Source organism: Pempheris klunzingeri, chromosome 4 (genome assembly GCF_042242105.1).
Source record: "Pempheris klunzingeri isolate RE-2024b chromosome 4, fPemKlu1.hap1, whole genome shotgun sequence".
Lineage (NCBI taxonomy): Eukaryota > Metazoa > Chordata > Actinopteri > Acropomatiformes > Pempheridae > Pempheris > Pempheris klunzingeri.
The window spans coordinates 20,703,251-20,764,198 of NC_092015.1; the positions used below are offsets into that span (position 1 = coordinate 20,703,251).

At 41.2% G+C, this 60,948-nt stretch overlaps 4 protein-coding genes across 4 annotated transcripts; 2 read left to right on the plus strand and 2 right to left on the minus strand.

Moving 5' to 3' along the window:
• The first annotated feature begins 15,892 nt into the window (after window positions 1-15,892).
• Window positions 15,893-20,599, plus strand: siae (sialic acid acetylesterase). Its single transcript, XM_070828660.1, has 10 exons — window positions 15,893-15,951; window positions 16,120-16,281; window positions 17,304-17,458; window positions 17,732-17,870; window positions 18,077-18,245; window positions 18,411-18,493; window positions 18,578-18,711; window positions 18,879-19,033; window positions 19,501-19,687; window positions 19,837-20,599. The coding sequence occupies exons 1-10, from the start codon at window positions 15,897-15,899 to the stop codon at window positions 20,092-20,094; spliced, it is 1,497 nt and encodes a 498-aa protein (XP_070684761.1). The 5' UTR covers window positions 15,893-15,896; the 3' UTR covers window positions 20,095-20,599.
• Window positions 20,600-22,115: 1,516 nt separating this feature from the next.
• Window positions 22,116-40,012, minus strand: tbrg1 (transforming growth factor beta regulator 1). The gene is made up of 35 exons (XM_070829413.1): window positions 39,893-40,012; window positions 38,853-39,106; window positions 38,515-38,663; window positions 38,253-38,378; window positions 37,684-37,845; window positions 37,460-37,571; window positions 37,227-37,369; window positions 36,851-37,007; window positions 36,539-36,642; window positions 34,570-34,619; window positions 34,356-34,472; window positions 34,146-34,273; window positions 33,867-34,015; window positions 33,544-33,669; window positions 33,266-33,427; window positions 32,719-32,896; window positions 32,514-32,638; window positions 32,250-32,415; window positions 31,988-32,091; window positions 31,243-31,338; window positions 29,299-29,326; window positions 29,103-29,126; window positions 28,666-28,812; window positions 28,178-28,223; window positions 27,979-28,061; window positions 27,786-27,822; window positions 26,374-26,610; window positions 26,100-26,170; window positions 25,275-25,516; window positions 25,044-25,180; window positions 24,742-24,888; window positions 24,495-24,592; window positions 24,240-24,350; window positions 23,770-23,915; window positions 22,116-22,352 (listed from the first exon to the last, which is right to left on the minus strand). Exons 1-35 carry the CDS (start codon window positions 40,010-40,012, stop codon window positions 22,264-22,266), a joined length of 4,371 nt encoding a protein of 1,456 aa, XP_070685514.1. The 3' UTR covers window positions 22,116-22,263.
• Window positions 40,013-40,591: 579 nt separating this feature from the next.
• On the minus strand, window positions 40,592-45,520 carry LOC139199602 (matrix metalloproteinase-20-like). Its single transcript, XM_070828661.1, has 10 exons — window positions 45,386-45,520; window positions 44,450-44,688; window positions 43,480-43,628; window positions 43,081-43,206; window positions 42,830-42,988; window positions 42,561-42,732; window positions 42,090-42,223; window positions 41,772-41,928; window positions 41,176-41,279; window positions 40,592-40,692 (listed from the first exon to the last, which is right to left on the minus strand). The coding sequence occupies exons 1-10, from the start codon at window positions 45,518-45,520 to the stop codon at window positions 40,592-40,594; spliced, it is 1,476 nt and encodes a 491-aa protein (XP_070684762.1).
• A 7,437-nt stretch (window positions 45,521-52,957) lies between these two features.
• mmp13b (matrix metallopeptidase 13b) lies at window positions 52,958-55,817 on the plus strand. The gene is made up of 11 exons (XM_070828890.1): window positions 52,958-53,083; window positions 53,225-53,335; window positions 53,633-53,760; window positions 53,886-54,034; window positions 54,123-54,248; window positions 54,352-54,507; window positions 54,649-54,769; window positions 54,985-55,118; window positions 55,207-55,366; window positions 55,502-55,605; window positions 55,717-55,817. Exons 1-11 carry the CDS (start codon window positions 52,958-52,960, stop codon window positions 55,815-55,817), a joined length of 1,416 nt encoding a protein of 471 aa, XP_070684991.1.
• The last annotated feature ends 5,131 nt before the right edge of the window (window positions 55,818-60,948 follow it).

Consider the following 60,948-nt stretch of genomic DNA (forward strand, 5'->3'; position numbering starts at 1 on the left):
GAGCTGTTATCAGCTGAAGCCACTGAGAACAACAGATGACAGATGAACTGATAGATGAAGGCCTGTTACTGTGTTTTTTTCTACATGCTTTCATCTCCTATGCTGAGTACAACTTCAAGTCAGCATCGCCGATACCATCAACTTAAAGGGGGCAGATAGTGTTTTATTCATATGTAATAATATTGTGTAGTACACTAAAAAAAATTTCCTGCAGTTCAGTTCATCATTTTCATACTGTATCTTTTTCTAATTGCAGGCGCATCCCTTAAAGTACAGAGCCAATCAGTTTGTCATTAGCTGCTCTTTGTTTCCGTGCAGATATAGTACCAGAACTGGAACCTTAGGTTTTATTCCCCTTTTTGGACTCAGAGGTAGAAGACAGGTTTTAAATACAGTTTTTTTTTTTACGGTTTTAAAATGTCACTATGCTGCCATTTTGATCTCTAAATTCACACGAGGCACTTAAATGTTAAACACCAGTAATCCGCATCTCAGTAGGTGCACAATGGAAGTTTCAGAATACCAAACTACCTCAATTAAACCAGAAACAGACACCATTTCTGTCACACTGCTTTGTACTGAGGCTAGATAGAGGAAAAGATGTTAAAATGCAAATGACGCATGAACCCAGTGAGTGGTGCATCACATGGTTAACCTGCGTCAATAAAATGAGCAATTATGCTGTGGAGACCTATAGGAATGTGAATTTGATAACACACTTCTCTGCTGCTTCTTTTCAATTTTTACAACACACACGGAGGACATTAAGCTGCAGGTTCTGCTCACACAATAACATGGGATTCCTAAAGAAACGTTTTTCCTGTGCGGTTCAGCCTTGTAGTATTTAAGCCGCTCTCCAGGAGCTCACTAATCAACTAATTACCACAGGCTGCACTTTCCAATCAGCCAAATAGATAATTAGCCCACATGTAAACAATCATGGTGGCCATCCATCCATAAATCTCAAGTTTCATTTCTAAATGTGTCATCTACTCGCTGACAATTTAATTCATTTGGAAATAAAAGCAAACTGTTACAGCTTGCTGGGAGCTGATTAGAATAAAAAGCACATTACTGTATGTGAGGGCTTTAAGATGCTTTTTCACAGGAGAGGCAGTTCAAAGTCAGTCTCCCAGATGAAGCTGTTACCGTCTCTGTTTCCTCTCTCGCTCGGCGTCGCGCTCCCATCTCATCTCACCAAAATGGGTGTGCAGTGAGAAATTTGTGCGTGCGCAGTGAATCTTCCACTTTGCAAATTAAAGGAGACAAGCTTTCACTACAACGCCTTAAAAATGTGCATCTCTCCGTGCTGCATGGTATTAAATCTGAATGACTTTAGAAAGCCTTTATTTCTGGATGTAATTTTGCACTTTTTGATCCAGACAGCATGCAAGGGTTACAGCGTTTGACCGGATTTTAAGAAGTGCATTTTGTTCAGAAAAGAACTACATGTTCACAGACTTGATTAATCTCAAGAGGTGTCTGGTCAGACTGTGTTTCTCTGCTACACTGTTAACACCTCACTCACGTTTGATTGAATATGAAGGAAATTGCTCCATTAGCGTCTTGAGCATTCAACCAAGAGGAAACTGCAAAGGGGGCAGAAGTATATATGACCCCGACTCTTAACAGAGGGTGTTTAGGTCCAAGGTAAAATTGGAAATACTCAGCTAATTTCATCCAGTGCGTAACCTCTGCCCTCTGGGAATTTATTGCCTTTAATTCATCAAAGATTTGAGCTGGAGGCAATTATCCCTGCTGATCTCAGTTCTTTGCTGGCGTACTGCAGCATGTTGGGAATTGTAACATAATTTTATTTTTCACTGTAAACTGCAAACTCTGCTCACCTGACAGGTCAATAAGCCCAGATAGACTCATGATCGCTGCTGATAAGCTTGCAACAGCTCCCACACTTCACCTGCGCTATGCAGAGAGATGACAATTTGTGAAATAGATTTTGTAATTGTCACTCTGCTATGAGCGCGCAGGTGGGCTGAAACTGATTCTGTCACCCTTAATATTCATGGAAACACAAAACAAAAAGGCATCACGAAGGCTGCAGCAATAATTTTGTAATAGATATTGAGTTAATTACAAGGTAGACCCATAAACCAGGCAATGGAATGACTATTTCTTTATTTGATAGTAAGAACAGTGTGAGCGTGTTTACATGCAGACTTCTATTTTATGTAATATTATATAAATGCAACTTTTATGATACTATGTGTCTGTGTCTCACCAGCCTCCTACAGTACTGTGCAAAAGGTCTTAGGCAGATGTGAAGAAATGATGTAAAGTAAGAATGCTTTCAAAAATATAACATTTAATTGTTTAGTTTTATCAGTTTACAAAATGTGTACACTTGAGCACAGTTTTTGAAGGAACTTGGCAGGTAGGTTGTTCCAAACATCTTGGAGAACTAACCACAGACTGGATGTCGGCTTCTTCCATGAGGACCACTTCTGGCCAGACTTCTCTGGACAGTAGATGGTGTACCTGGGTCCTGCTGGTTTCTGCTGGTTCTGAGCTGATGGCACTGCTGGACATCTTCTGATTTCAAAGGGAAGTGAGCATAATGTGTCTTTCATCTGCTGCGCTAAGTTTCCTTGGCCGACCACTGCGTCTGCGGTTCCTCAGCGTTGCCCGTTTCTTTGTGCTTCTTCAAAGCAGCTTGAACAGCACATCTTGAAACCTCAGTCTGCTTTGAAATCTTTGGAGAGAGACCTTGCTGATGCAGTAGAACTACCTGGTGTCTTGTTAATGTGCTCAGTCTTGCCATGATGACCTGTGACATGAACCTGTCTTCCACATCCTCACCTCGGTAGCAGAGTCCGGCTGCTCCTCACCCAGTTTGAAGCCTCCTACAGCTGTTTCTGTTCCAGTTAATGACTGTGTTTCAACCTACATATGAAAATGATGATCATTAGCTGCTGTTTGCTATAATTGGTTAATCATACACCAGACCATGATCCCTGACTTTGTGCAGGTGTGCCTAGAAGAACTGATGCTGTTTTGAAGGCAAAGGGTGGTCACTCAAAACACTGATTTGATTTAGATTTTTCTTCTGTTTGCTCACAAATAATAAAATAATAAAAATTACATTGAATATTTTTCATTCTTACATTACAGCATTTCTTCACACCTGCCCAAGACTTTTGCACAGTACTGTATATGTCACATTATATTCCCAAAGATATACATTTATATTGATCCTGGTGAAAATCCCTGCACATCAGACTTTGAATTAATTTACACAAGATGACAAGCAGAAAGAAAAGAAAAAGATAAAAGGAAGCTGTGTTTATTGCACAATGCATCAGTGTGTTAGCTAATACTGCTATATGCAACAATCACATTGAAGTGATTTCACGCTGTTAAGCTTATCCAAGCCATTAAAAGTAGAATATAGCATTTACATGCAGCAACTCTTAAACAAGGTGCTTGAGCATCAGACAGTATTCACAAGTCATTTGTCCATACCAACCTCTGTGTGGGTCTGATGTGGTTCATATTTGAAACCCGGTTGTTATCATCCAGATGACTGAATTTGTCCTCTCAGAAAGGCTAAAGAGACACTAAAAAGCAAAACACATCAGCCTCCTCGGAGTTGCTCACTTCTTCCACCTAAATCACATTCCTGTCAAACTTTACAAAGCCCTGCTCATTTTACTGACATGAGAGTGCCACCTGCTGATCTGAGGCATGTCCAGCATACATCGGACTTCTCTCCTGTGATGGCCCCGATATGTCAACATGAAAACACAGCCAGCCTATTATAGGTAAACAGCAGCTTCAGCTGGTTTTACAGCAATTTATTATGCTAATGCTCACTGTTTATTTTAACGCTCTTTAATCATCAGGTGAAGAGAAATCTGTGATATTACAGACGAAAGGCACTGAATGCTCCAAGTGTGTAATTGCCAGTGTCTGTCATGGAGCCTGTTAATGATGAAGGAGCTGAGGATGTGTTTCATTTTTATATGGAAGGCGGGAGCAGGAGATATGAATGTAGGGCTAGCAGCAGCTATGAATAAACTCAAACACATACCTGGAGGAGGAAGACACCGGGAGAAAATGGCCTTGCACACACATAATTTAAATGATAAAAAAATGTTTTTGCCATTGATAGCGAATTATTATTCATGTGAACATATTGGACATACGTGTAGATACTGGACATATTTCACACAGCAGACAGGAAAAAAAAAAAACAGAATGCTTCTGTAATTGTGTCAATCTTTACACTTATAATAATAAATAAATAATAAATGTTAATATATCTGTATCCTCCTCAAGAAACACACCCTGACACACACACACACACACACTCTTTAAATGTATCACTTGATACCCATTCACACTCTCTACCACAGAGCCTGGAACAGCAGGTAAGATACAATAATGATTTATAGTGGATGTCAAAATGCAGCTAATTGCATGCGGAATGATTAAATAACTGTACTTGTGTGTGCTACCTGTCCCTCTGCATGCTATTGTCTTAATCCTGCCTGTAATATAAAAGAGAAATAGTCTTTTGTTTTCATAGCGAGAGCAGGGCTGGTTGCTTGGCAACACAGCTTTCCTAGAAAATTAACAAACAAACCAAACCAGTAATAATGAAATAATGATAATAAACTTTTTCATCATACTTTCAATCCAATTTTGGGCTTTTTTTCCCTCTTTCATTCTATTTTTTCTTCATCATAAAATGTGTCATCACATATAGTAATTGGAAACATACATCTGGGGGATGTGTTGCTGAGAAATCTGTGTGCAAGGATTGTCATTTTCAGTAGAAATGTCACTATGGCAGTAATAATCATAAATATAACAATGCTATCAAATTAACTGCCAGCTTTCACTGCTATTTGAAAAATGAGAATGATATATTAACTTATGTTATTAGCTTCAAAGCAGAAATCAAAATAGCTGAGGAGCCAGACACTTCCATTTATTAATGTGACACTCAGCCAGGATTGTTCCTCCCAGGCTTGTATCAATGTAGGCTTTGGTTTATGATCTAATGGCTTGCCTCTGAAATAGGAAAGGTCATTACTAATGTTATGGTATTTGCATTTTGCTTTGTTGTCTTTTCCATATTGCCCCTCTGGTTATTCACTCTGTATATGACACCACAAAGAGCCCACTTCTGTACACAGATGTTAATGTTTGCAATATTATTAAAAATCAAGGGTGAAGCCCCCTTTCCACTGCTGCTGTGTTTGGCTTTTTTTTTTTTTTGCCTGAAGCTTTGTTTGTTTTGTGCCATCAGTGACACAATCTACGTGTTTATCACTTTTCCTCACCATCTACCTCCAGCTGTTTCGCATGAAGCTGTAATGGATGTAAGATAATAGCTTTGCATGTTGTCGTAACCACTTCATGGCAGAAACGGTGTGAATCGTATATTTACTACCTGATCTGTAATGTTTCCTCCAACAACAACAGCAACAACACGTTCCCCTTCATGAAATTTAGATTTGAGTAGGGAGATTGAGAGCTGGAGCGGTATGTGAGGCTGGATGTGACAGGGAATATTTGTTTGACTACTTTTCAGAGAACAGCTCACATGGCAGTTGTTAACTTCTATGGTGTCTGTGTGAGTCATTTGCTTTTCTACGTAAAGATAAGTGCAAGGGCACTTCAGCATCTGAAAAAACATATTGGCGACCTATTGATGTACGACATACTATAAACACATTTACTATGATGTTTATTTACTATAGAACTTTTAGGTAATTGTTTTTCATGCCTTTGCATATCTTAATTTTCACATTTTTTTTACAAAAGCTTGGTGACTTCTTGGTGGGCTCATTGCTGAATTCCTGTAGCTGGCATGCTAACCAGCCGGGTAAGTGTTAATAAGCCACAATAGCCCCCAAAGCTTCCCCCCTATTTCACTATATTGTGCTGTTTGCTCCCTGCTTCCATTTTATTCACCACTGTACACCATTTCCCTCAATAAGAAGTTATTGACAAGGGAAAAATGAAGCTCTCTGAGCTAATTAGAAAGTTGATGATTACTTTTCCTACTATTCCTGTTTCAAACTATAAGTAGTTACTCCTGACAGCGGAGGTCAAATAAAAGTAGATGAAGCAACACAGCTAATAAGCTAGCCATTTGCACTGTCCACTTCTCCATGGCCACACACGTCACTACTGCCAGCTAATTAGTTAATTGGCTAATGGTGGTTGACTCTATTATATGTACTGACGTGAGTGATATCATCTGATCCAACTCTCTGCAAGGCAGCAAATAAGCTTAATACCTTAACTTATACTGGGTTTGGACACTTTTTTATGGTGAAAAGAATGGAGCCCATTTCTTGAATTCACTGTAATGTCGCGTGTTTAACATTGGCCTGAACATTTATTCTTCAGCAGGTTGTTTTGGCATAAATGGGACGGGGCAGTCGCATGTGCAAACTAATTTAGGTGGCAGCGTGTATGAAAGCTTGGAGCGTGGTGCGATGTAGGCTACAAGAGATGATGCTCAGGCTCCTCTCATGCACCTAATGGCTGCTGAGTGACTTAAAGGGAGGCGCTAATTCAGGGGATTTATCAAATGATGGATGGAAGCCGATGTGTTAAGAGACATACAAGGGTCCTAGACAGCAGCCATAAATCTCGGTCCATGCATGAAACCACAAACATATTTGCGTCTCTCATCTCACCACACGGAATTAGCTGTAAAATGTGATGGGACAGACCAGAGCCCATTCCACGGATCACTAGAGAAGGGATGGCCATTTTCAACCCAATTTCTCCAAACTAATTTGAACACTGGCTTGGACTCTGAAGTGGAGTGGTAATATTGGAGCATTATTCACACGGAAATGCTCTGTCATATCAGTTTGATGCTGTTGGTCTGCATGCACAGAAACATGATGAGTAAATAATCTGGAGATGATGATAAATGATTCTTTTTTTTTTTTCATTTCAGGGGAACTCAGAAATGTGTGTATCTGTATTGATCTCGGCTGTGGTGTCTGCGTGCCTGTGTGTGTGTGTGGCTCATTGGTAGTGTCGAAAAAGTGTGCAGACTGCTGTAATTGCTGAAAGCATTGTTCTATTTCTGTAAATACAGGCAGTGGCCATGTGCGGAGAAATCCCTGTTTTCTGTATTGTTAATGCCATTTGTCTTCTTGATGTGTGATATTACTAAGCAGCCATACTGAGGTGCAGGTGTTGTTCCATGCACCTCAATATGAGCTGCAGGTCATTTATTATTGTGAGATGATGTGTTGTTGTTGTTGTTGTTGTTTTTTCATATGACACAGATACAGATAGAGCTGTAAAACATCTGTACTCCTTTTACTTATCTTAATCCCTTTCCTAATTATATTCCATATATTTAAGCTAAAAGGACAGTGCAGACTTTGTTTACTAAAAAAAAAAATAATTATGGGGAATTATCTCAAACAGGTCAGATAAGGGAATATTTTTGAAGTGACTCTGAGCTTAAAAAATTGAAGCTTTAAAGCTTATTGCTCGAGAAGCTTGTTGCAACTTTAGCTGTAATATTCACAAGGTATTTATGAATTCAGTGTCTCAAATTTGCATTAACAATATGATTTGTATTAAGCTGTTCACCACTTTGAGCAAAAGCGAACATGAAAAAAACTGATTTGACCCAAACAGAAAAATAGATATGTACATTTGTGAAAATGTCATGTATGTCATGTGTATGTGTGTTTGTGATCACATATATTACCTATAAAAGTACAGTACCAGTCAAACGTTTAGACACACCTTCTCAATTAATGGTTTCCTTTATCTTTATTATGTTCTATTATTATCTTCTAAGATTGAAGACATAAAAACTATGAAGAATATGGAATATGGAATCATGTAGCGAACAAAAAAAGTGTTTAACAACCCAGAATATGTTTTGTATTTTAGATTATTCAAAGTAGCCGCCTTTTGCTTTGATGACAGATTTGCACACTCTTGCACAGTCTTGAAGAATTTCCCAGAGGTGCCGAGCACTTGTTGGCTGCTTTTTCCTTCACTCTGCGGTCCAACTCATCCCAAAAAACTCTCAGCTGGGTTTCGGTCAGGTGATTGTAGAGGCCAGGTCATGTGACGCAGCACTCTTTCACTATCCCTCTTGGTCAAATAGCCCTTACAAAGCCTGAAGGTGGGTCACGGCTCCTCTTTCAGCTCTTGGTATTTTTCGTGCTTCTCATATTTCTTCTCCCCGATGTTGCTGTCGTTGCCTCTTCTATCACCACTGGCCTCTTTTGCTGTTCATTAATCAGCATGATGTCAGGTCACCAGTTTGTCAGTCTGGATCTGGAAGTCATTTTCCACCACTTTGGGAGGTGTCTCCCACTGACTCAGAGACTTCTGGCCCACACTCAGTGCAGATGTTCCTCTACACCATGCCAGCCTCTTGGTTATGGCGTCCCATGTATGCTGTTGCTGCCTGCATCTTACACCCTGCTATTATGTGCTGGACTGTTTCAAGAGCATCTTTGCACAGCCCGCACCTGCGGTCCTGTCTGTTGTGGTAGATCCCCACCTCTATTGATCTAAGTACTAAGTACCTGCTCTTGTGCTGCCATGATTAGTGCTCCTGTGCTGTCTGTTAACCCAGCCTTTTCCAGCCACTGGTAGAATTTCTTGATATCAGCCACCTCTTCTGTCCATCACATGCCGTGTAGGGGCTTGTATCTCCACGAAGGCTCATCCTCCTCTTCTGCTCCTCTCCTGCTGCCTGAGGTATTCGCTTAGCAGCTCATCTCCGGGGGCCAGCTTCCTGATGTATTTCTGGATCCTCGTCCTTCCTCCTTCCACTTAGCGTACAGCCTCAAGGTGCTGGACTTGGGATGAAACCCTTCACGCATTGTGAGGAGCTTCCCTGTTTTGATATCAGTGGCCTATCAGGACACATGTGGTGATGGCTGGGACATTGATCTTCCCACTCAGCCGACTTGTCAGGACCTGCCTTACTCTGTGTGGGTATTTGGCTGTGGCTGACTTTCTTGCAGCCTTCTTGTGGCTCCCATTGGCCTGCGGGATCCCAAGGTATTTATAGCTGTTCTTAACATCTGCAATGCTGCCTTCTGGTAGCTCGACCTCTTCAGTTCTGATCATCCAAGTCGAATATGTAATTTTATTATGTTTGGCCTTTAACTAAATGTGCTGTCATAAATGTATCTGTTGCATACATGTGTTGCCGCCATGTGCTGTCCATTCCGTATATACAGTGTTTATATTCAGTGCACACTAAATTCATGATTGGTACATAATTGTAGTTACAAGTTTTTTCTTAACTTCTTTTTTTAACTATTTTATCAACACTAAATTTGGAAGCATTTAAAAAAAAACACCCAAACATGTTAACAAATCTGTCACAAGGTGTATCTGCTCTGTCCCGTCTAAAGCCCTGCTCACTTCTCCCCAGACCTGCCGTTCTACGTTCTATCCACCAGATGCCCTCAGACGTTCCCTCCTTTCCATCACCTGACTGCACCACACCTGTTATCACTCCTCACCAGCCCCTCAGTCGCCTGAACAATTCCGCCTGCATTCATTCCGGAGACTTCATTACATATTCCAGTTTGCTTCCCTTGTTTCTTTGTCACCTTGTTTTAGTTGCCGTTTTGCTCATGTCCTTCTCAAGTCTGTCATCCTGTATCCTGATTTGTGGAATCTTTATTCTGGGTCATTTTCTAGCTATCTGAACTCTCATCTGTGACAGAAGCAGCAACCAAATCAACATTTGTACATAGTGGAAATACAAGTTAGTCAGAATAGCTGAATGCTGAAGCATCAGCTCTTTGGAATGCATTTTGCACACAATGGATTTTGGCCCCAATTACAGCTACTGTACCTTATGGTATGATAAAAATGCCTTTTTTTTAATGATTAACTTTTAAGATTGGAAAGGCTGCTTTCAGTAAGACAAGATTATATCCTTCAAATAGACAAATAAGCAAAACAGTTAAGTTCTGTGTATATAGTACGGTTCCTTGAAGAGACAGAACAGGAGAGTGCCAATGTTTCAATTACCAATTAATGTTAACAGATATCCCTGAGCTGAGCTGAGCTTTCTATCAGTAATAATACAACAATGTAAAACAAGTTGCAATGCTGTAAAGGTTGGAACCTGAGAAAGAAAAGTGCCACGCATTAAACATTTAATATATTTTCATTCTTATAATTTTCTGCTAAAACCTATTTAGAAAAAAAATACATTAAAAAGTTTATATCGAATTGGACAAGTGCAGCTGTTATGACCTTCCAGGCCTTTAAAACATTCATCTACAATTACAGTGACTGTATTAGGATGAACATAGATATAAAATAGTATTATGATTAAGCAGTTACAGCAATATTTTAACTTTCAACTCTGCTACATCAAAAGTGTGAACATGCACTCCAGGTAGCAGGTGGGACCCATGGAGCTGCACAGAGGGACAAAGATGGCAAACACGCAGACAGAGACAGCCAGAGAGATAAGGGTGGGTGCTTTACATTAAGAATTCATGGGGTTATTGATAAAGATCAGCTCTACCTGTGATTAGAAAAGAACAGAGCAGCAGAAATGCACTTCTGGTGTGAACAGTAAGGTTGCTGCTCACCCGAGAATCAAACATATCTCAACGCTTTGATATCGTTGCATTTTATTAGATGCATATCTCTCTTTATACAAGCAAAATGTGCTCATTTAAATGGCAGTCTGCACACGGCATCCACACACTTTCCCATGTACGGCCAATCATTGTGTCATAATGAGTTATGCAGGAGGTCTGGCGAGCTAAGCCTACGCTGGCTCTCTCATTCGTTCCCATTTGTTCTGCACACAACCACTGACTGACAACCTCTCCTGGCTTTTGTGCTGCTGTGTTAGCGCAGTAGTAGTCACTTCATGTTCTGCTCAGGTTGCCAGTACTCCACTATATATTTACATGGTTAATAGATGTTTAATGCTAGACTAATACTCTAAATAGAGAATAGAGCTGTAGAGAACCATTAAATGTTAAACTGTTTACAGTGAAAAAAGGCAATGTATAGTGTAGTAATATATGTGACATATATTTATTACCATTATGTGGATGTATATATATACACTGTTGCCCATAAAGTTGGTATAATAATTATTCAATACCCCCCATTTTGTTAAAGCCTGAATACACAGTTTGCAAAGGTAAATTGTGGTTTCACTGTGATATGTTTGGAAGAGTTTGATCAATAAAGTTGAGAAGATATACACTTTATTTATCAAGAATAAGTCACATTGTCACAATCATTTCATGAGAAGAGGTAAAAAAACATTTTATTCCAACTTTATGGGCAACAGTATATGGTCCTTTGATTTAAGGGACATGTATGTATAGCACATATATGTAATATGTATGTGTAATAATATCCTATATTTACAACTGCTTGTATTGTATGTGTGCATGTGTCTACAGACAGACAGACAGACAGACAGACAGACACATACACACATGGGTACCGTGTGTGTTACTGCAGCCGGGAACCAAACAAACCAAGACTTTTATTTTCATATGACTATTAATGATTATAGTGGGCGAGGTCTGCGAGAACACTAAGATGTAATTGCTAATGGAATAAAGGGATCACATTTCATATTTCACAAAGTACAAGTACATTCTAGGGTGAATCTGTGAGAGGCATCTCTCCCAAGCTGTCACTTTAGAGAGATAATTCCCATTCCATTTCCTTACCGGCATGGCTACAGTGGCTTATGTTGGACTGCCTCTGTGTCGGAAGTTGTTTTCACAGGAAAGCTTATATGGTACTGAAACGGTAAACCGTGAAACAGAGTAAGAACTAAATAGTGACTCTACAGTAAATGTCTCATATATATCCACTGTATCATGTTTGAGTAACAACACGCAGAGTGTCTGAACACACTGGATATTCCCTGAGCCATGGGTTGGAATTTCAAATATTATCTCTATATTCACATAGCCCTTGTGTACTCATGTATGTAGTAACCCTACATTTCACCATAAATCCACAATTTTATTCCTCACTTTACAGTTGTCTTATTACTTTATGCCTCAACCAACAGCTGTCCCATTCTTTGGCCCACATCCATCACTTATATGTATGTGTGTGTGTGTGTGTGTGTGTGTGTGTGTGTGTATTAAGTAGCATGCCAACAGAGCACGGCATGTTCATCTGTCTTAACTACAGGCAAATGTGTGAAATGCTTTGGTGAATAAACACCTGGCTGGTAAACTCTTGGATAATTAATGTTACACCTGATTTCATTTTTCATGCTGTTGTTTTAATTTATAGATGTTAATTACTTTGGCCTTCTTAAGGATTCACCTCACTGTAGTATGCTGCATCTGGCATCTGAAGAGGCAGATTTGAGAAATTATATTAGCTGGTTTTAAAGTTTCACAAGTACTGGCTGTAGTTGTCTTTTAACTGGGGCTGTGAGGATTGAGGGTGTCACGGTGTGCTGTACAGAACGTAAAGTTCTTTGAGGATCATTTGTGATCTGTGATTCTGGGTTTAAAACGGACTTGTTTTTGTTTGGTGTTCCCTAAAGTGGATTTATTATGTGATCTGGTTTCTATATTTGCAAAGTTTGTCCAGTATGAGATTTATTGACTCAATAAACATTTCTGAAAGTGTGTTTAAACATCTGAAGTTGTCTGTGTTTGAGAAGATGACTCACTCAAAGAATTAAAACAGAAACTAGAATTACCGCCTCATGGTTGTGTGCCTCTGCCAACCAGGCAAGTTGCAGTTTCCATCCATGTCTGCCCAGACCCAAGATTAAGTGTCACTGATTCAGCATCCGACCAAATGTGAAGTGTGATCAAAATCTCCCCTTCTGTTCCTGAGTTATTGCGCTGAATAACGGCCAGGAAAATGTTTTTGCAGAACATAACGATGTCAAAGTGAAGCTGACATTTGACCTTTTGGATATTAAATGTCATCACTTCATTATTTTATCCTATTAGACAGTTGTGTAAAAACATGATTAGCATATGAATTCTCAAATTATGTGCGGTCATAGTGACCTTAACCTTTTGACCACCAAAATCAAATCAATCATCCTTGAGTCAGATAAGCGTGTGTGCCAGATTTGAAGAAATTCCCTCAAGGTGTCCTGAGATTTCACATACACAAGAACGGAACAGACAAGACGCAATATGTCATCATTTCATCCTGTTAGACGTGTGAAACTTTAGCAGAAGCGGATGGATTCATCTGTTACGGACAGAAATGTTTTTTGTGAGGTCATGCTGACCTTTGGCCACCAATTTCTCGTTAATTCATTTTGGAGTCCGAGTGGATGTGGGATGTTTGTCCCAAATTTAAGGAAATTCCCTCAAGGCGTTGCTGAGATATCACATTTACAAGAATAGGATGGACGGATGAACAGACGCACAGACATATGAATGGCTGGACAACACAAAAACATAAAGCCTCCAGCCTTGGCTGCTTTTGGGGTGTTAACTGTTAAATGGCTGTTGCCATAGCAACCTGTCGGTTACAGGGCAGAGCTGACACATCACACGGCACGGTTAATTATACTTTTGGTTTGTGGGTGTGTGGCTCTGTGGACAGTTCTTATAGACGTTTTATTTTTTTTACTAATTTCAGTTTAGCAAACTTTTGCTTAAAGGACAATTTCAAAGCAATATAATAGTGTCTGCATCTCCAGGTTTATTTTTTATGGATTTTAAACCTTATCCTTAACTATCTTCTCCTTACTCCTTAGGTGACTAGGCGGCAGCAGGCATACTGATAATGTTAAGCATAGTCAGTTTAAATTACTTGACTACTACAATTTGTTGCACTGTTGGTGATGGATATATCATGATTGATTGATTTCATAACATTTGCATCTCTGTTTATTCCATTTGTGTATTTTTAGATTAATATTTCAGTAAATCAACATCTACCAACAATTTTTTTCCAATTTACTTTTTTTTTTTATCTGTGAATGTGACATGCATACAGACAATTTCAGCATTACTTCCTACAAATATGCAAAACAAGCAACCTAATTAATAACAATGATTGCTTTGCCAACCCTGCAGGCTCAGTATCTGCAGACTGTCATGAGACAAGAATTTAATATGCTGGGCTCCAATACCTGAAATAGTAATCACTGAACAGCAGATGCACCAACACCGGCAGAGTATGCAGAATGAAGGTCCATCACTGAGCTGAGTTTCAGTATATGATTAGTACCTGCAATGAACACCGTCAAATCATAGATCAAAACACAGATCACAACAACGGCTGACTGACTTGTTATATGCGTTTAGTTACATTCATGATACACGGACCTGACCTCAATAACTTTATGAGCCACAAACTGCAGTGTCAAGCACTAGCGCATGCATTTATGCTCAGACTGACCACTGTAGATGTTATCCTAAATCTGTTCCATTGAAAATGCTTCAGGAGGAGCTCTCTTTATGGTTAGTATGGACAGGAGGAACAAGTGTGAGGTGCTTGTAGCTCCATCTCATGTCATTTGTTAACTACTCCCAACCCTGGGGACAGTTGTAACACGATCCTGGGACGACTGCAACATGTTAGAAATACATTCAATTTCACTGATGAACTTTTGCTTTTTGTCTCAGTGAGCATAGTATTGTCTTATATGTATTGTCTTACAATAACATTAAAGTAGTCTTAATTTATACAAACAAAATGGAATTCCATTTTTTAGTGATAGACTGATTTATTTAGTAATATTTATCAAATAACAGCTACTGAGTTTTGTTTGGTCATGCCTAGAACATAAGCCTCGCTCGAGAGATGCTCTCTCCAAATCTCAGTGTAAGTAAGTCATTAATATTTGTCATTATTACTGTCTACTAATGGACCATTACAATAATAAGATTTGCTAATAAAATGACTGTGTTACTAGGTTATTAACTCAGTGATTATGTAGGCCTACATCACACTGGCTTGCATGTATAAATCTATACATTATAATGTAAACTTTTAGATGTTTTAGCCGTGACAAAATCATGTGCATCATGTGAAATTCAACAAAACAACGGTTCAAATTAAGTTTTGATCAATTCATGCAAAAGGTCAGGTTCAGGTATGGTACAGCAGATGTTGAATACGTCCTCTGACTTGAATGATCCATTGTACAGCTTTGTTGTGTCTTTCGGGTGACATTGGGCGAGAGGCAGGGCACACCCAGTCACACAGAGACGGACTACTATTCATGTCTACAAGAAAGAGTCATCTGATTTACCTAACCTGCAATCAGACTGTATAATGCCGCATTATGACCTGCTGCATCCATTGCAATCACCACTCACAACATAGTATGACCTTTGCAATCATTATCTATGCAACTGTGCAATCAACACAGTGTTTCTTTATAATTATTGCATTACTGTGCATATAATGTTTCCGTGTATATAATGTTTCTGTATATATCATGTTTATTTAATCTCTCTTTCTTCAATTGTTTGCTTTATGTCTGTCTCTTGAGCTGCTATAACAATGAACTTTCCCCACCGTGGGATCAGTAAAGTGAGGGAACCCAATTCAAGCAAAAATATACAAAATCCACACGTGCAAATCTTAATAAAAACTGGCCCGACCTTGCAATCTTCTAGCTGGGAGGTCACCAGTGTGATGTGTCACTGACACATCGTCGCATCTTGCGTGCTTTTATTTTGAAGGCGTGCAGTCAGGCGCTTTTCTGGGTGACGTCACATAATCGATTAAAAAAAAACCCGGTTGTACCTTAAACCTGAGCAGAAGACTCACAGGTGTCACCGTCGTCTGGAAGCGTCGCTTTTTAAGTGTCCTTTGACATTTTGACAGGGGCCGTCACTGAGCATGTCAACTACGTTTCCTGACTTCGCCTGACATTTTGTTTTTTTAGCTTTTTTATAAACTCGGGTTGTGTCCGTGCCATGGCAGCGCTGCTGTGCGTTGTGTTTATACTTGTAGCATCCATTCACGACTCGGGTGAGCGGTCCGAAAACATGTATGCTAGCATTGACGTTTACTGACGGAGCTAGCTTCTGTTTCTTTGACACTTCCGTAATATTTTAAAAGAGAAACTAAAAGCTCCTCCTGTGTTTTAAGTGTTCACACTGTATGCCTACTAATGAAGGACACTGTTTGTGTGTTCAGCCGGGCAGCTGCGCTTTGCCTCCTACTATGGAGACCACATGGTGCTGCAGAGGGCTCCAGAGAAAGCTGTGCTGTGGGGTTACGGCCCCGAAGGTGCCTCAGTCACTGTGTACTTGTTAGGGTCGGTCGTGCAGAAGACATCACCAGTCCCCGTGACCAAAGGTGAGTACAGGTGGGGCGTTTATGCTGACACCCCTCAGGCTGAAGAGCCATTGAGGCCGAGCTGAGTGATCCTGGTCCTGAGACTTCATTCTTCTACCAGGACTTTTGTTGTGGAGTGACTGTCACTGTCAGGGTGTGGCCTGTAAAAAAAGTGGAAGTCTCAGAATTACTTTACTTCTCCTTTTTTTTTTTTTTTTTTTGCAGTAGGTGCAATGCATTTATGGTGTTTCGCAGTTTATTTATTTTATTTATTTAACAGGGACGGTACACATTAATGAACATTTCTGTAAATGTGCCAGTATTAGCGTAAGGAAGCTATTTTTCAACTGTTGTCCCTGGGCAAGGTGTAAAATACCAGCAGTTCACATTCATATACATAGTAGACACAATTAACCTTTAAAATATTAACAAAACATCTAGACCGACAATGGTGCATGGGCAGGTGATCATGCAGCACAAAGCATGACAGAAGACAAAATGAGGAGACATGAAAACAGAAGAAGACGACCTGCAGGGCTCTAGTGTGGACAGTGCTGATGCGATTTCAGCCAGTTTTTAAGTTCAGTCTTGAAAGTGTTGTATGCGGGGCATTCTCTTATGGGAAGGGGTCTGCTGTTCCAAATATTACCGCCCCTGACTGAAAGAACAGATTGTCCAAAGGTGGTGCGTCTGTAGGGCACGTCACAGTCTCCTCTGACCATAGACCGAGTGGCTCTGCCAGCAGCACGTTTTGGTTTAATAAAATCCATTAATGTTGGTGGGGCAAGTCCATATAGTATTTACTCAACTACGTTATTACTGTGCCTAAAATATAGGATGTACATGCTGCTTTTATCTACTTGCGCTTCCTAAATGAGCTAAAAGTCAAGTCAATTTTAACCACAAATCTGACCGCACGATCGCAAATCACAAGTTACCTCTCAGCCTGTTGAAAAGGATCAAAGGGTAAAAGCTGCCTCTATTCATTCGGCCGCTTTTTTATATTTTTACTACAGTCCACATACCAATGATTGCTTTTACAGGTACATGGCGAGTCACCCTTGACCCCGTCGAAGCAGGTGGTCCCTACATTGTGCTTGCAGCCACAGAGGACAGCACGGTGTCTCTGACAGATGTGCTGTTTGGAGATATTTGGCTGTGTGGCGGGCAGAGCAACATGTACTTTAAAATGTCAGAGGTAGGTCAAGTCTACAAACAAAAACCCTTTCACTTATATTACACACAGAATATTGGATTCAGTGTACGTCTGGTTTGGTGCGACAGAATGGGCTCTAAAGGACTGAATCAATGGCAGAAATATGACACCGGCAGAAACACAAACCTTAAAAGTCCGTCTATGGCTATAATGGTCAGAAATGTTACACTAACACATTAGTGGCAAGAAGCATTCTAGACTTTAAGAACTATCTGTTTGATGTGTATTTATTCATTTTATTGATCTATAAAATAGATTTTCAATGCATCAGAGGAGATGGCCCTTGCAGAAAAGTATCCTCACGTGAGGACTTTCATGGCAGCCTTGAAACAAAGCGAAACTGAGCTCACTGATTTGATTGGAGTGGAAATTCCATGGTCTGTGCCCACAAAAAGTAAGTCATGGATTTGCTTATTTATTCATGGGATTGTTTAAAGAATTGTTTGCAGCTTAACGTTTTTGGTTTGGGCTATTGAACTGCAACTGAGACACTTCTACATGCTGCGTAATAGACACTCATATATTCCATACATACGTGCCCAAATCCAGTCACAGCACGGGGGAAGTATTGTACTGTTTTAATGTGAATGTTATTTCCAGGAAAAGTGGCAGACTTCTCCGCAGTGTGCTGGCTCTTTGGACGTTACATGTTCGACATCCTGAAGTACCCGATCGGACTGGTGGAGTCCTGTTGGGGAGGCACGCCTGTCGAAGTCTGGTCATCTTCAAGAGCACTGAAGCAGTGTGGACTAGAGGAGAACGGCAACGGGTAAAGAAATGATTAAAATAAAAAAAACACTTCAGTTAACCTGCAGTCTGATATGTATTGATTTAGGATGCTTATCTCAGTTTACCATGTGCTGCAATGTTCTAACTTTTACCACTTGTACAGTAACTGCATTGTTGCTACTTCTTACATGCTAAAATCTCTCAGTCCTAAAGTAAATTCTATCCTGTGGAATTCAATGATCCACCCACTGCTCAACATGACCATCAAAGGAGCCCTCTGGTACCAAGGTGAGATTACCTGGAGGTATCAGATATTCGCTGTAGCCACATGTGCAATATATCATGTATCTATAAGGCTTCTCTGGTTTTCAGGTGAGGCAAATACACTCTATCATCAAGACCTGTACAACTGTTCCTTCCCTGCTATGATCGACGACTGGAGGATGTCGTTTCACGAGGGTTCAGGGGGGCAGACGGCTCTCGACTTCCCCTTTGGGTTTGTCCAGGTGCGCCAGTATTTTAGGGTATTTTAGGGTATTTAGCGGTGGCATCAAAGTAGACAGACTGGCCGACAGCAGTATCTGCTGTTACTCTGCCAATACGTAGGAAAAATAGACCATAGAAAGGTTTTGCTGTATTATAGATCTAATTCAGGATTTCTTTGTACTTGCAGCTGTCCACCGACATTAAAAACTCCACAGATGACTATTTTGCAGACATCCGCTGGCACCAGACGGCAGACGTTGGCTTTGTCCCGAACTCATTGATGCCAAGAACCTTCATGGCCGTGGCTATAGACTTGCCGGATCCAACCTCGCCTTTCGGCACGTAAGGATTGTGTTTTATACTTTATCCATAACGTGTTTACAGTACCATGGAGCATTAAACTTAGCTTTTGCAGCACTTGTACGGTGTGTGTGATTAACACATTGTATCACTCCAGGAACTGCAAATCCTAGAACTAACTTTGATGGGTGTGGTGTAGAGGAGCTCAGCTATTTGTGACTAGCATGGCAGGTTTGACCTGATAAATGAGTTTTTTTGCTCACACCTGTTCAAATGTGTGTGTGCTCTGGCTTCCAGTTAAGTCTTTGGATTGATTTAAGACCCATATACACACAGTAAATCCCCGGCATAATCTTCACATCAACAGACATGCTAGATGTACCGAGAAGTGACATACCAACCGGGAAACTGCTCGCTGTCGATGTGTATCTCTATGAAAAGTTTGCAGATATAATGATGTGACCTTCTTTTGTATATAAGTTAAAAAGTTAGTTTGTTTTTTGTTTCAGGATCCATCCCCGGGACAAGCAGGACGTAGCCTACAGACTGACGCTGGGAGCCAGGGCAGTGGCTTATAACGAGAAGGACGTGCACTTCCTCGGACCTTTCCCCAACCAAATCATGTCCTCTGAAATGTATATCAACATTACCTACGACCAGAAAGTCTCTGTCAAACCGTCTAAAGACGTCTTTGAGGTAAGGCTGGCAGCACAAAAACACTATTAAAGAACCATTAGATGTAGTTGATATTTGACCTGAGGAGTTCTAGAACAAACATTTGCTAAATAAATAAGCTCAGATTTTATTCCTCTTTTCATCCGCTTGCCTTCTTTTCTTTTGTCAAGATCTGCTGCTCAGGAATTAAGGCACCATGTGGGCCCAAGTCTAATTGGGTTCCAGCTCCCACCATGCAGTGGGATTCGACCTCTGTCCAGTTATCAGCCAATGTGTGTCCGCCTACTGATGTAGTAGCTGCCGTCCGATACGCATGGAGAGACTGGCCCTGTGACTTTAAAGCCTGTCCGATCTACTGCGCCAGTGGGGTTTTACCTGCACCTCCTTTTGTTTTCAGTCGCTATCCAGGCAAAAGACACCTTTGGTAAAGCTCCTGTCTGCTTTAAAAAGGCACTGATAAAGCATTTAACCATTCAATCTTGCAGGGATCAATATGTTTTTTTTTAATTTGTCAGTTTATTGATTTTTGCATTGTTCATTTAACTAAAACATCCCACAAACTGCTCAGCATAAACCACCATCTGTTATTCATGGTATCTGTATAAAAAGCTGATCTTAATGTGCTTTTAAACTCCTTTTAACCAGTTATCAAAGTTACTAAAGTGCCTTATCTCATCAGAATGCTAAATAATACCATTAGATTAATGCTGCTATGTAATGTCTTTCGTCTGAGCCACACTGTCTACCTCGCCGAACTGCCTCAGCTCACACGCGTGTGATGTGGCTGTTGCTTCTAATGCTAACCCTACGTTTCTACACTGAATCTGCCTTTGGTAATGACATCAAATAGAAGCCATGTTAACAAATGATGAAATTCTGTCCAATGCTAGAGGCTTTTATTTTGAAATCGGTACAGGGGTTGTTGAGTTTAAAGAAATGTGACATATTCTACAGGTAAAGACATCAAAACTATTGCGGAAATATGTGAGACGCCAAATGTCTACATGTGTGAGCTGTACCTGAGCCGGGCTACTTGTGTGGGTTTTATGGCTGCTCTAGTCTGCGGCGCCAAAATAAAAAGTGAGACATTCACACGCTGCTCAAGTAGGCAGTGTGTCCCAGGCATTGGGTTGGCAAGTTTGGCAGAACACTGTGGCAAATAAATACATATATTTTTCATTACTGTTTATGCTGGACACAATCTTTATTATGGCAACTTCTGCCAATAACTGTTGGACTGTATTAATGTAGAAAAGCATGAGAGATATGTTTTTATTTGGAAAAACACTGAATCACAAATGAGTCCTATCATGATTTGCACAAATAAATGAAAATCAAAATGATGTGGGTGTGGTAACATTCAAAGTCAATGCTTGTAGTTCGTACAACAGAAGTGCAATGAAGTTGATGATAATTTACTGTTTGAACTAGAAACTATTTAAAGGCAAGGTCTGCACCTTATATTTGAAGCACTCTTTATTATATTGGTTGAAATTCTCCACACCAATCAATAAATGAAATAGTTTTCTTAGACAAAAGACTAATGAGCTCGTCCAATCATTACTCCCGCTGTGGGCGCACACATCGCCCATGACTGGAGTCTTCCACACGGCTAAAGCCTGCGAGCTAGTCGCACAAGAATGGCAGAGAAAGTGTGGCCGAAGTTTAACTCACAGCTCAGCTACAGACTTTAGTAGCCCTCGGTTACCTGCACAAAGCACACACCAACAAGGGACGCTGCTGGCCGTGACAGACTGTTGAATAATCTTACAGCCCCTGAGCCCAGTGAGCAGTCACTACGAGCTAACGGTAACGTTACATTACATTTTGCTTGTGTTTATATGATTGTGATATTCAACAGAGTTGTTCACTTCTTAGACTAAAGAACTAAGAGAGGCCGTCCGTTAGAGGTTGTGTACTGAACGAATAAGGGACCTGGCAGTGATGGCCGGTCTTCTCTTCACGATCATGGGCACGTGTGTTGTGGAGGAGTGGCTTTGGAGGGAAGCCTGAAGGGAGGGGGTGGGATATTTGTGGTTAAATATTTTTCAGAATTGAAATGGTCGTGCTAGTTTCTCCAACGTTGCAGACTCTGCCTTTTGTGTTTTTCATTCATTGTAATTTTTAGTGTACTAACAGTTCAGTGCCAAACCCTGTGTATGGGAAAGCATAATAACCTGTTTTTCTGTGTAAATCAGGTCACCCTAATTACATTTTAAACATAATGTCAACTGGAAGTCAGTTTCTAAAACCCAACACTGATGTTCACATGTACAGTACAAAAGGCAATTGTTGATAGAGGCGTTAGCTTTACATCGCTATTGACACATTAAGTACAAGGCTAACTTACCAGCCACATCCAGTATATTAGCATCAACAGTGCTAGCACACATCCCCAGCACTGCTGCCTGGGACTTGCTAGAAGATAACATACAATAAATAACACAGGGTTGAGTTACTATGTGCCTCCATTTTCTGAATTACTGAACCAGGAAGAAAGAAAAAAAAAAAGAGGAAACCTAGGCCTTGAACGTAAGAATGAAAGTTCATCAGGATCACTATCATGGATGACCTTGATTTCAGTGGCGCTTTCAGAATCAGGAGCTGAAATATGAGGTAGAGGGCTTCATGGTGGGGGAGGCCAGGTGGTGCTGGTGAGAGGAGCTGGGAGACTGCGGCGTCTGTCCTGAGGTAAGACAGATGGATAAACAGAGTCAGTCAGTCATCATGTCGGCGTTGGAAAATGCATGAGATGACAAAAATAGGTATTTTTGGTAATACTGTTCTTACTTACCAGGGCTCTAGACTGCATTTTTGTTTTTATGTGTGTGTTTGACTAGAAATGTCATATGGTATTAAAAAAAGTATTAAAGTATTAGCATCAAAATGTAGTTGTGTGCCAAAAGTACACATTATTATGCAAGATTTCATTTCATTTCAGAAGAATATATATTATTGGATTCTAATTATTGAAGTAAAAGTACGGCAAAATACTTAAGTCCAGTGCTTAACTAAATGTACTGCTATAGCCGTTCCCATGGTCGCTGTTCTCTAGTAAATTCAACAGGAAATAACTTATTATGTCAGCCACTGCTCGAGGCACATCAATCTTTACATCAGTGCAAAACTAGGTCACGAAAGTTATGACAATCATTCATCAGAAAGCAAGGTCATTGATTAATACCATGCTGTACCAAAATAAGCGAGCAACTGAAAAAGTCGGTAGCACCAGTGCTCCCAGTGGAAGAGTTATTCTAGAGCCCTGCATACTGTGACTGCTGTGGGGAAGTACGCTTTCAATTTTCAGCTAACCTGGTAACTTACATATGACACATTATGTACTGCAGAGGTCTGGAGGAGTTGGTGGTGGGGTAAGGAGCTTGGGTTTTTCACACACACGCTCCAGAAGAGCAAAGTATAACTGAGCAGCTTCACTGATTTGCTTAGACATTTTGATGACGTTTTTTTTTCCCCACCAAGGAATTCTTAGCTGTGGCCTCCTGTCCAGCTGTTGAACCTAAAGGCTACCACGGTTCTTACATATTTCATGGGCAAACCAGCTCTGATGCATTGTTGCATGTACAGTACATGCAACAATCAATGTCCTGTTAATGTAAGAAAACACGACATAGTTAATATCATAGACTGTGTATAAGAAGTAGCCATGGCAACAGTGATGTCACCCAGTGGTCTGGACTGCCGGTTGGAGGCCTGAGGTTTGGCATTTTGTCTGTCGGCATCTTGGTTTTGACATTCATTCCGCAAAAAACCCCTCCTCTGATTGGTTGGGTTTAGGAACGACCTTGCTTCTGATTGGTTGGCAGTCCTGCTCTAAAGCTCACCCTACTTTATTGTCTATTTTACTCTAGATGGGACATAATTTACTAAATAAACGTCATGCTGTGTTGAAGAAGACCTGAAACTAGCCACTGAGACCATCGCCTCATTAGGAAAGTATCGCCCCCTTCTGGCATTAGAAAGAATGTAGGTTTAAAGGGCATCACTTTTCAGACCTACGCCCACTTCTTTTATAGTCTATGATAAATATACAGTAAAGCCAAGCTAGAAACATCACCAATATGAAAAACTGATACTTAACCAACCTGTTATGTGCTCTGTCTTGATGTTCTCATCAAAGCCCTGGTGTCTCTGGTAGGCCTCAAAGTTAACTGAGGCATCGTCCTCTGATAGGCTGTGAGGAACCTGGCCATCACCGGGGCGACACACGTCGAAACGGATCCATCGGTAGCTGAATAAACATAAGACATATTTATTAAGAAAGCTTAACTCCTAGTGAATGTAAGCTGGCTTCTAAGTGAAACTATTTAATATCATGCTTTTCATTTCATATCTAAATGACTCATCTGTAAAATTCCCCTTTAGTCCCTGGCTGGGAAGGAAAACCATTAATGTGGAGTAGTGCCAAAGAAACAGAACCAGAACAGTCCAGCCAGTTTTTGTCAAGTCTCTGCTTTTCCAACTCAACAATTAAAGTCTAAAACCAAATGAAAACAGAAAAGTAGTGCATATTGTGCATTTTAGCTGATAATGTATATTCAGGGAGTTCATTTACTTGCTACATTTGCGCGCTCCAGGACAACTCTGGATGAGATTCTGGATGGTGGGGTGTGAGAAGCCAAAGAAGTCGGCTCCTGATGGCACGATGGGCACCACAGGCTTTGAACTAAGAGGAGGAAATGTTATACAGTTATATTCAAACATGAGACCTCAAACACCAGACCATAAAACCTTTGTGTTGTTTGTTCATTTACGCCAAATACCCCAATCAACCACAATCAATTCAAGCCTTTGGGGCGAACTTTGGTACCTGACAGCTGCGATGGCCTTAAGTAGATTGGAGTGGCACGTCAGGGCAGAGGAGGCCACGATGGCATTCTGAGGATCTTCTTCAGGCACAATCTCAAACTGGGGGGGGGGGGCAATATTGGATTATATAATATTGCATGTGTAAAGTTTATTCAAAGCAATTAAATGCCATTCATGCCATTTACAGCTGAATATCTTTATTCTCGTTTATTTTCTTTGAATATCATAACAAAAATCTGTGTGTGTACCTGTGGACCTGCTCCCCCATCCTTGATTTGGCAGGTGTAGAGGCACTGCTGGTCAGGGTTTTTCATGCTGGCAAAGACTCGTGTGCTGCAGAAGCCCACTGGGTAGATGGCACACTGATCATGGAACAACATTCTGTCTGTGATGATCTGGAGAACAGAAGTTTGTATTCGGTACAAAGCATTCAGTGGTTAGCGTCAACTTTTACAGAGGCTTTCACTTTGTACTTAATATTTATTCATTGAAGCACCATCTGAAGTGAACACGGTGATAATAGAGCGATGACACGTGACCAGACACTGACCTCTCCCAGACTGTAGACTGTTAAACCTCCTAATACGATGGGGAAAACAGGACGACCAGATGAGTCCAGAGGGATGGGCTGCACCAGCTTCCGAGACCCGTCTGTCAGCTTTCTCTTCTTGGACATCTTCTTTGGAACTAATGAAACACAAGAGACTAAAATGACGCGTCTTGAAAGGTGAATGTAAACCATTCAAGTTCCGACTGTATACAATACGACCACAGCACTCACGTTCCTCCTTTCCATTTTCCCTGCCTCGCTCTTTCCTCTCCTTCTTGGGTTTTTTAAGAGGTCCCTCTTCCCCTGTTGACACCACCGACGCCAGGTTGTGCCCCCCAGAAAGCCCTGAGGCCCCTCCAGGACCTGAGGTCAATGCCACAGGCGGCACAGGTGGATGAGAGCTTGAGCTTGGTGTTGGCACCATCTCCCCCTCTGACAAAGACTGGTACTGCAACAGTGACTTCAGCAAAAACCTGAGAAGAAAAAAATGAATTTGAATGTGAAAGCATCACTTGGGTTTTTAGGAGGCAGTGATGTGATACATGTGCAGAAAAAAAATCCTCTGACTAACATGAATCCACAACATTCAGCATCGCATCCATCATGTATCTTGCTATAGAGGAGGGTCTGTCTGTTCTTTATCATTTTCAACAATCATATTGTCAGACCAACTAGGTGGGTGTCTAACTGGGAAGCCAAGGTAGCGCAGTGTGAAGCTGAAATGTTAAAGACACCATTTAAAGAAAACATTTTGCAGGTTTTGATTTCTTCAATATGGCCACTGCAAATACCACTTCTCCAAAATGGCGGCCTCAGATGTGTGTGTGTGTGTGTGTGTGTATATCTCAAGGACCGCTCATCCAACCGACTTCAAACTTAGCAGATGTTCTGCTGAGGACCTACAGGACTGCAGTGTTGAGTGCAAAGTCGATCAGATGAGCAATTTTTATCCAGAAGGCATGCAGCACTTCTGGGGGCCGAGCAATCAGCCCACTCCAAATGGGCACCGCACTAGTAAGAATAAATTATAAGAATAGCCGAAAACTGCGTACACACCTCCGCTCCTCCTTTGCTCTCAAAAACTTCTCTTCTAAGTGGGCGACTTCATCACAGAGAGCTGCATTCTCCTGTGGGTAAAACAGTATTAGGATACAGATCATTTAAGATCTGAACTGGTACTGAGAGTGAATTCTATAAAAAAAAAAAAAAAAAACAATAATGATTTTAAAATTTGACACAATCACTATTTACAATATCATACAAGATATGCATGATGTTAAATCTACAGCAAAACTAGTCATAGCTTTTTAATAATCAACTTTTCACTCACAAATATCATGGCACGGGCCACTTTGCGCAGTCTAAGGTACTTCAGTCGGTACTTCTCGTTATGGGTTTTTCGCGGACCTCTCTTCATCTTGGTCTTATGTTCTGAAGAACTGGTGGGGGACGGGAAGGCGGGCGCCGAGGCACCCGAGCCAGAACTGGACATGGTGTTCTGCTGCGGAGAGCCGAGGAAAGACTGTGCAGTGAAGGCCTGCAGGGCCTGCTGCCGCTCCTCATCAGTCTGTGAGGAAACAGAGGCGGGAGAGAGACAGCACAGAGGTCTGTTCGTGTGTTCCAGCGGGACCCGAGGCTAATGCTTGTGTTGCCTTCAGAATGATGGGTGAAAATAAAATATATAGACGGTAAAATAACACAGATGAAGCTCACACTCAAACTGCTGCATGACAAACAATGAAGGTTTCTGAAAATAAAATATGCATAAGTGAAATTATTTCTACTCTAAATTCATCTCAGAACGTCTCTGGGAGGATTTCTCTCTTATATCCCTTTTTTTTTTCACACTGAAACACAGATCCAGGAATAAATGCGTCCTTACCAGGTGTGCATTAGTCAAAATTAGTTGTCCAACATGGCTCCACTGCTCACTAACACTGCTAAACTTTGGAGCTCAGGAGCACTGTTAACTATATCAGATTTCCTTTAAGATGCTGCTCCTTGCATTAGCTTCTAATAGAAAATAAAAGCAGATGAAATTACACCATATTATCAGATTGCCAGGTAGCACTGAATCTCTGCTGCAAAAAAAACCCCCTGCACCTTCCACTTTTAATGATGTTGAAAATGTAATATTAACCGAACTAAACGCCTGGACCCAGATCTTGTGTGAGCAGCATATATCACAGACCAATAGTCTAGCACAACAGGACAAATGCATTGTCAGTATCCCATAACATATTGGGGTTTTGTGTGGCATTAGTGTCCCATATAACTCACCAGCAGTGCAAAGACTCCGTTTCTGTTCTCAATCCTCTTGAATCTCCTGCTGCCTTTTTGTGTCTGAAACATAATGTGAGACTGAGGCCAATACATGAGGCTGGAAAAGCCAGATTTGATTCCCCAAAAAGCTGGAGGTCAATTTAGATTAGTTCCACCACTGTTATATAGGGCATGTTCAAGGCTTCTGCATCTGAGCGCAGTGCATCCTTTGTTCTGATAACAGCGCACAAGTGTCTGCCTCTTTTGAAAATTAGGTCAAAATAAGGTAAAAAAATAAATAAATAAATAAAAAAGCAGGATGGAAAAACATGAAGACAGGAAAAAAAATAGTAAAGGAAATACAGATGGTGTATGTCCTGTATCAGCTGAGTTCACACACATGCTAAATGGAGGTGCAAGTTATTCTAATCAACAGCAGAGGCTGCTGTCAGACTGAGTCTTCAACATCCTCCTCCTTACCTCGCGATACATGACGGCCTCCAGGCTCGACTTTGCACTGCCGTGGAGAGAAAAAACAAGATAAGCAGAGTCCTTGCGTGGATTCAGGGGCAAGTTTGCAGCATTTTCATGAAACTGAGTCAAACATTAAATTTAAACTGTTCGGCTTAACATGTGAGCACATGGCAAGAAGATGTGTAGTAAATTTAAGCACTTGGATTGAACAAGTCCCCTGTCGATGATTCTCTGTTTAATCTCCTTTATGTGCATGGGACGTCCAGCTTCCTCCAGCACGATCTACATGTGAAGAACGAGACCCAAAAAAAATCCCCCCAACTAACGTCACTGCTGTTGATTATGGGAAATATCATCAGTGACACCAAACTGAAATATAAAGCAGAAATGGCAGATACCTGTGCAGCATCGAGCCACGTGAGGTTTGGTTTCTCTGCAATTTCACTAGGTGGTTCGCTGCGAACAGAAAAAGTTTAGCATCATCCAGTGTATTATTATTATTATTATTATTATCATAATTATTATTATTATTATTATCATTATTTTATTTTCTGGCACTTTTAGAACACAAGAAAGACATAAATCATGTTGGCAACTGCGAATACTGTGTCATCATTTTGAATTCAACGTGTGTGATCGCTTGATACCAAATGCTGTGACTCAAATGATGCACAACCATCACAAAGCATTTCTGCGCTGTTGACTGAGTGCGATATTAAATCATAATATTGAACCTGATTTGCACCGTGATTCCCTGTGAGCACAGAATTCTACATCTACATGGTTGGCATGTATTAAATCTTGTACAGAGTTGTTTTCTACATCTGTAAGTCGCTGCTGGGCGTTTCTAAAGTATGGCACTGTAATAACACGACTGAGAAATCACTGAACTTTCAACAACCTCTCCAGAGTTTCAGTGGTCCCAGACAGACTTGCAATGCTGTCCAGGGCAGGAAACAGAGAGTAGTTCCCCTGTCCATCAGCCTCCATCTCTGACTCAAAAGTGTTGAGTGACTCCATAGGAGACTGGGGCCTGTGGAGAGAAGTAACAGCTTATCTCTTTCTGTCTGCAGGTGCCTCCTGCACTGAGTCAGATTACAGTAGCAATACTGTGACCACCACACACACAGAGAGAGAGAGAGAGAGAGAGAGAGAGAGAGAGAGATCTGCACATTCTGTTACAGTACAGCGTTAGCTAGCTAACACTTGCTAATTGCTCACGACTGTTAATAGCGTACCATACAAGATTACTAGTCAGCTTGAAGCTAATACAAACACACGGACACACAGACACACACCTCAGTGAAACTGCAGCAAACCCACCCTTCTTTCAGTTTGTGCTCTGGACTGTTTGTTCCCGTGCGTCACCCGGAACCTTCAGTCTTCTTCATCGCATCGTTGCTGACGCAAACCAGCCAGCAGCATCCTCCGCTGTGATAAAGCTAGACTGTGGAGCTGTGTGTAGGAGGGAGGTCTCGACAATATGTATGAAAGGGTGAGTCTAGACGGAAAAACATACGTGTCGATAAAGGAGATCAACAGAGGAACTGAAGTCCGTGGCACGCACCGGACATGATTACAGCGAGCACTACAACCGGATATCCGGTGCAGTCTTGTCTTAAAGCGTTTGGACTCAGTAGTGGGAAGTTAGTAAATGACACGTTTGACAGTAAAAGAGGGCTCAGCTGAAGGTCAACAAGATGCTGCGATCCTGAATTCAGTTTAACCCTTTAGAAACCTGTGAAAAAATGATTTATTAAAGTTGTTCTTGTGTGTATGTCTGCATGATTTCTAAACTTTTCTCTTTATTGTCCCTAAATTTTGCCCATATTTAATGAAATGACTCCTCGGACACTGAAAACTCCACGGGTGATTTTACTAACATTACTAAAATTTACTGATTTACATTTGATTTTAACATTGAATGCAGCATGTAACAATCACTCTAAAGTTCTTGTTGTTTTTCATAACTGCTATGTGTATGTAACCTGGTGGGCACGAGTATATTCACAAAAACACACTTTCTTTGATTACATCTTCCTCTTTCTGGCACCTGCAGTTTTTCCAAACATTAGCCTTTCTCCCCTCATCAAGCGTTAGTGGGAAATGTCCTGTTTGCATGGTTGTTTTATGTGCAGAGAGCAACAACCTAGCCTAGACTTGACATAAGTCATTTTCCTGCTGGTTATATAGGGGTACCCTGTTGCAGGCTGGGATGCATATATGCACCCAAGTCCGTGGTGAACTTTGCATAAGCTTTATGAGCAATGCGACAGGAATTATCAATTAGGTATGAGGAATTAATCTCCAGATGCAAGATATTTGAATCAAAAATGTGTACGTTTCTTATGCTCAGTATGAATGAAGCATAATCACACTTTCAGAAATTATCTTAAGACTAAGTTCAAGTGTACGTCTGAACGAGGCCCCTGGTCTGGACAGTCCACAGACCTCACTGTGGGCAGTTCTCTACTGAGGTGATTCTAAATGACACAAGTTGATAGTCTGTTCTGAGGATTAACTAGACTTAATTGTTTTTGTCAAACTTCCTGGGCAAATAAAACCAAAGCAATCTTAATGTAATATATTTTATTGTTTGGGCGTACCAATGCTTTAAAGCTCCCCTATTCTTGTTGATTGTATCATCTGCAGTTGATCACCTCATTGGTTTGTTTAATGTCTCAACCAGGATTCGAGTGTGTGCACATTAAACTATAAAATCCTTAATTTGTCTATGTTCATGAAAACAATAGTGACTCAGCTCTCTTTCTTTATTGGATCTTCTCTTATGTGGCTAAAGTTGAGCTAAACAAGCCCTGTGGTCCTAATTCTTAAATTGCAGCATTCAGGCAAAAGGCAGAAGTGTTTCACAATGTAACAGTGTAGTCATGATCAAGAACAACTAATGGCTTAAAGTGTTTGCTAACTTTTTACCGTGTAACCCATGTTGGTGTATAGGCAAATAAGAATATTCTGCAAATTAGGCCCTGTTATGGCTGAAGGGGACAGAGACATTGCAGGGCAGCTCAGTATAACTCCATTTAACCATTTATTTGTGGGAAAGGTTCACAAGACAACTTTTAAACCCTTATTTTACCCCTAAAAGTGTCTTTATAGCTTCACTGAAATGGGTAAACATCTCTCAGCAAATACCCTCACCATAAGTACATTCCTTTTCAATTTCCATGCAGAAAAAATGACACAGATGCATTTTAAAGCAGGTCAAAGATTCTTTACAGAATTGATCCACTGATAATCACTCACTGACCTTTGCCTCAGTTTGACTGTTATTTGCTAACCAGACAAGATGGAGTTAGACTACAAAACAACATCTGTCTCTGAGGGCTCTTCCCCAAATCATAGAAATATATAATGCTGTTATTTATGTGAGATATGCATGCTAACTGCAGTTACGCCGTGGACAAAGACAGCTGTGTCGTTGTTTCTGTGAGTTCTCAGTAACAGTTGAGCCAGCCGTAGTTGAGTAGCACACGCATCACTCTCCTGTATGGCAGGTAGTACTCACTCTGCCTGGGACCATCTGAGAAATATAGATAGCCTGTGGGAGGGAAGATTCATTTAGTATACAATTGAACTAAAGACACTAAGGCAAGCTTTAAGGCCAACAATGACATATTACAAATAATTTCTAAGAACCTTGTAAGTTGACTGTAGTAGAAGTTGTTGTCAAATCAAATCTGTTGCCTATTTATACATGCAGTATATACGGAGCAAGCTCTGTTTTGGTAATATATCTGGCTCTTTAGCTGCAAAATGCTCCACCATATTCACTAGCTAGTCCCTTATTTGTCAGCCAAGCTTTTTTTTGTTGTTGAAAACAGCTATTGTGGCATTAAGAGTGCATCTAAATAAGTTGTGGGCCATAAAACCAAAACAGTGACTGGAAATACCACTAAATAGTGTGGAAATTCTCTGTGAGCTAGCCACTCTATGGGTTTGAAATCTTTTGTATTACACAGTCATTTGATCAGTTGTTATAGGAATAGTTTGATGCCCAGCCAAGAAATAGTCCCCTTCATGACTTGGACAGAGCCAGGCTCTTTCTATCTTTATGCTAATCTCTCACATGTCCACTTAGGAACAGACAGAGAGTCAGAATGAGCCTCTCATCTAACTCTAAGCAGTAGTGTCAAACTGTTCCTTTTATAAAAAAATAAATACTGATTATGATCATCATTATTTCTCACCATAATTCTCGAAAGCTGCATCTACTTTGGAGCCTATGCCAGGGAAGTCCTGAGTGATGTATCGTGGGTATCCGGAGTCCATTTGGTTTCTGCCCTCATCATAGCTGCAAAAGAGAAAAGACAGAGTATTAACAGATGCTTTGTAGGTATGTAGCAGTATCCAATGAATATGTGTGTCTGTTATTTTTATCTACTACAGAAGAACAGGGACATGCTATGTTCATAACAGAATAAACTTGACTTGATCATGACCAACACTCACCTCCAATACTGGTTATTCACAAAAATTAGTGTTTTTCTAGTAGTTGACACATAAACAGCTGCGTCCACCTTACTGACTGAAGAGGGAAGGCCGAGGTTGGTGACTGGCTTCGGATAACCTGGAATGATTGTCTTTCCATAAGCCTTTATGCCCCAGTATTTATTACCTGTAGAGAAACAGTTTTAGGTTATTATATCATCTGTATAGCTTCATAGTGCTCATTGAATTCAACATTCAAACCCAGCAAAACTCAATGAATATTACCTTCAAAGAAATAAACCACATCCTTGTATGGGACTTCAAAGGCAGCGTCGACATAATTGATTCTTGACCATTTTGTGCTTACTTTAGTGAGACGGATTCCCTGGAAACTCTTCCTCCAATAGTATCTGGTAAGGGTTTTGAATTGAAATGTAAAGATATGTTTTTCACACCTAAACAAGAAAACCATCACATATTCAAACTGTACCCGTTTTTGAAGAAGTACAAGTCCCCCCTAATGGAGGTTGCAGCATCAAACACCAGCCCGCGGCTGCACTGCTCATCTCGGGGGTTGCTGGGCACAGGGTCTGGACCCTCTGTTGGGTCATCTGGCTCTGGGCTAGGAGTGGGTTTAGGTTTTGGTGCGGGCACTGGTGTACGGCTGCCTGAAAGCATTAGGAAAATAAAAAAAGGTCTAAATTACAGCCTTCAGTCATCATAATACAAATGACTGGCATAGAAACACAACGGTTGGGATCAAAATCAGTCTGACCATCAAGCATTTGCACCACACTGAATATAAAATGGATCCAGTTTAGGTTTCATGCTGTTGAATGGAAGTTTAAAGTTGCAAACTAGATAGAATATGAATAAAACATTCTGTCTTGCAGTTTAGATAAACCCAAATTTGAAGCTCAAAAATTCAGCTTTTCTTTGCAATATCTGGACTGGATATTTTAATTGAAGATTGTCTCATGTTTGTCAAATCTGCCATTAGTGTGAATCATGATGTGGAATCTGATGTTTTGCCTTACCATAAAGGGCTTGAACCCCACGCCTGTCATCATCTGGCAGCCTGTAACCGTTTGTGTTGACGTATTGATAGGTGGGGAACATAAGTGCACGTCTGTCCCTGGAGTGATCCAGGCCCAGAGCGTGGCCAAACTCATGGGCCGCCACCAGGAGCAGATTCACACCTCAACACAGCAGTTACAGTGAAGTAAGTCAGATATATTGTATTTTAAATCCAGAGCATGTGCTTATGGCTGCAGCTATTGGAAGTGCAATACAGGGAGCTGCACAGATTATCTACCTCTTTGGGTAAGAGTCCAGGTTTCATCATCATCGAAATGTGTGTCCCCTCCCTGACCCTGCCCAGGGGAGTTCGCATGAGCCAAGACTCCACCCCTCCCGTCAAAAGGGTAAAAGTCCCCGTGATCTGCCAGAGGACAAAGAAGATAAGGCAATCCAAAATTTAAGGCTGTAAGCAAAGAAACAATGATGTCTAAGAAAGCTAACATGCTAAACAATGAAGGGCTATGTCAGTCAGTCCACCACTTTGTCCCACAGAACCTCTTGCATGGGCTTGTTCAGGCTCAGGTGTGTTTAAAAACCTGCTGTTTAATCCAGACTCACATCCGCCCTTGAAGAGGATCATGATGTCCGCAGTGCCGCTGCGGATCTGTTTGAAGTTCAGGGGGATGACGTCGCTGTAGAGCTTAAAGGCCTGAGCAATGGTTGCATCCACCTGTGTCTGCGACAGATCTGGAGTGTACTGAGTGATCCTGTGCAAATCATATTCATGTATACAGCATGTTGTTATCACTGGCAGCAGCATCGTCTTTGGGTGATGTTTATATATTCAACCAGGAAAAATACACTGGCAGTATTAACACGCATTTAAATTCAACTTACCTGTATGTGATTAGACTTTTGCTCCATTTGGGTCTCCCAGGGAAGTGTCCATATCGACTGATGTCTGACACACCACACCTGGGTGCCTTCATCACCTCTACAGTCTCATTGTTCAAGACACCAGTCACCTGGTGGTCAGATGACGATATGAGGCGATATATGTCTTTGATTACAAGAGGCCAAGTAAATTCTTTGATTGATTGTAATTACCTCCAAGCCAAAGAAAGCCTGCATCGCCTGAAGATCCAGACTGAAGGAGTCTTTAGTGATGCTTCGCACTGAGGAGTTTGTCATCCCAACGTCCGCGTAGAACTGAGAGAGGTATTCCTAATACCAGGAGCAGACAGATGATTCCTATTTGTATCCATCCTATTATTTGTATCCATCGTTTCCTAGTGCAGCTAAGATACATGTACTGCATTACCTCAGCCAGGTCTTCGTCCACTGGTGAAACAGTTGGAGCAATGGTGGGTGCTGCGTAACACAGGGTTATACATCCCAGCAACACCATCCAGATATTAGCAAGAAACATCTTGTTGAAATGTTTCCTTCTCTCCAGCCCTCCTCCTCTTATAAAGGCAGCCTGGGGTGTGTATTGATCTGATCAGAGCAGAATGCGTAGTGTCCAGAGTACGCAGTGTGCTAAATGTTAAGACATGCTCTCGTGCTAGAGGGGCAGGGGGAGTAAATAGTGGCCCCTCTGATAGTGGCCCCACAGTGGGAGGAGACAATGAGATCTATTTAAGTTCACTGATGAAACATACGTGAAGCAGTTTAATTGTGTTTTCTTCTATCACCACCTTAGTCATTTAGCCTTTTAGTTAGATGCTTTCATCCCACCTTTATGATTTACCTTCTGATAAGCGTGTATCGTTAGTCACGTGCACACAGAGCAGTAAAGGCACGAGCACCGACTACATTTACTGTACCGACATGTAGTTTATCAGCCCAAACTGACAAATTGAAACATGAACAAATGACAAAACTGTCACCTGCATAGCAACAAACTTTTTGGAGTTCTGTTGTACTTTTTGATAACCTTTTGTGTACTTTGACCACAGTGGAGTTTGGTGGGCAAACATGTGCATTATGGGTGCAGTTAACTCATGTCACATGACATTATTTTGGAGTGTTGAGGTCCAGTAACTGAAGTGTTACTGGAAAAGTGCTCTACTTACTGTAATACAATTCTTGTACTTATGTGTTTATGCAACTTTATACTTCAGCGTGAAATATTGTACATTTTACTCCCCTGCATGTATGACCCAATAGTATATAAAGCAGCACTGCAACCAGCTGCAGCATTAAAATGCTGCTTACACTGTATATTAAAGCACCTTCAGTAACAATCATCATGTGTGATCAACAATAACACTGACTGAGGCCACATTAAGCATTAAGTAATAAGTAGTTTCACTTAAGTTGGATTTTAAATGCAGTACTGTTACTTGTAATGGAGTATTTGTAAGTTGCATAATTATGGGGCTTTTACTTGAGTAAAGAATTTGAATACAAGGATGAAACAACAGTGATGTACAAAAGCATCTGAGATTTATGGACTAAAGTTACATTTTATTGAGTTGTTTTTAAAAAAGACACATACTGTTACTGCATATTCAGATTTCTAAATATAGTAATGTTGACTCTCGCATCCTCAAGTACATCAAGGTATATTTTCCAAGGGGTGTTTGTAGGCTGAATTAAATGTACATTTTGAAAGCATATCTGAGTAAATTAAATCCACAATAAAAAAAAAAAAGACACGCTTGATATTCACATTGTAAGTCAGTATTTTACATCATTGCACTTAAGATGTATTAGTGCCATTGAACCCAAGAAGACGTCAGAGATGTAATTTACATATAGCTTTACGCATACCCCAAACATATTACCCATAACAGTGCAGTCACATACTATACTGTGCACAGTCTTACATGATTTGATAGCCTTTAAAGGACGTATTCTCAGTAACTTTACCACCACTCTATCGACTGTATCAACATCCTAGCCAAGAATTTGCTGAAATTACATTAACCACCCGGTTTCGTTTGAAGTCATACTGGTAGGATTTTGTCCCACTGAAGAGGAAGATGCTACCTGTCAACAGAACATCATACAAACAAGTGTGTTATCTCCTCGTGGCGTTCCAAAACATATCAGATGAAATGTGAACGACAAAGTTTGAGTTACACATTGTTCTAAAACTGGGACAAATGGTGTTTTCAGTATAAAAGCGCTTCCAGTGCGGTAAACCCCACCCGTTTACCACCTAAACACGGTAAAAACAAGAAATTACAACTTCTATTTCAGTGGTACTCTATTTGTGTCCTGCTGCTCAGGTCCACGTTATACAAAGTTCATGACCATAAAGCGTGACGGTTTTGCTCTTTTACCATGTAACTTAAAGGCAGCGTCGACCCTTCTGGGGATTCCAGGCCAGTCTGTTTGGATCAGCCTGGGGAAGCCGGGGTCCATCCTTCTCCTGCTCTCATCATACCTGACGTTGGATCATTCAAATACATTCATTTGCACAGCACTCTTCACATATAATGTTTTTTTCTGGTCAGATAATATTTTTGCCTTTGAATGGACATCTACATTGTAGATAATGTACTTTTCCAGTTGACAATGTTCACGTCTTTTTCCATGTAAAACTATATGACTTTAACGGACACTTTAACGTGAAGTAAGCTGGTGTCAGTTACCTGTAGTAAACCTCTCCTGTGAAGAAGACTGTTTTTCCATATTCACTGACATGCACGGCAGCGTCAACCTGTCTGACTCTGGAGGAGAAGCCGTACTCATAGATGGAGCCAGCATGACTTCTCGTCTTAAGCTGCTGAACCACCCAGTACTTATGACCTGGAAAAACACAGCCGTGTCACTGCATTTTGGGACACTATGAAAAACAGCAACATACCACAATCACTGCCAAACTCAATGAGGCTCTTGCATGAACTGCAACACTTAAGTTGCACAAGGCTGTAATTTGGGTGCAACATTGTGTTCTCCTACTGGAAATCCAGCCTTGTCATGCTGACAAGGCCTAAGTGATGCTTTGCAGACTGCCCATTACTCTACCAGTGAATATGTACGCCACGCCTTTGGCAGGCATGTCATAAGCGGCATCAATGTGAGAAGTGATGCTCGGTAAATATGTGCTGCTGTGGCTCTCTCTCAGGCGATTCCAATAAGCTGCCCGTGTTGTTCTCATCCACATGTGCCTAGGATGAAACAATAGGCAGACTCTGTTTCAACTCAAACATACTGAAGCACTTTTGCAATCATTTAATGTAATTTAAAACATATTGTACCTGTTTTTAAAGAAAACAATCTCATTTCCAATTATAACTGCTGCATCCAAAGTAAAGCTGGGGTCACACTTTTTGGGGACTGGCTGTATTTCCTCTTTACTTGTGGGTTTTCCTAACAAACATTGGAGCAGAAAGCATTAAATATGTCTTTGAACATTACTATGCACTGTTCTCTGATCGTTTTAATTCAAACAATCATTCCACATTTGTAATTTGTTCCTCACCATACAACGTTTGGATCCCGAGGACATCATCCTTGGATAGAGAGTACTGTGTGCTGCTGTGAGATCGATAATTGGGGTACATGATAGCAGAGGGGTCTTTGGAGTGAGTCAAACCTAGAGAGTGGCCAAGCTCATGAGCCGCAACGGCGAACAGGCTGTAACCTGAAATACAGCCACAGACAAGTGTTACTTATAACACCAATTAGAGGTAAATTGACACAGGATCACACTGGAAATTGTCTGTGGGTTTGAAACTCCCAGGAAAGATCCACTTCTGACGACGCCACAGTGATGAAATCACAGCAGGTGTTTTCCCTCCAGCTGCCACAGGCACATGAAACACCTGCTGTGCCCTGGCTTTGAACGTACACAGAGAAAATAAACGTATTCTTTACTTAAGTTAAGGCAGAATATTCTAGAATCTCAACAAGCGTACGTATGAAAGGCAAAGACTGCGCTGCAAAAGGATTCAGATTCTTCGCTTACAGGATCTTTTTTTTTTTAAATGTTTCATTCGCTGTCTAATGATGTTGTTTCTCAGAACTGCAAACTTGTTTTGACTGACAGACCTCGCCTCCCCGCTGTCCATGTTTCATCCTCATCAAAGTGCACGTCTCCTCCTATTCCTTCTCCCGGCTGAAAGGCATGAGCCAGCACACCCCGGGGTCCATCAAAGGGAAAGAAATCTCCATGAGCTGCAAGAGAAAAGACACTTCTTCGCACTATGAATTAGACAGGGCTTAAAAATCTTTCTGGCATTATTAGCTATAATCAGGCACTCAGTTTTGAGTGCAACCAACATAATAACTCAGAAGTGCTTTACAGATTTACTTCTGCGGGCGAAGGAGAAGACTATATCAGCTTTGCCGTGGTTGACTTTGATAAACCTCAGCGGTGTAGCATCGCTCCACATCTTCAGGGCTAAACGGAAGGACTTTTCCACTTCCTCTCTCGTCATGTCAGGAGTGTATTTGGCAACCCTGCACGCCATCGCCACAGACACATACACACACTTTCATGAGGCAGTGGGAGCAACAAGTTCCATAGTGACTGCTACAGTAACATATCCACTGCTTACATTTTATACAATGTAAGCTTGTAATCAGTAAAAACAGTAAAAGCATGATTAGAACATAAGCATGTTTCTGAGTTGGCACAGAACATCTCACATGTATGTGATGGTGTTGCTCTTCCATCTGGGCTTTGTAGGGTAGAAGCTGAAGTTTTCAACGTCTGGAACACCGCACCTCGGCTCCCTCATCACATCCAGGGTATGAGGGTCCAGACGACCCGTCACTCCCAGACCAAAGAAGTTTTGCATTTCTCTGATCTTCTCCTCCGTGGCTGACGTGGACCTGAGCCTTCGTCCCGACACTCTGCCTCCGTCTGTGGGGTTCAGGCTGTAAAACCTCCTGAGGTAGCCCTGTTGTTGAAGGGAGTTCCGATCTGAGGCTTAGCTTTTATGAAAAGACCTCTAAAATATACCTGCAAATGGTGTCGTAGAGTTTTGAATCCACATTTTAAAAGACACCGTATGGGCATGTGTACACTTATAGTGGACAAAGATTAGAGTTTTGCATATTCTGCGCTGAAATCTGATGATATGGGTGAAATATAAAAAAGCTGACAAACAACCAATCAGATCTAAATGACTTTCACACAGGGGATGTTATTTGTGACAAAGGTAAGAAAACACCTGCATTATGTCGTAGGTACCACTTTATAATGGAGCCAAACAAATCAAACACACACAATATAACCTTTTCAAGTAAAAGGGAGGACACAAAACATTGCTTGGTTACAGTCTGGAATGGTTTCACGTAAAGGTTTCTGCAGAACAAACTAAAAATCCTAAATGTACCAGCACCAGCATTTCTAACCATTTAACGCCAAGTGTATCATATTTGATACATGAGTTTTTGAGACCTCTACATCATCAGTGTGATATTTTCTTGTGTTTTATATGTGTTTTAGATGTTTTGTTTGTTTAAGATAAACAAACGGAGCAATAAATTGCACAAAAATGCCAGATGTAGCAAAAATGATACAAATGAAGACTTTTTAAACTTTAAAATTATTATTTGTTTTGTTATTTGTCAGAAGGTTCAATAAACACTCCAGTTTTCTAAAAAAAAATGAATTTTCTGGCAATTATTTCATGGTTCAGGCATTAAAGGGCTAATATAAAGACAGTCGTCCTCCCACAAACCTCAGCCAGCTCCGCATCCTCAGGCCTGAGCCGCTGATTCTGATCAATGGGTAGAGTCCAAACGATTTCCGCTAACATCAGTGAGCCCAAAACAGGTATCCACAGCGAGAACAGCTCCATGTTTTAAATGCACGTTTCCACCAAGCTTTGCATTTTTTATATGGGAGCTCCCTCTGGGTTGTTGAGCAATCACATGGCCCTAAAGCATACAATCCTGGTAGTTACAGCTGGGTCTACCTGCCCCAATTTTCTGGAGGTTTTGTGGTTAAAACCTCCCAATGAAACGTCTACATATTATGTCTGGGCTCTCTGTCTGTAGTGGTGAAACGTGTGTGTGCAGTGTGTTTTGTAGTATAAAAACCAGGAGCCTAAATTATAGTTTGTAACTTCTGTAGATTCTTCTCAATCAAGTCAAAACCTGCAGTTATTAGAGAGTCAAACCTAATTAATCAGTCTCCAGAGATTTAAACAGAACAAACCATAAAAGCCGACGCTGGGAGCATTTTACTGCAGAGTACACATGGAAGCCACACACATGTATCATTAGGTTTAAATTGTTATTCTTTATTTTGTCAGACTGTGACGGGCGATAAATAAAACTCCACTCGAAATTGAAGAGGCGCAGTGTTTTTTTTCTGATTGTTGTTGAATTTAATTAGAGTTTTCATGTCATGTCCCCGTTGCATGTTTGCCGGTATTTCAACATCCAAGCCAGGAATTTGCTTTCTCAACTCCCACAACATGTTTCTGGGTGTAGTCGTATTTGTAGACTTGCGGTCCAGCAAAGAAGTAGATGAAACCTGAGATGGGAAAAGCAGAGAAGCAAACAAAGTGATTCACACATTTGACCATTTCTCACGTTGGCTTGTCTCGAATGTTTTTGCTGTTTGTTGCTGAGCAGGATGATGATGACAATGATGATGAGTGTCTTTCTGAGCGTAAAATATCCACTTTTGCTCACAGCTGAAATGATATGAAGGGCTTTGAGTGGTAAAGTGGGTAAATTATACAGTTTAAAATCACAGAGGGGAACCACATGCGCTGTAAAAACTTCACTACACTCAGCTGATGCATGTAAATTAGCATTCCTGTGCTACTAATAACAATGTGACTAGCTTCTGTCTCATGCTAGAGGCACAACCTACTAAATCTAGACAAGGTTGCTGCACATTCCACTTAGACCATCACTCACTCCGCCTACTGTTTCTATGTACATGTATATTATGTGCTTTATTGAGGAACATTTTTACATACAGTGGATAATAATTATTACACTGGCTCACCCTCTTTATGAAAAGCTGCATTTATTGTTGTGTTGACTCCAGGAAAGTCCTCGCTGATGTACTTTGGGAAACCGAAATCCATAACCTTTCGGTTTTCATTGTAACTGAAAAAGACACGACATAAACAACGTTTGCCGGGAGCCATGACTCATGATCATCTGTTCCTCTTTCGAAGCTCAGACAAAACATTTGTTCGCGGTTGCTACTAGTATGATCTCGTCATCAGACCTCAGGGTCCAAATTGAGCCCTTTGTTCACTGTGTGAGGTCCAAATTACAAACAAGATCTCTCAGTCAGATCTGAGTCGACTTTTTTTTACCGTGCAAGTTTTTTTACTCCATCTACCACTGCTTGAGCAACTGCGTGAAACGGTCTAAAAATGACATCAAACAATCAAAATCAGAAAAGTAAAATGGTCTGTGGGTGCATGCCAACAAGTAGGAATGGTCCTTTAAGTGAGTGCAGTTGCTGTATTGGTTGATTCCAATTTGAGTCACAAGGCTATAAAAAAAACTAGAGGATCCCCACAACTGATATATAATAACAGTAGGGATATTCTAAATATCTGACATATTGGATTTGTGTGGTTTATTCACCTCCAGTAAATGTCATGCATGAAGAAAAGGGTCCGTCCTGTTTTCACTATGTGCACCGCTGCATCGACGTCCTGGACCCAGGCTGGAAACCCAAAGTGGCTGAGTGCTCGAGGCTTTCCCTTCACAAGAGAGCCTTTCACTGTCCAGAACATGGACTCTGCAGACACGGCAAAGAAATCAGTGGAATCAGTTTTCTCTTAGTATTGATTAATGCTTCGATTGTACATAGAAATTAGAAGTAGATTCAAGCAGTGAGATCAACAAAAACAAATTAGAGTTGCAGTTTACCCGCAACACTGATTTGTTCAAGACAGTTACCGTGAATGAGATAAGCTGTCGACCTGCGAGGCACCCAGAAGGCAGCATCGATGCTGGTTTCAATCTTGGGCATGAAGTTGGTGATGGGTCCTTCTTTGATGTCATATTGCTCATTGTGTTTAATCCAGAGATATCTGGTGGGAAAAACATTGTTGGCTGGATCAAAACATTTATAATTAATAATGATTATAGGATGCAATTGAAATCATAACCAAGATCTCTGAATTCAACCTGGAGTGGTAAAAGAAAGTGCTGATTATTAAACTGAAAATTTGAATAACCAAACCTTGTAAAAGTACCTAACTATTAAGAGGATGACATTCCATGTATTTATTAAATGGTAGATTATAACAGTATTACACGGTAAATCATCAGATCCTGAGATCAGTCAACCGCATGAGACTAAATCTAGAGATACAATCAGAGGAAGTATATCTTCTTATACATAAACGCAGACATGAATCAACATGCCTTTCTCTGAAAAAGAAGGTGGCATCCCCAAGTGTGGACACTGCGTCAAAGGTCAGGTCTGAAGCACATCTGTTCTGCATGAGCCGAGGTAGCAGAGGCCCTGACAGCCAGGGGTTCTGCTGAGAGCTCCAGCCGTACCTCGAAAAGTAATTTGGATGCCCTCTGACTGGACCTGACACACAGAAGCACACACGTAACTATACTCCATCGCTGCTGCTGAACCTCAAGTACTGTCAGTTTATGATTATGAATAGATAGAAACTGTTTACTGTAAAGTGCGTTGATATTTGCCAAATCTTCTTTGGATAATAGGTTTGCTGGACGGGAGGGTTTATAGTTCGGATACATCAGCGACTCTGGGTTTCTGGAGTGTTTCAGGCCCAAAGCGTGGCCAAATTCATGTGCAGCTACAACAAACAGATTAAAACCTGCAATCGCACAAAGAAAAAATAGTTTTTGTAGATATCAATTAAGTTCCTCCATTATCATTGTGGAGTGTCGGCGCGATTCAGTTCAGCACCTGTTTCTCCTGCTGTCCAGTGCTCATCGTCATCAAAGTGCGTGTCCCCTCCGACGCCCAACCCCGGACCGAAGGCGTGAGCCAGCGTGCCCCTGGGTCCATCAAATGGGTACAAGTCACCGTGTTCTTCATGATATAGTCCAGGTCAGACATAAAATAGAAACCACACAGAAAATAATTGCCTTTCATGCCAAAAGAAATTACAGGCTTCTGTTCACCTCCTCTAAATAAGTCTGCTGACGCTGCCTTGATTAGCAGTTAAATCACCACTGAAGCTTCCGATGTGTGTTTTACATAATATGTAGCATACATAAGATATATCACTGAAAAGTGTATTGTTCTGTAAGTGAGAATGTTTTCAATATTCTCTCTCACTATCAAACAAAAAGACAAACCCACCACGGGTGACAAACTCCACCATGATGTCAGCGCTGCGGGTTTGTGTCCTGACAAACGTGAGACTGCTGGCTCTGGCCCAAACGCTAAAGGCTGACTCTACCAGGGAGTCCACCGTGTTGCGAGGTAAATCTCTGGTGTACCTGCCAATGCTGCAACAGCGATAAGTACATGCCATGTTGTTGATTAACATAAAGATCAAGGCACAGTGTCACCTCAATATGAATATACATCTCAGAAATCTCATGGTAATTCTTGACGGCACAACATTTTACCAACTTGTGATGCTTTTAGAAGAACAGTAGCTACCCAAAGTCCATGGACTGACACAAAAAAAAAAAACGTGTCCTCCGCTGTGCTTATGGTTGTACAAAACACAATAGCAGTTTCTCTTTAATTATACATTTGTTCTGCAAGTTATCTCGCAGGCATGGCCCAAACAGAACCCACAAAGAACTGGATAAGGACGTTTCAGACAGCGTTACATAATTCAAGCATGTATGGTGAATTTGGCTCTTTAACAAGCCCACAATACCTCTCAGAGGCAAGAGTACAACCCGACCCAAAAATCTGTTAACCATAATCATTTGTGACAGTTGCTATTCTGTATTTGTGCCAAAGGTTTTATTGTCTGTTACCTCATATGTTTCCCACAACTTTGTGGGACAGCCAGACTTTTTTAAGTCTTGCAAGTTCAGTCAGACATGCCCGTAGTATTCTTAAACAGATATATCTCTCAGACTGTAATTCCACTCACACTAAGAGTTACAAAAGAGTGGTAGCATCTGAACTATTATCTATATTAGACAACATTAAAGAACACACAAATAACTGCCCCCCCATGTTTTCTTTTGTTCTGTTTTTCTTTATTTCCATCCTTGAAAAAAGGAGAAAAAACAGTTGTAAAAAAATTGTCTTGAACTGTGCTGTTCTGAAAAATAAAGTTTAAAAAAAAAAAAGACCACACAGATACCTGTAGGTGATGACATTCTTGTTCCAGCGTGTCCCCTGGATGTGGCTGTACTCCTCCACATCTGGAACGCCACACCGAGGGCTCCCCATCACCTCCAGGGTGTCTGAGTCCAGCGCCCCTGTGGCATTTAAGCCAAAGAATATCTGCATGTCTTTGACCTTGGAGGTGAAAGATAACCCGCTCCGCTTCATGCGCCCCATGGGCTCTTTTTCCAGGTTGTAGTACTGCTGAAGGTATTCCTATGAGTAGATTCAAGATCCAGATATCACGTTGAAGATGTGTGAAAATCAACTGGTCCTGCACATCTCGCTCAATAAGGTAGAACGCTGTTTTCTCTTTGTGGATTGGATCCTTTTTTTCCAGCATGTATTTTAGTAGATTACACATTATTATCACACTCTGTAGCATCCATCAAATTGCACATTACATCAATCCATAAGGTCTACATTAATGCACTAATCTACACCCTTGGGTGATCAGATTTTCAACATCAACAATAACACCTTCTCTAATCACAACTAAAATCCCTCACAACAATTAAGTGAATAAAGAGTTTCCATAGAGCAACACTGAAAACAATTCCCTTGCAGATTGCAACAATTCCAAGGTTACATTTATGAAAGGAAATTAGAGAGAGAGAGAGAGAAAGAAATGAGGATGCTGAAAGAATCTGCTAAAGCATGCAACATAATAGCTACAAGGACTCCGAGGGCAGTGCAGTCACTTACCTCCGCCCCCCACCCACGCAAAACAAAAGAAATAAAAAGCATTATCACAAAATCCCACACACAGGCGAGGAAGGGATCCTTGCAATTTCTTCCACCCTCAACAAAAACACTTTTAAATTGACATGTCTTTTGGCATTGTACAAGAATTAGTCACATGCAGTCCAATCTCAAACATTTGTAATGCAAGCTTATGCAATTACGCACTTACAGTGGCCAGCTTCAAGTCAACCTGTGGTTCTGTGGAAGGAGAGATCTCTCCCTCCGGCATAAATGTGGGCGCCGTAAAACACGGACCGGGCATAAGCAAGACCAAGACACAGCAAGAGAGCAGCATGACATGCATTTCACAGACTAAACACTACATGAATTGTAGTGGCCTCGTTTGAACACATGGAGATGGAAGTTCTGGTTAATGAGAAAGCCTTTTAAATGGTTATTGTGACTCATACCACTTGCAAATCCGAGGGAAGCCTCAGACAGTACTATGGAATTAGGGAGGGGTTTGCAGGGAGCCAAGGACAGCAAAAAGAGGAAAGAAAGAAATGACATTTGAACAGTTTTTGTCACGTGACATGTTTGCTCCAATGATGATGACTAAAAAGATGATGTATTCAGTGTATGCTTTCAGTTTGAACACCTTATTCAAATTTAATGCAACAGTAGGGCTGAAACCATTCGATTAAACACTGATTAAAGTGACGTGACTAAGATGAGTACAGTGTGAAACAGAGGCTACATACAGCAAAGAAAATGATTCTTTCTGCAACACGCGCTGTGAGAATGTTCAGTACAATCATGTATTTACATTCGAAACATTTATTTCAAAATTTCACCATCAAAAATGTGATACTGAGTGTAAGATTTCCTCAGTAGAGAAACCTCAACCACGCTCCCTCCAGACTGATGCAACACAAGGAGCTGGGTGGCACTGCTCAGTCCCACGCATTCTGCAAGGGCTCCCGAAATAACACCATCAAAGCCCGTTCTCGTCCCATTTTAGCACCAAATGCACAATGCTTCAATGAGAGAGTTCGCTGAAAGGGAGTTGAAATTGCAGGGGTGGATTTAGGGCCTTCGAAAAAGAAAATGGCCGCCAGCCAGGCCGCCTAGACTGGCAAGGGTGGTGCCGCGGTAAATTCAGGCTACAATTACAGCTGATTGGTCATTGTGGAGCTTTATGGGACCAGCCGCATTCCTCTGCGGGGGCAACATGAGCTAAGTTTTCCACGGCACGCCGCACTCCTTCATAGAAAGACCTGAAGAATTTGTGTCGCTCTGGTTTTATGGTCTGAGTACAGACGAGGTAATGAAGTCATTTTGAGCAGGGGTGATGACTGAGAGTGTTGTTTGGAGCTGCAAGGTTACAAGCTGGGAGAAACCGCTATGGTAATTAAACCAGTAGAAACATCTCTGTTTTGCCCCAAACATACAGTTTTGCACTGACATGGTGCCAGAAATGTTACATATCAGAACAAGTAGCAACGATGAGCAATATTTGTCTTGGAGAGCATCTTTTATCTGTAATGACGTCTGTATTTTCCCACTGCATGCACTGTGTGAAGACGCTGTATGTCATCAGAGCACCAAAAAGGAGAGTCAGAGTGACATGACAAAGTCAAAATCCTTCAGGACACACTGAACAGCTTCTTTTAATTTTTACCCAGTATACTATACATATATGTACTTGTACTTGTACTTTTCTTTTCTGTTACTATGATTATTGTGACCATTATGCACCAAAATACCAAAGCAGCTTCCCTGTATGTGAAAGCCTACTTGTCAGTAAACTTGTTTCTGATTTTAATTTTAACTTTTCTTCCCTATGTCTGATTTATACTGTGGTCCTTTAAAACTCCAGTATCTATATAGCAAACACGCGAATGCAAATTGAATGAAACAGACACAATAATTAAACAAAACTGAAACAAGGGATTGTGCCTTTAAAGCCACATTGAGAATGTATGACTATGGCTCCCCCTAATGGTGAAAAAGTAAGTAAGCGCCTGTGGCAGACTGTGTTGTGCACCCCCCCCCCCCCCCCCCCCCCCCCCCCCCCCCCACCTCTCCCCCAACACATCCAACTACTGCACTCATTTTAACCAGTGGCTTTAAAACCATTTTATTTTTTAAAATATATTTTGAATGTAGCAATGCAGTTTCGCAACAGTAATATAGCTACACACTCAGAGATGATGTTGTGACTTCTGTGATGCCGATGATGTGCAGATGATGGGAGGAAAAACGGCCGCTGACAAGGACTTGTTGCATAAAAATAGGTTTATTACAAAAAGATCAGTTGTCTAACAGGCTCCATGGTTGCCTGGAAAGACGTAACCCAATTATTTGTCTCTTACAGACAGAGTATCCCCTTGCCAAATTAACGTCTTCCCCGAGCTTCTCTGAATGTCATCTTTTATACCTTTAGAAATGCTTACCTCACCATATGGTTTCCCTCAGTAGCAAGGCCCAAAGAGGTCTTGCCCTAATATGGAGGGATGTATAGAAATTGTCCCTCTTGGGAAGTCATCCTGCAGCACCCTGACCTTATAACACATATCATGCATCCTCTCTGATTCTCTTACCTAAACATTCACAGAGAAGACACACACATACATATAACATAGCAGATGCACATAACGTATCAGATACCACAATGACAACATGATAGCGTCTGCTTCCTCTAAGAGCTTTCACAATATGTTACTGGAGGACAAATGAGCCACAAGGGGCATGTTGAGACAGTCTGTGGCAAAGCCAGCTCATGTTCAGTGCTTCCCATCGATACAAGAAGCCACAGATAAGACCAGATAGCAAATCATGACAACATATAAAATGTGCATCTACAGGCCCGTGTGATGACGGAGCAAATCTGACACTGAAAGATGTTTGAGGTCTATTTTCTACTGGCCTCTGTTGATCTTTAACACTTGGGGCATGATATCAGACACGCAGGTGACCCAAGGGAGAGTTCTCGTCCTGCTAGAGTCTCTGCTGCCCTCCTCTGGTGTCTCTTCAGTCCATGTAGTTTCTGGATTTTGCTGAGCTTGCCTGACCTCACACCACAGCAGTCACCGTGGTTGGAATGTCAGCGGTTGCGCAGCAATTGCAGTTGCTCAGCATTTTAATTTGAGTCTGTTTTTGGCGCTTTATTTGTGGACTTGCAATGTGCAAAGATTAAATTACAGTTTCAATATTGTACTCTATCATTTCTGATTCTGCTGGCATCTGCGTAATCTAACTCCTCACTTTAGAGCCTGTTGCTGAATTATATCATGGCTCACTGACCATGTCTAATGTCATTATGATACATTACATTATATCAGTCCAAAGAGACTTACACTAAGTGTTCCATACATTAAAATGACAAATTCTGTATAATAAACTAATTATTTTTCCTTAGTCTGTTGCCAAGAAAATATGTTTATACACTATGTCAAGCTGTGTTGTATGGTTGAAAAGGTCTGAGCTTACTCTGCCTGTATGTTACTGCAAAATAACACAGCAGCCTCTTTGGTCATTTATCTCACAAAGTATATTCATCTGCAGCTGTTTTGCACTGACAAATTACATGCTGTATGTTAGAAAAGAAGCAATCCTTACATGTCCGAACTCTGTGACCGCGAAGCAGCTGCATGTGAATGAGTTGGTTGTGATTTATTTCAAACTTGCAGAAAACTTCAATGCAGAGGAAGGCGCAGTATTTCACAGCTTCGTTGTGAAGCTTGTCTGTTGCAGCTGCAGACACACGTTAAACATTCAGTAAATTAGTCACCAAATTAATACTGAGAGCCTTAAAGTGTTTTCAATGTAGATTTGACCATTTATGGTGGTTTTGTAGATGGATCAAAAGGAGAAAGGCTTTATTATATCTCCACAATTTTGCTGACTCAGCAAAATGAAAGTGCAGCTAAATAAATGCGCAGGCTCTCACTCAAACGAAGCACAATCACATACTCTCTAAACTCACTGAACCAATGAATTCACATGGGCAACAGTGAAATATAAAATTCTTTTTTCTTATTATTATTCTTCTGCATCTTAAGGGACAGCAGGCGCACATCTTACTGTCAAAGGCTGACGTGCCGCAGTGTTTCAAAGCATTTTTAAAAAGGATTTGATCTCAGCAAAACTACTCAGATAATTAACAGCTGTTTCACATGATGAAACAGTGGAGGAAGTAAGTCACCAATGTTTATCACAGCTGGTCGGTCCACTGGAGCGCAGTCTTTCCTCTGACACAGCAGGGAAGTGGTTGATTTTATCGCACCTTACCTCATCCCTGTACAGCCCTGTTGGATCAAATAAACTGGTTTGCACTAACATGGTGGGTGTGGCTAGTCCATCACACCATGTCCAAGCACTGGGATTAACAATAACAAAACCTCAAAGGTTTTGAATTAGATGTTACCAAATCTGCTGGTCATATCTGTATATCTATAAGAGCAAAGACTGCCTGAAAGGGGGGAAGGCAACGAACCGCAGAGTAACATCTTCATGCTGCCAAAGCCTGCCAAAGACACGAGGCGCAGTGGCATCAACCACTTCCCTGTTGTGTCAGAGAGAGGTTGATGAGGGATGATGAGGGATCGCATTCAGAGTTTTCTGCTGCTAACTTGCCATGAATGAGCAGCGCATATCTCCACTTCTGGATTTCTCTCTTTATATGAGAGTACAGCTGATTTAAATAGATGATGTGAGATGATGAAGTTACTGTAATTAATATCTGCAAATAAAGGAAGAAACCTGTAGGATATCCGGTGTGAAAACTAAAAAGTAGTAACATATTTTGGAAAAGAGTTCGCAATACACAACCCCACATGATATTCAATAACAGATATTTTAATGTAAAGCTGTGAGCACGTCCTACGAGCTGAGTCTGAAACACAGAGGGGATAAACAACATTTGTTCTCCTCTGGCGCCACCATCAGGCAATGTTTACAATTTCTTTACCCCGCCCCGAGCATGGGACAACCAGCATGGCTGTAGACCTACTGCATAGATTGTTCCTTTGAATCAAGTAAGAGGATCTCTGATTTAAAAAAAAGAAAATACAGACACACTGACAGTGCTGCTCACTTCAGCAACCTGAAGTAACACTCGCGTAACAAGAATATCATTCAGTGAACCAAACAGTGTGACAAATGTGTGTTCATCGTCACAGGTTCGAGTCCTCACTCCTGCCACTATAATACACTATAGGTCAAATAAGGTTTTTCAGTACTGTGGCTATCTTTGAATAGGCCGTCAGCAAGTGGGTCACAGCACATGTCAGCAGTGTGTATGTTTTCATATATTTGTGTGTGTGTGTGTGTGTGTGTGTGTGATTGTCAGTGACATTTTAAAATAACAGCAAAAATCCCCCTGTCTGCCAACTTCCCCTGGCATGAGTCAGGAGCTCTCTGTTAACCACCGTCTAAACAATGATGTTACTCCAGAAATATTTGTCTCCACAGGATGCTGAAGTGTTTGGACACAATGTTTGTTACACATCACACACGCTGTCGCAAATGGGACGCAGATGAGCTTGACTTTTCCTGTGACGTCTGTATAATGCCTTACAATTCTAAGTATAATATGGAATAATTAATGATTGTTTTTTTTTAGGGAAAAGTATAGGATTCATGTGAATTTGATTCATGTGATCAGAAGGTAGCTAATGTTCCTCAACTGACCTCCACCATAACTGTTGCTCCTGCATAATAAGTGACACCAAGTGCTTGGAATCTGAACTAGTTGAAACAGTCTGTGAGGTTTTCTCTGGTGGCCCAGCGGCTTGATCCCTGGCTGGGACTGCTACACTTGACGTACAGTCTCATACTTAGCAAAACATTGTCATTACACAACGTTTTCCAAAAGTATGTAGATAATGACAGGAGCTGTGACACAGTCGAGTCATTGTTTGACGTGTCCTAATTGTTGTCAGTGTGGCAATTTAAAGTTGGACAGAATTCTTTGAATGCTTAACTCTAAAAAAAAAAAAAAAAAAATCGGATCATATAGTAAAAAGGCCATTATGTGAATAGTTGGATTCAGGAAAACTGTTTTAAAATGTGCAAATCTTCATTTAATATACGAGCCTTTTTCCTGCTATGCAGAAGTCAAGGAATTCCATTGTTGTGGCAGCAGCAAATAATTACATGGCCTGCGTTTCTCTGTTATGTCACACTGATGTGGTAGAAGCAGTAATAGACAGCATGTCTTTACCTGCCTTGGCTCCATGGTCCTGCAGCTACCACACAGATCTATTGTCACTGTATTTTCCTATTGTCTGGAACAATACTCTCAAAATCTTTTAAAGCAAAATATCATTTTGAACGTCATCGCTACTGCAACGCCGAACAAAGAGTGACTTAAAATGGCAAGAACGACTTTTTCGTTGAAATGAACATAATATCATAATAGTTCTCTCAGTTCTCGCTCCGTGAGAAGCGTTGTGAGCCTTTTACCCACCTCAGTGTGACGTCTTTGAAGTGCTCACGTGACTGACATGCAAATGGCTAGCAGGAATTATTGAACTAACATGTTCAACGTGTTAGCTGAACATGTTGCCGTGTTCGCATTTCCTAATGAGCACTAAACACAGTACAGCTGAGGCTGATGGGAATCTCATTACTTTTGCAAATTAGAAATTTTGATTAGACAATGACGCAAAATGAAAAGTTGAATGTGTGTGTGTGAGTGGGTGAATTGTCTGTTATAAGGACCCTGACCTGTGGGCTCAACTGGATATCCAAGAGTTGTTGAGATATTTCACTAAAAGCCAATCAACTGACCAGCAAAGTTTGAGCAAATAGCTCTGTTATCTCTCATTTTGTGTTATTGTACTTGTACTGCATGCTGTATTAAGCGGTTAGTCAGAATTTAGCGTACTGTTTGTTGTAGGCCGGCAGGGTTTCCATGTTATGCTCCTCAATATTGATTTACGCATTCAATCTGTGATTTATGCTCTGTGTAATCCCGGTGACTCTGAATCACATACTACTCAGAGGGGGACGCAGAGAAAAAAAAAAAAGCCTACATCAGGGATTTCAGTTATTACCACACGAAACCCACACAGAACACATGTTTTGCATTCAAGCAACTGAGTGTTTGTTCAGTGTTTGTCACATCACGTCGAACACAGTCACACAGCAAAACGCGCTGTGTAAATCAGAGCATTTCATGTTTTGATCATCGCTTTCTTCGTTTTGACGTGCGTTTGTTAGTCACGCATCCTAAAACGTCTTCAACCTAAAATAACAAGACGCAGACTGACTATCATGAGACCAGCAGCAGCTTGACAGAATTCCCAAAATTGCTTTTTTTTTTTTTTTTTTTTATAGGAGGGCATTTATTTATTTATCTATTTTCAACTGAAGAGGATATGTGGATAGTAAATAATGATCCTTATCAAAGGAAAGTCCAGAATATTTTCTGCCAAAAAAGGGACAAATCTGCTAACGAGAAAAGGACCAGCATGCCTTGCTATTCTTGTTTTAAAAAAAATGAAATAAAGGACAAAAAGTGCATAATTTTGATGCGTACGCATTTTCACTGAATCTATTGGCAAAACCCTTGAGTCATGGCAATTTGGGAAACGTTTGATCAAAGCATTTTAGGTGGGTTAAGAGGAGTGCACTCAAACCACAGTGACTGTAGTTTTACAGATACAAGCACATTCTCAACAGACAGAGGAGGAAGTGGCTAGGTGCTTTTACATGAATCACCAGGCCCCTTTGAAAAAAAAAAAAAAAGTGGACCCAAAACACCATAAATACCCCGCAGAGCTTCTTGACCCCAATGACTGGTTTGGATAACACGGAGACAACAACAATGATAGCTTTGCTGCTGCTGCTGGCGCTGGCCGCTCACTCCTTTGCTCTGCCTCTGTCATCTGGGGACAAAGACAACTTGCTTTTAGCAGAGGTAAGATCTGAAGTCTCTAATTCAGATGTCATTTAGTCTCGTAAGCTGGCTTCAAGTGGAATGGAGTAATCCACGCCTAGTTTTTTTTTTGTTCACATCATTATGAATGTCGTTCAGCTTTTGTTCTCTGCCAATAAACAGAAGTACCTCCGTCGGTTCTATGGACTTCCAGCTGGTCTCCAAGGTCGACAGAGGCCATCAGGTGCCTTCCAGTCCAAGATCAGGGAGATGCAGAGATTCTTCAAACTCAAGGTGACCAGACCTGAATAGTTATTAATCCTGATGGTGAAATGAGCAGATCACTGCTGCTTTTGTAGATATTTTTGATTTTGATATTTCAATGTGAGTAGGTTCTATTCATAGTTGAAAGAGAGATGAGAATACTGAGGCAGGTTTCAGTTTATACTAAAGATGTGTTTTCTAGAAAGCTGTTTTGTAGGAATCACAGCAACATACAGCGCGGGACAGACAGGACTCTGTTCCTACAGTACTTTGGCAACAAGCGCTCCTTTGTAACATATGTTCTTTCCACCTCCTCCGCCTTTGAAGGTGACAGGCAATCTGGATGACAACACCCTGGAGCTGATGAAGCAGGCCAGATGTGGCGTCCCAGATATTGGGGAGTACAACCACTTCCCTCGACACCTCAAATGGCAAACTAACAATGTCACATTCAGGTAGGCACTATAAAGGCACTTGTGAGTAGAATTTAGGTGGTGACAAAAGTATTTTTGTACAGAAAGTGAACAAAAGCGTCACTCGTTCATTCTTTTTCCTTGTCTCCTATCCCCTGATGTTCCAGGATAGTGAATTATACACCAGATCTGGTGAAGTCTGATGTAGACAGAGCCATCCGCAACGCGCTCAACGTCTGGTCTGATGTCACCCCTCTGACTTTTAAGAAGCTGCGCGAGGGCAACGCTGACATTATGATCAGTTTTGGAGCACAAGGTACAATAAGTTCATCCGGATGTACTATACATATATCTTATATCTTCTGCTCAGCATATTTAAAAATGGTCCGTCCTTTATTCTGTAGAACATGGAGACTATAACCCTTTTGATGGGCCTAATGGATTGCTCGCTCATGCCTACCCACCTGGCCAAGGCATCGGAGGAGACACTCACTTTGATGAGGATGAACACTGGACCAAAGATTCATCAGGTGAGAGTTCTGCACAAGTGTCCAACGTGAGTCACTAAACTGTATCCCAAGGCAGTGAGAGATATGTGAACAATATTTCTGACCGAGCATCTTTTCCCTGCAGCTTACAACCTGTTTATAGTGGCGGCGCATGAGTTGGGCCACGCCCTCGGTATGTCCCATTCCTCAGACCCGGGCGCCCTGATGTACCCTGTCTACTCGTACGCTACAGGCTACCCACTGTCTGAAGATGACATTGAAGGCATTCAAGCTCTGTATGGTAGGAGAATACACGATCTGTGTTTAGTCTCGAAATTGATTATAAGCTCAAATATCTTAAATTCACAAATTAAACAGACTTCATTCGACTGGCCGTACTTTTTCATGGAAATAAGATGTAACGCCAGATGTTCAATCACAGGCCCAAACCCAAACCCGAGGAAAGTGAAGCCAAAGCCTGACGCACCAAACAAATGTGACCCCATGTTAAGTTTTGATGCTGTCACAGAGCTGAGAGGGGAAACCATCATCTTCAAAGACAGGTACAGTAGGATCCATGGTGGAACACACAACGATGCTATCACATAAACTCCAGTATTACAGCACTGTTTGATAGTGGGTGAACCAAACCCACTAGATGGTGTGTGAGGAGGCGTTGATTATTCTGTTACTCAGCGTGTATAGTGATGAGATATGAGACATATTGTAGATCAATCAATTCTGCTATGTTTTGTTAAGCTGCCGCACTTTTTTGCAGGTTTTACTGGCGTCTCCACCCTCAGATGCCGGAGCCTGAGCAGACGCTGATCAAGTCCACGTGGCCCTCCATCCCCAACAAGGTGGACGCAGCGTACGAGAACCCAGAGAAGGATCTAGTCATCATATTCAGCGGTGGGTTATATATACTTATTGGTGTTATATGTGTATTTAGATACTGGATACAGCACATCTGGACTAAAACTCTCCTATCTTTCAACAGGGATCCGAATGTGGGCTTTGAATGGGTATAACCTTGTGGACGGCTATCCAAAGTACATACACAAACTTGGTCTACCTAAGAAAATAAGGAAGATCGATGCAGCCGTGCACATTAGAGACACCGGGAAAACTCTACTCTTCACTGAAGAGGACTATTGGAGGTATTACAGTTCTAGTAAAGCTGAAAACGTGTCTTTAACTCTGCACAGACCAATATTCCTGGAGATCCAAACTGACCCAGAGTCATTCTTCCCTTGCTTCATCAATGCTGTTTTCCTTTTCTTTGTCACTCACAGCTATGACGAAGCAGCAGGCACCATGGACAGTGGTTACCCACGATCCATTGAGGAAGATTTTCCTGGGATGGATGACGAGGTCGACGCCGCTGTTTATCATTACGGTATAACGAAGCCTCAAATATCGCATTTTCACTACAGTTAAAGCACCTAAAAGTAGCATTTTTTCCTCACTGACGCTCTCCCTGACTGTTACCCCACTCTGTCTTTTTCAGGATACTTGTATTTCTTCCACGAACACATGCAGTACGAGTACAGTTACACCTCAAGGAAGGTCATTCGCATCCTGAGGACCAACTCCATTCTCAACTGCTGATGCAAAGGCAGAACAATACATCTGGCTGCGTGGCACGCAACACATCTTCACGATAAGCGACATCCACACAAGCATGCGTGTTAAGAGATGAGACACAGAGAGATGCAGTTCACTGGATCTGCAGGGAAATGGAGAAACGTGCAGGTGACCTGTTACAGTCAAACAGGTTTTTGTCAAGAAAATGTATTTTTACTAGTGCTGGACACATGTAGGTCAGATTCTATTTATTTTACGTCTCTATATTTGTGCTACAAGTTTCACAAGATCTTTAGCAGATTAGGACTGAAGGCTGCTGTGTCAGCTCATTTCCTGTTTCACTCACATTAGTATTTCAACAAAAGGGCTTAGTAGTGTAATATATTCTGTATGTGTGTTTTTCCTTAGTTTTGTGAATTCTAATAAAAGCAGAGAAATAAAAGCAGATAGCAGGTAACCCCAGCATACATGATTGCATTTTAAAGTGTCATGCTCATCGTCTTGACATAATGTGACGTGAATTTTCTTGTCAGTATTTTCAAAAACGTTGGCAAATTATTTATTAAATGAAATCTAAGTAAGCCGAGGCAATCAGTGTGGTCTTTGATCAGCTCAGCTCAAACCTTGTTGTACTTTGTTAGGAGTTATATGGTTTGTGTGGGGAGTGTATGGTGTCGCATGTGACGCACTGGTGTAATAAACTCCAGTCAGAAGAAGTGAAGAGTTTGCACAGTATGAAAATACATGATATTATACACCAGTATTGTAGTGAGCATGGCTGAGAATTGGAGGTATGATCATTTATTATTCAACAAACTCCCCACACAATCATTTGAAGGGTTTTATACTAAATGTTCCACACACACCAGCTGAGTGAGGCACTGAACGAACAGTAGTATTAGCAGAGGTGGAATTTGTTTCTATATTTCCTTCTACTTCTGTCCCACTACAGTTCAGACAGAAAACACCTCTCACCTCTTGACATTTTTTTTTTTAGCACACATGATGTTTTGTTATAAATTAAACAGCCCAACAGTATGTAGAAGCACAGCTGAAGCAAGATTAATCAATTAGTCGACTTATCATTTTGATAATTCTTTAAGTAATTTTTTCATGTAAAAACAGTTCATTGTTCCGGCTTCTCAAATGTGTGGATTTGCTGCTTTTAATTATTGTCAAAAAATGAATTTAATGATATTTAGGTTTGGACTGTTGGTTGGATAAAACAAGCATTGTACAGGTGTCAGCTTGGGCTCTGGGTAACCATGGCGGCATTCTGAAGTAATCAGTCAATCTTTATTTACACCACTTCATAACATTGTTATCTCAAGATGCTTTCCATAAAGAGCAGGTCTAGACCAAACCCTCTGATTAAAGAGAGAGACTCAACAATTCAGGAATTCAAAACGAAGGATTCAAGAATCCCCACACGCTGTAGTTTCCAACCTCGTCCACTAGAGGGCAGTCCTATCCACATTACAGCACACGAGGAGAGTCCTGACAGTTCTGGAACACCTTATGTGAAACACAGAAAAAAGTGGTAACATGATATAAGGATATAGTCAATGTAATATTAAGTGTCCCACTCTATTCCTGAGAATGGAAAACAAAAGGAAGGGAATGGAAAACAGTGTATGCTTCATTAGCACAACAACTGTTGGGGAAAAAATCTTTGGCTCTAGCCCCATTACATCCGAACATACCACTGATCAAACAGAGGAAGCACTAATCATATTAATAAAGGGCCATTACACGCAGTATCTTCATCCTCCAGCATGCAATAAGAACCTAGAGCCAATTATCTGAGGAGAAAGTTCTGAAATATGAGAAATGTTGTATGAAAATGAAGAATTTGTGTTGCGAGGGAGGTCCAGCTGTGAAAGGTCGGTGGAGTGTCTCCAGCTAAAGTTTAGGAAACCGTGTAGTTTTGAGCCAAGCAGCATAATCCACGGGCCCAATCATGTGGATGTAATTACAGTGCAGTGAAGCAGTCACCTCATTTGCTCACAAATACTGTGTGTTCATGTCTCACGTTGGCTTTGAAAGTCTGAGCTCCAGTTTATAAAAACACGGACGGTTTACCTGACAGTAATATGTCATTTACAGTGATCCTTTTTTTCAAATTAAAATGAGATTATAATGCCATTTTCCCGCGTCAGAAATGATTTGACCCATTTAGCCTGTCACTTAAGACCTTGTGTGTTTAGAAAAGAAATTGTGAGAGGAGACATGACAAAGGAAACATTCAAACAAGAGAGCTCATTGTGTTTGGCAAACAGCACAAGCTGAGAGAGGCTCAGTAGCCTCTGATACTGTTACAGCCGACTTTGGGCCTTTTACTGAAAATGGTCTCAAATCCCTCTCCTATTTCTGTAATTCTGCCTGGATACTTCTGATGTTTCGTGGCTTGAGGAAAAAGTAGATCCGGTAAATGCAGCTTTGCAAAGATAGAAGAGGCACTCACAGGGAAATACATTTCAAGAGTTCTCCTATAAATGTTTATTTCAGTGACAGGATCACTTTGTCTCCTGTATTTGGATGTGTTCTCACTCCCCTGGGAAAGTGAACAAGACAGCCTCTTGTCACTAAATATTTACTACTAACGTGCTTTCGCTCCCTGGCGGTTTGCAGAAATTGAGCAGTTTCTGGTGTTGGCTTGACTTTTGGCTTTCACAGGGCAGCGCGACTGAGAAACATCAAAAATGAAGTCGCTTTTTTAGCCCCTGCGGATTTAGAGGTCACGTAAGTCTCCTCTTTTTTATCTCAGTTCAGCCACAGCCGGGCACCTCTCCCTGTTCCTGCCCCAGTCACAAGTCATTACCATATCCAACTCTTTCAACTCATCCAAAATGCAGCAGTGAGGATATGAACTGGAGCCAAAAGAAAAGATCATAAACCCTGAATTTTAATGTCTCTACGTTGGTTACAAGGTAAGTTGTGAAGTGATGCTGGGTCTGCCTGATGCCTGAAGTACAGCCATGTAAGTGTTTAGCTACATACGGAGCATCCACCACCCTGGGGGCAGAAGATTTAGCTCTTTGGATTATCAGGCGGCCGCCAAGACTCCAGACAAGGCGGGTGTGGCTCGGCCATCAGCGTCACTAGACTAGAATCAGCTCTCTGAAGCCAGAACATTAACCATAACGTTCCCATTAATCATTAACCATAACCACAAGAACATTAACCATAATGTTCTCACTCACCTTAGTTAGTTGACAAGTGTTACTTATTTATTTGCCTTTGTTTAAGCATTATAGCGCTTTGAAGCTAAGACAAAAGTAGAGCAGGGACAGAGACAGTGGAAAGAGGTCAATGAAATGGAAGCAATGGAAGAAAAAAAAAAAAAGAAAAAGGAAAAAGGTGGTGCCCCTTGAGAAAACCTTTACACAGTCCGGCCCAGCAGCTGCTGATGGAAACCAGATGGAGGAGAATGACAGAGAGGGCAGCAGTCTCAGGATGTATCCCTTTTCCTCTGGGAAACTCCCTCCTCAGACCACCAATGTGAGAAGGGTGATGCAAGACTCCTGCTTCTCCAACACTGAGCTGATTATTCTGAGTGCGGGCAAGCCACTTGGTTTCAAGGGCTTACGAAATCAGAGAGTCGTAAACAGAGAAATCTTCCATTAGAGAAACTGTTCTTCGTATCTTTCCAACCCTACGAGCAACAGATTGGAGTGGTAACGTTCTTGTTACACTTCCTGTTCCCCGACAAAACTGTACACATTTTACAACACGAGCATCAGAGCACGAGGCAGGTAGTGTATTGTTAAACCTTATTTCAACAGCTGATGAATGTGGCTTTTACAGTGACTGTCGTGCAAATATTATCCTTCTGGGTGTATCTGTTCGGCTAATGTTTATTTTCTCTCTCTCTCTGTGTACCGTTGGCCTTCTTGTCTCGTCTGCCTGCTGTTATTCGCCCAATTCGCCCAGCAGAACGGGAAAAATCGGAAGGAGAAGCAGCCAGTGTGCTTCACTCAGAAGACACAGTCTGTGTTTCCCCCCCCCCCCCTCCTACGTAGATGCTGGAATGTTTAGAGAGTCAGGCTCTACTCTGTGCTGATCCCCATTCGGTTGGTAAATATGATCAGATATGCAGGGCAGATGAAGCTGCGGTGTAAAAGTGACCGATAAATGCAATAAGAGAGGTAATCTGCATCTCAGCAGGCTTCTAGGATTAGCTGCTGGAATATAAAAAAAAAAAAACATTTAAAAACCATTGTTGGTATTTTTGTAATAATAATTAAGTGCAGACCTGCAACGAGAACACTTTCCAACTCTAACTGTGAAAATGCTCCTCTTTTTTTTTTTTACTCAGTCATCAGTCAGTGTAACAAGATCTAGGATTCGTTCCATGGCAAGCAAAGTCATGCTTTTCTCTCACATACCTCATGTCACACAGTGTAGACACAAAACAGATAACCTGAGACTATTTCCAGACCTCCTGCAGGAGACAAGGCACGGTTAGTGCAGCATGGTGGTATAACAAGAGATCTATGTGAAGGGAAATAATGCAGCATGAACCACTGTGGTCTCTGATGTTTGACACAGACGAGTAGAAATACAGAATTATTTCTAACAGGCAGCTTAAGGAAGACTCACATTCGCATTTTGAAAAGATGTGTTGCCAGACACATTATATAAGTGCTTGATTTTGGTTCATTTGCTGATAAGTTTAACACAAGATTATTTATATATATATATATATATATATACGTTTTAAATGTGACTATACCCACAAACAATTGTTATTTCTCTACTTCACGCAACATGACCTCAATTTCCAGCTTGGGAACAGTCGTCTGACGTAGACTTGGCCGATGGAGCTTCAGCGTGAGGACGTCTTTCAGCAAAGCACGAGAATCAGCGAAATAAAACTGTTACCATGCAGCACTGCTGACCAAAGTGGGTCAATGTAAAGGGATGTTTGTTCTTCCTGAGATGTATGACTTTTGTGAGCATTTTTAAGCCACAGCTGCATTTTTGGAAATCAGCGCCTCCCGGTGTATTTTTTTGATCGTGACCCTTTAAAACAACACTGTTTTCCTGCAACATATTGTCACAGGCTCATTTCAGAAGCATAGAGTGAAGTCTAATCATATATATGTGTAGAAGTCATTTATTTCTAATTAACCTTTGACCCCTCGGTAGAGTC

Coding starts and splice junctions, on each gene's coding strand:
- tbrg1 (XM_070829413.1), bottom strand. CDS start 40,012: ATGGAGCTGTTCTCGCTGTGGATACCTGTTTTGGGCTCACTGATGTTA. Junction 32,092..32,249: donor GTGAATAACCAGTATTGGAG/GTGAGTGTTGGT, acceptor TCTCTTTTGCAG/CTATGATGAGGGCAGAAACC. Junction 27,823..27,978: donor AGGGGACTTGTTCAATCCAA/GTGCTTAAATTT, acceptor TCTCCACGGCAG/TGCAAAGTCGAGCCTGGAGG.
- LOC139199602 (XM_070828661.1), bottom strand. CDS start 45,520: ATGCATGTCATGCTGCTCTCTTGCTGTGTCTTGGTCTTGCTTATGCCC. Junction 42,989..43,080: donor CTGGACAGCAGGAGAAACAG/GTGCTGAACTGA, acceptor GTGCGATTGCAG/GTTTTAATCTGTTTGTTGTA. Junction 41,280..41,771: donor ATGCATGACATTTACTGGAG/GTGAATAAACCA, acceptor TGTCTTTTTCAG/TTACAATGAAAACCGAAAGG.
- siae (XM_070828660.1), top strand. CDS start 15,897: ATGGCAGCGCTGCTGTGCGTTGTGTTTATACTTGTAGCATCCATTCAC. Junction 18,712..18,878: donor TCCCCTTTGGGTTTGTCCAG/GTGCGCCAGTAT, acceptor TTGTACTTGCAG/CTGTCCACCGACATTAAAAA. Junction 19,034..19,500: donor CCAACCTCGCCTTTCGGCAC/GTAAGGATTGTG, acceptor TTTTTGTTTCAG/GATCCATCCCCGGGACAAGC.
- mmp13b (XM_070828890.1), top strand. CDS start 52,958: ATGACTGGTTTGGATAACACGGAGACAACAACAATGATAGCTTTGCTG. Junction 53,336..53,632: donor AGAGATTCTTCAAACTCAAG/GTGACCAGACCT, acceptor CCGCCTTTGAAG/GTGACAGGCAATCTGGATGA. Junction 54,508..54,648: donor AGGCATTCAAGCTCTGTATG/GTAGGAGAATAC, acceptor GTTCAATCACAG/GCCCAAACCCAAACCCGAGG.